Raw genomic sequence first — 72,089 nt, 5'->3', positions numbered from 1 at the left:
CAGTTGTGGAGGACTCAAATTTCATGGTTTCACAATTTACTACAAAGCTACAGTAATACAGACACTGTGATACTGGCATAAGGACTGCCATATATTATTAATAGAGAAGAATTTAAAGCTCAGAAATAGATTTTAAACCAGGATGGCAGAAAAATTCAGTGGAGAAAAAAAAAATCTTTTCAGCAAATGATGCTGGAACACCCAAAAATCCAAATGCCTACAAATGTCTCATGCTCTATTCAAGACATTACTCAAAATAGATTGTAGACCAAAATAAAGAGCCAAAATTATATAACACTCAGAACCCATAGGAGTAAATCTTCATGATCTTGGGGGAAGCAATGATTTCTTACTATGACATCAAATGCATAAGCAACAAATGAAAAAATATTGATAAATTGGACTTCTTCACAATGAAAAACGTTTATGCTTTAAATAACACTATCAGGTAATAAAGTTAATGAATAGATCAAGCACAGAATGGGAGGAAATATTTGCACATCATATGTATGCTAAGTACCTGTATCCAGGATATGCAAAGAAATCTCACAACTCAATAATTGTAAGTCAAATAAATTCCATTAAAAACAGGTAATGCACAATGAATTGAAGGCCGTTAAGATATTCAAAATTCTTTTAACTGATATCTCTCATCAGCCAGAAATGTGCCTTGTTTCCTAACACTTGATTTTTAGAAATCTTGGAGCAAGCAGGTATTCTTTTCATCTCTCAAAAAAAGTAGATATTTCTATACAACAGGAAATATTTGGTCTTGAAATTTCTACTTTTCCAGATCATAAAAGTCTAGAAATTCCTATTTTTTCATGATATTCTAGGAGGCTAAACACAGGGGAAAATATAATACACAATATATACAAATTCATACAACCAATTAAACTAAATTCAATTTTTCAAAACAAAAGAATACATTTCTACTCCAAAATTTTTCTCACACTGTTTTTCTTTGTGATTTGAAATGTTTGACTTTTACAACACCAAATAAATCAGGTTAAAAAAATAATAATCACTAGCGTTCCTGACAGAAATTAATACTTGAAAATATATTTTAACCAAACGATATTGACTTTTGTTCTGATGTTTTTATACCAATTTCTTTGCAAACTTAACTTGTCTCAGAAATCAGTTATGAAGTAATCATTTATATATCAAACTTACCTTTCAATGGTTTTGACATTGAGACCAACAAGCCTCTCTTGAATTCAAGATTCTTGGATGTACATCTGTACATGCAGCACAGATTGAGTGAGCATCCTGTACAGTATAAAATTTCAAGAATGCTGCAAAAAAAAAAAAAAGAAATGCCATTGCTTTAGAAAAGAAAATAGCAAATTGTTATAATAAAAATTTTATTCATAAGCAAAAAAAAAAAGGGGAATGGAGAAGCATAGACAGTTTTCCAAAGAGTATATGCATATTGCCAATAAGCACATGAAAAGATGCTCATATCATTATTCACCAAGGAAATGCAAATGAAAACATCAATGAGATGCCAACCCCACACACGAAAACACTGGGATCAAACAGAAAATAACAAAGATCAACGAGATGTGGGAAACTGGAAGCCTCCAACATTGTTATAGGAATGTGAAATCGTCCAGATTTTGGAAACAATTAAGCAGTTTCTCAAAACTTTAAGTATGACTTACATATGACGTAGCAATTCCACACCAAGATGTATCACCAGAGGAATGAAAATGTGTTCACACAAAACACTTGGACATAAAGTATTCATAGCAATATTATTCATAATAGAAAAAAAATTGAAAAAAAAAACCCCAGGAACTTCTATTACTAATGCATGAAGACAGAGTGGGATTTATTGATGTGATGGAATATTATTCAGCAGAAAGTTAAATGAACCATCAACACATGCTACTCCATGAATAAACCTTGGAAATATGCTAACTGAAAGAAGTCAGTTCCAAGAGACTGCATAATGTATGATTATATGCAGAGGAAAGGTACAGAATATGCAAATCTCCAGGGACAAAATATAGGTTAGAAGTTGGCTAGGGCCTGGGGGAAAAATGACAAATGGGGCTTGACTACAAGTGGGTATGCTTCCAGTTTGAATTTCAAAGAGTGTATTTGCTTTGTAAAGTAACACACCTAAACAAAACATAAAACACAAAAAACAAAATGCATAAAGTTTGAAAGTAAAGAGATTGCAAATATGGATCCAGTAATTATTATCAAAAAGGAAGCTGGAATAGCAAAACAACAATAAAATAAAATAGGATATATACAAAAAGTTGCTGTGCTTAATGGTCAGAATAACAACTCACAAAGATGGTATAAAATGATGAGCTTCTATGATATCACCACATCAATAAGAATACTAAGTATCAAGGGTAAATTTATAAATCTATTATCACAGTATGAGATAATTAACAAGCTGGATTTAAATGTGTTATTCTAACATCAAACATTAAATGATAGGTATTATTTTCAATCATCATAGATTAGAAACAACCATGTACAAACAGTAAAGAATTTATTTCATAAGAATTTTGTTCTTGATCCACAGCACAATTTAAAAAATAGAAGAATGGGTGTGTAAAATTGAGATCTATTTTGAATAGCTAAAAATTCATGGTTTCAATTAATTTGAAGATAAAAGGGGTTCACTCCAATTATGATATTTTAGTACCAAATAACAAAAATAACCACTAATACCAAAATAGGTAGAATGCTGGGAAGTGATGCTCAGGGGAAATTATAGGCTTAAATGTATTAATTGTATTAGAGAAACAATTTAATATTAGTGAGATAATCATGAGACTCAAAAATTTAAAAATCTATAAGAAAATAAGTCCAAGGAAGATAAAAAGAAATGGTATATAAAATAATACAGGAAAACAAAACATAAAACAAAAAATCAACAAAGAAAACAAGAAGGAAAAGAAAGGGAAGTAAAAGAGAGTTAGGGTGGACCCACATCCTGGGGAGGACTACTGCCGTCAAATAGAGAGAACTGTATCTCTAGTGAGAAAGGATGGCTCCCAGGGTATTAGGGCAGTTGAGAAAGTCAGGCCCTGAATACTGCTGCAAGTATCTCTGGACATGGCTTCTCGGGAAATGGAGATTGGCTGGTGTTGTGGGCCCCAAGGGGAGGGGAAAATGGATGTGGAATGGATGGAACCAAGGTAAATATGGGGGCAAGAGAGGAGTTTTGTGAGAGTACACGAAGATGAATATAAAACATGTAATATTACTCCAAAAACATATAGGGGACGACAGACTAATAATGTAAACCATAAGGCAAAACATAGGATAACTAAAATATTTAGAAAACTGTACAACCTAAAGTATGGACCACATAGTAAGCACAGATGTCACCTTGTTTGAAAGCTATTGTCTCGGAATCTGTACATCAGTTTCAGGAAATATGATATGAACAAGTTAAGAGATTATCGCTGTGGAAGGGAAAAGGTTTTATGGTGAATCTGGGGAAGTACTGTATATTGTATATATGAATTTTGGTGATCTAAGACTCTTGTGAAGCTGACATTATGTTGGGATTCACTTTACAGGAAGTTTTGGATCACAGAGTGGTTCAACAATGGCAGCGGAGGAATACTGATATAGGATGTTATTGACAGGATATATATGGTTGACAGGGAGTTATACAGGGCATATGCCCAGGGTATATAGTAATGTCTAGATATACTCATAGTGGAAACAATTAAAAACAATAGCTGGGGTTGGGGGGTACTGGGCCCCTGGTCGGGGGGTCACTGTAGTGGACCCTGGGGGAGCAGCGGCAGTCCCCCAGGTGCAACGGAAAGAACCAGGAAGGAAGGAGGGCCCAACAGTGGGCTCCTGATACTTATGGCTATGCTTTTGAGCCTATACACCTGCAATTAGAATAAGGCCTAGAGTAGCACTGTGCCTGGGAGTTTCCTCCTGACAGCCTTCATGTTACTCAAATGTGGCCACTCTCACAGCCAAACTCAGCATGTAGAGGCAGTGCATTCCCCCCAGCATGGGACATGACACCCGGGGATGAGCCTCCCTGGCACCGAGGGATCACTACCACATACCAGCTGAAGATGCAACTAGAAAAGGACCTTGAATTAAAGGTTCAACACGGATCAGCAGAATATCCCTGTCTACATATAATAACATGACTTCAAAATGCTGTTTGACCTAATGTAAGGGGGAAATGGAAAGGAGAAATGAGAATATAAGGCTATGAGTCTCTAAAAAAGAGTCTGGAGGTTGTCAGAAGGAATCCCCTTATGCACAACTGAGCAGAGTCTTAGAGACAGATAAAGTAGATACAACCCCAGGTATTGGTTCTTTTGAGGAATAAAGAGACCCACGGGTTCTATGGTCATGGCAGATGGGGTTCACTGCCATGGCAGATGGCCCTTCTTTGGAGCTGGTGTTTCTGCGTGATGGAATTGGACCCAGAGGGGATCGCTTTTCACAACACTTGCATGCTACTTTATTGGAATTGTAGTTGGTGCTGGGGTTTTAGATATATTTAGGGGATTTGAATCTCTGGACTGATAATATGACACCCAGGCCCAGAGCCTCAACAGACTTCAGCTCCTACACTTTGATTTATTGGACTTACCCCACTCAGCTAACATGGAGTTGAAGAAGGTCAACCACCACACCATGGAGCCTAGAGTGCCTACAACTGAAAGCAGGAGGATTGCATCCAGTATCCATGTGGAATCTAAGCCCCCACTTGACATAGATGTGCAATGGACACAACCAATCCAATGTGCACAGAGAAAATGTGGCATTGGTGTGGGAAGGGTGGCCATGGTGGCTGCTGGGTGCAGGGAATGGGAGGAAGCGATGAGATGGGGAGGCGTTTTTGGGACTTGGAGTTGTCCTGGGTGGTGCTTCACGGACAACTACGGGACATTGTAGATCCCCTCAGGGCCCACTGGATGGAACGTGGGAGAGTGTGGGCTATGATATGGACCGTTGACTATGGGGTACAGTGATGCCCAGAGATGTACTTGCCAGGTGCAGTGGATGTGTCATGATGATGGGAGAGGGTGTTGCTGTGGGGGGTTGGGGGGTGGGGGCAGTGGGGTTGAATGGGACCTCATATTTTTTTAATGTAATTTTAAAAAATAAATAAATAATTAAAAATAAATAAATAAATAATGAATGCAACATCTAAGAATGTGGAATCTACCCCACCCCTGAAAATTACTCTGATGGACCACACTTTAGTCAGGCTTCTCTTTCCCCCACCTGGCAGTAACTGCTTACACTTCAGACCATGCCTTCTCTGTATACATGTGTGCATGCAAACATATATAGAGCACAATTTGAAATTTGAAGTGAATGACATAATTACTTGCACACTTCCTGTTTGCAGCAATGAGATATTAGCCAAAAAGAATAGTCAGAAAAATATGTTCTTCTTCCAGGAACAAGAACCCACACAACTGGCATAAATGGTTCTGACACCCAGTCCATTGTGGACCCACCAGGAGAGAGAGGGGAGGGCACGTGCAATTGTGCAGGAGGATGCCTGCAGCCAGGAAACAGGGTGAGTCTGGACGGGGCTGCCTGCTTCCTGTTGACTTTGACACTAGAAGACGGAATTGAAATGGTGGATACAAAGTGCTGGAAGACACAATGTGTTGTATGTCTTATAAAAAGGTCATCAGTTCCATAGTCCAACCTCGGTCCTAGGAGTGGCCTGAGCCCTCCGTTGCCAAGGGCACTCTCTGCCCCTGCACACCAACCCCTGTATGTGGAGGCCTCAGCGATGACAGACACCAGCACGGGAGGAACCTGGAAAGCAGCCCCCCTCTTGGTCTGACTTCTACCTGCTCCTGTGGGTCTAGAACATGTTCTCTCCTCCACCAGCCTCCCGGAATCGCGACCAGAGCGCACTATTCCTGCTCTGAGCAGAGGAGAGGAAGCCAGGATTGCTGTAATGTCAAAACCATGCTCACTGCTCCCAATACAACGCCTAGCTCTCTCTTTCTCCAACACAGAGATGTAAGTTTTAATTTCTCTGTTTGCAAAAGTGTAACATGCACTGTTAAAAAGCTGGTATAGGGAAACGGACTTTGGCCCAGTGGTTAGGGCGTCCGGCTACCACATGGGAGGTCCGCGGTTCAAGCCCCGGGCCTCCTTGACCCGTGTGGAGCTGGCCATGCGCAGTGCTGATGCGCGCAAGGAGTGCCGTGCTACACAGGGGTGTCCCCCGCGTAGGGGAGCCCCATGCGCAAGAAGTGCACCCATAAGGAGAGCCGCCCAGCGCGAAGGAGGGAGAGCCTGCCCAGGAATGGCGCCGCCCACACTTCCCGTGCCGCTGACGACAACAGAAGCGGACAAAAGAAAACAAGACGCAGCAAAAAGACACAGAAAACAGACAACCAGGGGAGGGGAGGGGAATTAAATAAATAAAATAAATCTTTAAAAAAAAAAAAAAAAGCTGGTATAAGCCAGCTAACTGCCATTAGCCCTCCTAAAGGGGATTTTTAAAATAGTTCTTAATTCAAGCGGATGTGGGAATAATGATCCAGAATACAAGAAAGGAGGTTTTTCTTTGGCATTGCTGAGGTCTCTAGTCTTGCCTGTGGCATCAAGGGGATCTCAAGGTCCATAAGTCATAGATGTTGCTGATCCTGCATGTTCTCTCCATACCTGATCAACCTGCGATTTCTCTCTTTGCTGCTAAAAGGAGAGTAATGGTCACATATCGTGGGACACATCAGGTGTTCTGGTCCAGGCTTGTCGTCTTCACACTGTGTCAGGAAGGGGAAGAATTCAACCAGCGCAAATAATCAGAATCCCAGAAGGGTCACAACCCTTCTGCCCGGAGACACAAATGACAGTTTCAGATCTCAGCTGGTCCTGGGACAAGGCAAGGAGGGTGAGGAAAAGTTACTGTGGTCTGCTGGCCCTGCCCCTGCAAATTTTGAGGAGAGGCCAGAGCACCCTTTAGCCCCAAATACAAACAAGTCAATGTCAGGCCACTGGAATTAGAGAGTTAGAGGGAATTTACTTGGGATCATTGAGAGAGGACACAGATTTCTAGATTCACAGTAGCCTAAGACCCCCAGTTCTCAGGGGAGCAAGACCCTGTGGACAACTGGGAGGGTGAGACCCGGTTTGTGTCCTGGAACGTCAGTAGGGAGGGTTTGGATGGGGGTTCTCTGAAGGCCCCCGTGGCTCCTGAGTATCACGCACCAACCCTAGGTCTTCTCCAGGCCGGGTGTCTTCTTGATGATTTGACACCTAAGAAATTCCATGTTCTTCCTTGTTACTCTTACTATAAGAAGGATGAAACTTCAGTAAATGGATTTTATTCAATTACAATAAAGAATAAAATTTGATAAATTAGAACAAATTAATATACAACAGTCATCAATTCCTACAATACACATTACTTTCAAATTAGTGGCTTCAAAGCCTCAGAGTCATTCATCATTTTCAAGGTTTTCTTTGTAGTGGGAATTCAGATGGGGCGGAGGGGGATGGCTTTTCTCTGATCCACAATGCCTAAAGTCTCGCTGGGAAGCTCCAAAGGTGGCGGCCAGATCGTTCTAAGGCTTGTTCAGTCCCAGGTCTGGTGGTGATACTGGCTGTAGACGGGGCATAGCTGGAGCTGTCAGAACTCAGACATGATTGTCCAGGCAGCCGCGACTTGTGCTGGGGCTTGAATCATGCCCCCACAAAGGGGACGCTCAGGTCCAAGCCCCAGTCCTGTGGGCGTGAATCCACTGTACATAGGCCCTTTGCAGGTGTTACTAGACAATGTGTGCCCAGATCGAGTGAATTAGGGTGGGCATTATTCTGACGTGGCTGAAGTTCTTTTAAGCAAAGGAATTGGACACAGAAGAGAAGCTATGGAGGGGTGAGTAGGGGAGGGCTGCAAGTCAGTAAAGCCCTGAGGAGAAAAGAGAAGTCATCACTATTTACATCGCCATTTGACAGAAAAACCAGGGAGCCCCAACTTCCCAGCAGTCAAGAGGTACCTATCCCTGGAGGAGGCAAGCCTTCTAGCCTCTGATAAAATTCCTACTCTAAAGCCCACCCATTGTAAGGTGTTCATGTTAGCATTTAGGAAACTAATACAGATTCTTTACAACCTGATGGATGGCTTACAAGGTCAGGCATCCTGAGAGAAAGGAAAACTTGGTAGCCATAGTACCTTAATTATAAATGCAATTAGAAATGTTTACCTAGGTGTGCATCTCTAAAGAAAACTAGTAACCTGTATTAGGGGTTTAAAGAAGGAGAATAAACAGTGGAGAGTATTGTATTTTTCATCAATGGGATCACATCATTATTTTAAAAATGTGAAAATATTATTTAAAATAAATTAACTCATAAATATAATATTATGTTAATCAGAATATCAATTGTTATCCCTAAAGGTTTATACTAATATTTATCTGGGAGAAAAGGGTGTGAGAATAGCAAGGAAAAATCTGAAAATTTAGAGTCACTAGAGGGGATTAACAGTATTTAGTAGTGAAAGAAATAATAAAACTAAAATAATTAAATAGTGTTGTTGACACACATTGTACCAATAAACAGACCAAGAGAACATAGAGTATATGAATAGATCAAGAGAGAGTACAAAGTCTTAAAATATAAGATAAGTAGATTTTCAAACTAATAAGGAAATACTGGATTATTAAATAAAGTATGTCGCACCCTGGATCATAACTCATTTTGGGGAAAAACTGCTTTTCTTTTTCATTTTTTATTACTAAATGAATTAAAGATATTCAAAGATTTAAGCACAAAAACATGTATTGGTTGGAAAAAAAAAAAGAGTTGGGTTAGCATTTCAAAAAATGACAAATCTCAAATTCCAAAATGTGAAAGAGTGATAAAATTGACTATGAAAAACTTAACACTTCCACGTGGCAAAAAATATCAAGGGGTAGGTAGGTCTTGCCATGCTGAGGAACTGGTCAGGGTTGCAGAGGAGTGGGGGAGCTAGTGTATTCTGGGAAAGGAGCTTTGGGTGTTTTCTTAATTATTTTTATAAAATGCAAGTTTTCTTGAAAAACAGAATTTTTTTCTGAAATATTCTTATCTTGGAAAACATACCTATGGAAGTTACTTTTCTGTAATATCTGTACTTTGGATAGAGCCATAATTTATTCCAGATGCCTAACACAAGGGCAGGTATTGAATGAGACATTTTCCCCTATTGTTTTGAAATGCCATTTATTTCTTATACAAGGTTCCCAAGGTCTCTGACCCCGCATGTGTATGTTTATTGCACCAGGACCAAATTATTTACTCTGGGTTTTTTTTCCAAAACACTTCTAATCATCATAAAAACCTTTATGAAATTTTGAATTACTTTTTTCTGGTAATCAAACAAGATCTGAAATGTTTAAAGAATTAAACATAGTTATGTTTTGAAGCTATAGTCTGAAATTTGGCAAGGAATTTTTAATCTTTTCATCAAGCAAACATCAATTTTACCATGTTTTCTTCAGTAACTTCAGTTTTCTAAATTTTAAGTAGAGTCATATCTGAAAGACACTTGATCTACATCATTTTCTTAATTTGTATTACATATTTGTTAATATATATTTTTTGAATCTTGCATGCTTACCTTTTTCCCGCTTTTTCCTTTTTTTGGTAAACTGTTGTTCCTCATTATTGTAAGAGTGTTAGTGGAGAATCCATTTTTTTTTCTTTCCTGTTCATCTTTCTACTCATTTTCTATGTAGAAATTTAGAATATAACAAAAAACAAATCCATTCTCTCATTTTATTTTTTTGCTGTATTTTGTGCTTTTAATTTAAAAATTATGTTCAATTTACAGATGTATACAAATGTCATTCCTCAGCATTTCAGCATTCATACTTTTAAAAAAATATATCATACTTTACTATGTTCTTCAACATGATTTTCACACTTATCAAGAATAACTTTAATGTTCCTAAGTATTTCTAATTCACGTTCCATATTCAAATTGTTGAATTTTCTCCAGCGCTGTTTGGCAGCTGATTTCTTTCCAGCTGGAATGTGATGAAGGCCCATGCAATGCATTGAACGTTAAATTTAAAGGCTGACTCATTGTACCTGAGTGCTCTGAGTGAATGTGGACAGGTGTAAAGCTCATGGACAATAACTTCCCATCGTCTGAAAAAGCCAAAATGCCATAAAGTCCATCAGAGCACAGCTGGAGTTGTATGTGAAATGAAGGTCCACCCAGTGCGGGCTGGGCAGCACTCTGAGAAAGGACTTTGTGCTCGCTGTGTGGATATGGAGACCCAGACTCCTCACCTCCCCTCTGCCTTCTGTAGCCACCCTGGAAGAGCACCTGGAACCTTCCAGTTTATGCAGTGCTTTGAGAATAGACCTGCAGGGAAGGGGACAGAAGGGGGCTTGTGCTGACAGGCAGTGGTGGGAGTTCCTGGAAGCTCCTGAGTGGGACTCCCAGGCTGAGCAGGCAGGGCCCCAGGAGCTTCCCTGGTGCAGGGGGCTGAGTCCCCCTCAGGAGCTGGCTGTGGTTCTTTGCCTGGTGGGGTGACCCACACCTGCATTCCTGATGTTTCTGGGCCCCTGGTAGTCCTGCCTAGATTGGGTTGTTGCACTTTTGCATTGACTTTAATCACAGGGCATGGTAGGAGTAAGAGACACCCTAGCGAATCTCCTGTATTCCAAGCAAACTCTTCTTGACCTCCTTGTGTAGTTGCAGTCATACATCCCCTGGAGAGTCAGGATCAGTCACCCCACTAACATCAGAAACAACTCTTCTGTCCCCATTCCTATTTCAGGATATCATTCCTTTCAAATCAATGCCCTCACTTTAACAGCAGACTCCCTAAAAGAGATTTTAGTTTCCGTTGTGAATATGATATTCACACAATGAGACTCTGGATCTGGTTTCCAAAGATCTCGAGTCTGGGGCTAAAGGAAACAAGATTTTCTTTCAGATCACTCGTAGAAAGTTTCATAGCCTTCATGTGGCACTTAAGTTTCAAATTTGAAGCCGTCAGCTCATTCCTTTCTTTAATAACTGTATCCAGTGTATTTAGGAAAAACCAGCCAATATTATTATATCTTTTAACTCTGAAGAATTCTGTTAAGGAGTCAAAAACACTCTCACCCAGAACCTTGCCTTTATAAGTATGTGTGTAGTCATATACAATGGTGATATTTTGCATTTCTCTGTTACAAAGTCGCTCCATGGGCCAGGCATGGAGTATTGGGGAAATATTTAGTGAGTATTGTTCAGTCCTAAGAGTGAAACATCATGCAGGAAGCTTTGTTAATCAGCAAACAAAAACCTTCCTGGTTAGCACTTTTCCTATTTCAGGACAAATGAAGAGAACTAGAACAGCGGGTATACTGGGGGATATTTTGTAACAAATAAAAACTGATAGGGTACATTCTGGGGAGTGTTGTGTTCCTTTCTGGGAAAGTCACATATTTTTAAGTACACAGAGCTGAAATTTTGAGTTATGACTTGAACCTAATAAACCATGCATCACTGCAGGAGCAAGATTAATAAACCTACATGCTTTGAATTTTTTCAAGTCCTGATACTTTGTATATAAAGATTTAACATATATACAGCTATCAAGAGAATCGAAAAGATTTTCCTCAAAATGAAAATATTAAACTAAGTTAAAATAGCAGTTAGTATTCCAGACAGCATAAAATTTGACAAATCAAGTATACATGTCCAAGTTGACCATGTGTGAAAATGCAAAGCAGGTATTAAAATTGGTATGTCCAATATTTAAAACCAGCTCGTATTTGGGGGTACATCTAAATCCTTAATTAAAAAAAAACACAAATGAATGTGAAAGCTTTAAACTGGTACACACTGTTCACAACTATATTTCAAGTTTGGAAATGCATATTTGCAAGCAGTGATACAAAAGCATTCATGAAGAATGCATAATCTCTGAAATTTATGAAAACATCCCTGCTACCAGTTCATTTCTAAATACAAAACTGACTACCATATTTGTTACCTCTGTGTAGCGAGAGAAGTGCACTTTCAAAACAGACAAAATTCAGTCTTTAGGTGTGAATGGTATGAATGAGAGTCGTTTTGTTTGTTGTTGTTGTTTTAATTTCTTAGTCGTTTGGGTCCTTAAGCAAATAAAGCCTCAGAGAGGAGGGTCCACAAAGGAGCCAGGGTTGGCTCTTGGCATCCAGCTAAGCCAGAGCTGGGAATGCCTCTGGCTCGTGTACTGCAGGAGCAGAAGCACCTGACGTGTCAGTCCTGCCACGGCTAGACGCCCACGACGCCCACCACGTCCTGCCCTGCCACCACGTCCTGGGCGGCCAAGGTCTCCAGAATCCATCTCCAGCTGAGATGTTACCTCATTTGCTGGCTTCCCGAGATGATGGTCCATCACGGAATCTTCAGCATCAGCCTCTTCACTCTTGGATTTAGGAAGAACAAATCCCTTTTCCACTGCCCATCAGCACCTTCATTTGGTTTTCGGATTTTAAATTCTACCTTTGCCTGGTCCTTATTTTGAATAGCCTTCCACTCATCCAAAGTCATCTCCTTTGGACCTTCTCCCTTTACCTCTGCAACTTCATTCTCCTTATTTTCAGCGTCTGCAACTGGCTGTTCTTCGCCTTCGGGTGTTTCCGCAGTCACATTTGTTGGGTCCAAGTCGGTTAACCGGTCTCTGACAGTTCCCCACGTGTGAGATCCGCTGCCCCGCGGCTGTCCTCCCGCTGCGCCCAGAGCGCTCACTCCCGCCGGGCCTCTCACCTTCACGATGGCCCCGAGAGTCAAAGCCACCTCCTCGGCCCCTTCCAGGTCCGCGGGCTCCTCGGCCTCTTCAGGCCCACCGCGGCCGCGAGCCCGGTCAATCATGGGTCGATCAGCAGGACTCTCCACCTGCGCCCTGCTCTTCAGGTGCCTTTCAACCGTCCTGCACGAGGGGGTCGCCCTTCCGGTCCCCGCCGGGTGCTTCCCTTCGCCCTGAAGTCTGCGGCCAAGCCTCCCGACGCGTCCTCGTGCCTCGTAAGCGGCTGCCTCCTCCCCGCCCGCCCGTCCGCGGGGGCAGGCGCCGGCCTCCCGGGGCTCTGGGCGCCCCTGCCGCAGCTTGGAGCGGTCTGGGTGCGCGCGAGCTGCGCGCCTGGCCGGGGCCCGCCCCGCCCCCGCTGCTGCCGCTGGTTCTCGGCCGCCTTCAGCGCTTGCAAGGGACCCGCGCCGCCGTCACGTCACTGGAGGAATGGGCTCGGACCGCGCGCCCAAGCCTTCCCCTAAACGCGCGGGCAGGAGGCCGGCCCCGGGCGCGTTCCCGCACGCACTCCGCGCCAGCCCGGGCACCTGCTGCAGCTCCTCCCGCAGGATCCCGGCAGCACCGATTTCAGCTTTCCAGTGGTTCCATGACTCTTGTTCCTCACTCTGGTTGTCAGGATAGAGCCGTTGAAGCAGATATACGTATACATGTGTGTGTGTGTGTGTATATGTATGTGTCTGTGTGTGTCTGTGTGTGTATGTGTATATGTATGTGTGTGTATGTATGTGTCTGTGTGTATATGTGTATGTGTATATGTATGTGTCTGTCTGTGTGTATGTGTATATGTATGTGTCTGTGTGTATATGTGTGTGTATATGTATGTGTCTGTGTGTATATGTGTGTATATGTATGTGTCTGTGTGTATATGTGTGTATATGTATGTGTCTGTGTGTATATGTATGTGTGTGTATGTGTATATATATGTGTCTGTGTGTATGTGTGTGTGTGTGTGTATTTATATTGCCTCCTTTCTGGACTCTGGCTGGACGGGACCAGGTAACTTGCTGTGTCCACCAGTTTGGTGAACCTGTAACTGTGTATATGTATATCATAAAGGATTATGCAGTAACATGATTATGCTGTGTGTAGAAAATGCTTTGTTTATTTCATATTCTCCCAATTTTTAACAGAAGTTTAATAAAATAGAAACACTGCTTTCTTATGCTTAAGTTAATTAAGCCATCATATCAATCTGTATACATATACATAGCAAAGCATTAGCAAAGTATTTTATTTAGCAGAACACGGGCATATTTGTTGTTCAAAGAGAGTAAAAGGAGCCTTTGGATCTAGTCACAGTAGAGAGCCAATTGTAAAAACCCCAAACCAACTCAGAAATTCCATGTTTAAACTTCTGTTTCTCAAGAACCATGCCAAGCATCAAGCTGTATCAGTCAGAATTCTCTAGGGTAACAGAACTGACAGGAGATATCTGAAACTATTATGAGATTGTGTAAAATTGTTTCTCACAGTTGTGGGGATGCACGTGTCCTAATTCCTTGGGCAGGCTGCACTCTGGGAACTCCAAGGAAGGTTTCTGATGAATTCTCCAGGAGAAGCTGGTGGGCAGGTAAAGAGATGGAACTTCTCCCTCGTGACTGCTGAAAGCATCACTTCTCCATTTAAGGCTTTCAACTGGTTGTATGAGATGTCTCTGATTCCTGAAGGCGACTTCCTTATACATACCCTGAATTATCAATGTTTCCTCTTTAGTTCGAACAGAGCCTGTGAATATGATGGCATAGTCTTCCCATGACGACTTATATGCAAATCACAAATAATTTTTCAAATTTAATTGAGGTCCAAATAAGTAGACTTCGATTTAATCAAAAGATTGATCATTGTGGGTGGGTTAATCTAATCCATCAATTCCTAAAATATGTTCCCCTGCTGCTTTGTAAAAGGAAGCTTCAGGGTTGTGTGAGGATCACATGGCTACCGAAGAGACATTCCCTGCTAACAGCAAGAAAACAGAGACCTCAGTACCACAGTCACAAGAAAAGAATTCTTCCAAAAACTAAAAGAAACTTGGAGGCATTCTCAGAGCCTCAGATCAGACTGCAGGACTAGCTGACACCTGAATAATTTTACAGCCTGTGAGACCCAAGCAGAAAACCCAGCTAAGTGATGCATGCCACTCTGATCTACAGAACTGTGAAACAGTAACTGAGCATTGTGTTTAAACTAAGTTTGTGGAATGAAGTTTGCTTGGCTGGTGTTTTTCAATCTTTTTGAAAAAATAGAAATAATTTTTTCTGCAAGTGTTTTTTTATTCTGTTCCCTCTTTTTCTCCTTCTTGAATAACAATTACACATATATTAGATCATTTAAAATTATCCCACAGCTCATGGATGCTTTGGTCTTGCTGTTTTTTAATTCATTATTTTTCACCCCACCACCAATACCTTGCACTGTTGTGAAACATTTGTTACAAACTATTAAAGAGCATCTTCAAAATATATGGATGACTAACAATAGCCACTAACTTACATTGGTGTGTTTTTTCTCCAACCTACCCAGTTATGATTAATAACTCTGTATTAGTGTTGTATATTGTTAGAGTTCATGAGAGAACATTCTCGTATTTTTTCTGTTAGCTACAGTCCATCTTCCACCACTGGACTCCCTGAGTTATTAAGGCCCAAGCTTTGAATACGTCATTCAAAACACACACTCAGGGGCTCTCATTTTCATCAAAGAGTTGTGATCCTATCACCTCCGTCAATTTTAGAACCTTTTCATTACTACAAAAGGAAAAATCCCATAACCCCTAATATTCCCCTATTTTTGTCCTTTAGAAGTGATATAACATCTTCTTGGCCATTCTTGCAAAAATATTACACTATGACTGTTAACTAATATCCATATGTTACATTAATTGTAATTTTTCCATGTATTACCATATTCTTAACACTTAGCAAAAGAAGAACATTCTCATATTTATACTGTTAAGCACAATCTGTATTTTGGTATACATACTATATATTTACCTTTCCTCAAGTCCCATTATTCATTTCTTTATGGTGCCAAATTACTGATGAACCCACTGCAGGCATTCTTCATATTTCTTACCAGATATCTTACTTTTCACATAAATTTGACACTTTCCTGAAGTATCTTTCTTTCTGCTAGATTCCTCATCTGCTCAGACATGTTTCCATCTTTTCAATAATGATATTAATATATTAATCATAGTTTTCTTAAATCCCCTTTTCATAGTTCCAAAATGTAATTCTTTTGAGTCTGGTTCTGTTGATTGTTCTGTCTCTTTACAGTTTGCTATTTTTATTTTCCTTAGTTTGAAATTTGGTTTGCTTATTTGTTCTTGTGTTTTGTCTTTCTTTGATTGAATGCCCATCATGATTATATTGAACAGTAAAGATAAAAGTTTATAGATGATGTGCACTTGTGGTATTCTACTAGGCTGATTGAATAGGGCATTGTGTAATACTATTGATATTTGTTTGGATTTGTTATTGTTTGGTTACATTCAGGACATCATCTCCTTCAAATTTCTCAAGCATTACCTTGTTGCCTTGTCATTAAGGTGGTTACTTGTATGCTGCTGTGTTTTTCCCTAATGATCCTGTGGAAGGTTTAGACCTTTCCTATGTGTCTGTGCTTCAGAGTTCTCTTTTCACAATTGTGTTTCTCCTTCACTTGTAGCCTCCTGTTGCTTGTTACTCACTGCTAGCTAGAGTGGTGGAAGAGGACAGGGGGTCCAACCTCCATTGTTCTTTGTTTTGGACATGGGAATTTTTCCATGATCTTGTCCTCTCCCAGCAGAAGTCCTCCAAAGGCTTGGAACCGAAACACTTTATTCTCTGTCCTTAAAGGTAGAGGGCCTTTTTGTTTTGTCTTACCCCACCACAGCTTAACTTTAATGCTGCACTGCAGATAACACTGTTGCTTTTTCCCCAAGGCTTAAGCATTTTTTTCTTTAGGGAGAAGTGTCTGCCATTGGCAGCTATTAACTTTTACTAGGGATGATTCCTCTTGTCTCATATCTGCTCCACATCTTTTTCATGAAAGACTGGTGGAAGACCATTGTATTAGTTAGCCAAAGGGGTGCTGATGCAAGGTATCAGAAGTCTGTTGCCTTTTAAAAATGGTGTTTATTTGGGGTAGAAGCTTACAGTCATAAGGCCCTAAGGAGTCCGACTCATGGTACCATAAAAGGTACTTGGAGACAGTGGCCACAGAAGTTGCTGAGGGCAGGGAGAGGGAAGAAGAGATGTGATGTGGAGGAATTTTCTGGACTTGGAGTTGTCCTAAACGATATTACAGGGACAGAGGCTGGACATTATATATCCTGCTATAACCCATTGAATGTACTGGGGTAAAGTGTAAAACTATTATCTATGCCATACAGCAGTGCTCCAAAATGTATTCACCAAATGCAATAAATGTGCCACAATGATGAGAGAGGTTGTTGATATGGAAGGAGTGGGGGAGGGGGTCGGGAGTGGGGAGTGGGGTATATGCGAACTTTTTATATTTTTTAATGTAACATTTTTTGTGATCTATGTATCTTTTTTTAAAAAAGGCAATTAAATAAAAAATAAAAAAATAAAAATTTTATACTTTCTCACTTAAATTCACCTAAATTCTGTTGCCACATGTTGAAGCAAGAAGGTGGCCTTCTCTACGATGGTTCAGCCTTCCTCTTCCTCTTAAGGCTCCATGGGCTCAGCTTCTTCTGATCTCAGCTGTAAGTTTGGTGGGCTCATCATTCCTACTAGGATTCATTTCTTTCCTGGCTCAGCTGCTCTGTTTGCTTCCCAGGGTCAGCGGTAAACTACAAGGTGAATATTTCATCTCTCTCTGGAGCCCCAACAGAAAGTTGTCTCCTCTGTGTCTATAGAGATGTCTCTCTTCCTCTGTGTATCTTCTACATGTATCTACTTCCATGTTCTTGACTGAGAGTCCATTTATATAGCCCAATAAGGCAGCTGACTCTCAATCCTGCAAGCCCTAATGACGTGGTCAAATCAAACCCATAATCTTGATTTAATAAAGTAAAAGTAAAAACTCTGAATTTAATACAATCAAAGGGGTATAATGCCTAGAGAATCTGATCAGTTTACAAATATCATCAATATCTCTTTTTGGAATTCAGAAATAATATCAAACTCCCACAACCATGGAGAAAAGCCTGCATGTACATATGAATTTAGCTTGTATCTGTAGTTCACAAGCATTCTAAATTTTCTTTTTTCATTTCATTAAACTATTTACTTGAATTTGCACCCACTTTTAGGATAACCTCATTTTCCTTATATGCTATGCCACAAGTCAGTCCTCTTTCCCTATAGCACATATAACATCTGATTTCCTTTGGATTCCTTGACCCACTGGTACAATGTGATCTCACCTCCTTGCTGAACTCAAAAAATGTGGAAATTTGTAGATTATCATGATTTTTATTCTTTGTAGGGTGCAAGTAATGGCATTTTCGGCTGTCTGCATTAGCTGAAAAAGGCAGAAGTTAGAAGTTCTTAAGAATTTAAAGTTCTTTCCATTTATTGGAGTGATGGATTCCAGAGGGCCAAACTGGATGAAGGAGAATAATGTAGAAGGTTATTGCACTATCACATAAAGAGATAATGGTGTCCTAGAAAGAGATGGTGTCATGGAAGTAGAGAACAAAAAAGAGCATTGAAATTCTTTCTTTGACAACCTCTAAGCCTTGATTATGTGGCCTCCCCATTGGTTCTCCCCAATTTTCAACATTTACTAATATCATGGTTCCCCTTATACTACAATACAACTTTCTGCTTGGTCTCCACAAACAAATTGGAGGATCCATGAGGGCAGAAATTCCATTTTAATGTTGCTGAATTCTGACCTCCTGTTCCAGCCTAATATCCATGTTAAATGGGTTGGTGGAGATGAACTCTAGCAACACTTCCTTTTCTGTAATCCATGGATGAAGGCTTCAGGGACAAAAGGCAGAGCACACACATGTGATTCTACTTCTAAATTACCAACCCCATCTGTGAGCATGCTACAGTCATCCTGATCTGGTATCTGGGACAGGATAAAACTCTTCTCCCTGAAATGATATGCAATTCTCCATATGCTATTACTATAAGTCACCCCTCTTCATTCTTCTGGTGACGGCCCTTCTGGAAATAATTCTAACCTGGAAAGTAGAGCAAAAAGGAAAAAGTAAAGACAACTGAGACTGGTCTCAATCTTCCAAAGGAGAGAGACTTCCATCAGAATTAACTGGTCTCTAAGATAATGAAGACTCTATTTGAGCACCTGTACATAGAATCTATCTAAAGAATTCCTCTTCCTTCTTTGTACCGATATTCCTGCATTTAAAAAAATCCTACACCTGAAGGGAAAAAATAAGTCTTACTCTTAATACTCAGGAAGCTATCTAGCCAGAAATTAAAGACATTCATGTCTTTACTGAGGCAATTCTAGAAAACAAGTGTTGCTGTTTTTCTTTTCTTTTAACAGCACACCACAGGCTGTGTCAGGTTTGGAATGGGAGTGAGTACACAGAATGAGACTTCTCATGGGGAGAAGCTGGAGTCCCAGGTGGGAAGGGTAGTCAACAGGATTACTGGCTAAAGAATGGTATAGCTGCCTATGCTATCCCTCCTCAGAGCAGCTGCTGGATGTAGCAGTGGCCCAGGATCACCAGGATTTTCTTCCCCTCATTTGACCACTGCCTCAATGGCTATAAAAGGATTTAAACTTAAAATTTAGGGTACATTTTGGAGATTGCTAGAGTAAGCTAGGGAAGGTGCTTCCAAAAATCCAGGAAAGAATGTGGAAGGAATTTTGGATGTGTGTGAATATTTTCTATTCTTTGTGGCATAGTGGTAACCTTAGAACAGGGGCCTTGGATACATTGGTGATGACCCTTAACAGCACTGGGCACTTCAAGACCATTTTAAAATGTGTATGTAGCTCCAAGATGTGTGTTGGACATGGCCTATTAGCTGGAAGGGGTCTGGTGTCATTATGACTTCTTTGAGCAGCTACTCTGGTTAAGCGAGTGTGCCATGGAGATGAGAGGCCATGGGATAAGCCAGGGGATGCTTTGATCCCCTTTCTACAAGCCTTCCTCTGCCTCCTCTCTGGAGTCTTCATCCTGAGTGAATCTGAAGACAGAAGATAGTCTCTGGGAGGGACATAGGAGCCAAGATATACTGGTTAGAGGCTTGGCTGTGCCACCCACTAGTTGTGTAACTTTGGTTAAGTTATTTCCCAATCAGTGCTTTTCTGTAAAATCCATGTGCAAATGAGTGATAAAAGTAAGATCTACCTCATTTAGTTGTGTGTACTAACCTGGGCACTAACCACAGGTTCAGTAAAAGTGACAGAAGGGGTATGTGTAGAGACATCACATCTGAGTCCAACTCCATCATACTCAGGAGCACAAATTCCAAGGTAGGGTCCATGGGGAGGCACAGAACTCCAGAGCCATCTGTCATGACCACAGTATCTGGGTGTCTCTATAGCCCTCAAGAGCACCACTACTGGGGTTGTATCTACTTTGTCTCTGAGATCCTCCTGAGATATGTGTAAGCACAACCCCTCTGAAGACCTCCTGACTCACTTTGAAGTCTTTTAGCCATATAAACTCATTTGTCTTTACCATTTCTCCCTTTATTCAATTTCTCTTTCTAGTTGCATAACCAACTGGTGATTGATAGAAATACCTTGGCACCTGGGAGGCTCATCACTGGAGTCACATCCCACGCAGCGGGGGAAGGTAATGCATTTACATGCTGAGTTTGCTTAGGGATTGGTCACATTTGAGCAACATGGAAGCTCTCAGGAGGTAACTCTTAGGGACCCTGAAACTCTTATTCGACTATTATTGAATATTACAGATGTAACAACCACCCCAATCAAGATACACATTTCCATCAGCTCATAAAGTTCCCTATTTAAACAAAATATATATATATATAACACTTTCTTTAATACATCTATTTGACAAATGCAACATATGAATAATTTGGTGTTTTGTTTTTATTGTCAAGAGCTTTTTCTGTATATGTCAGGTATCTTTGTATGTTTGGTTTCTAATGTATAATAATAATGAATATTTTGTATAAATCTTGACAAGGCTCTAGATAATGCCATGTTCTTATAGCTAAGTTTTATTTCAGCTTTTGGTGTGTCCGGTTTGATTAAGGGCAAATCACCTAAATTCTATCCGAGACTGAGATGATTTGGAGACTGGGCTCAAGTGTTGTGATTTTTTAAACCTACAATTTGTCACAATATCCTCCTGTTGCCATGCAGGAGTCAGCAAACTCTTTGTGTAACAAGCAAGAGAAAACATTTTAGGATTTGTGCACATTTTGGTCTGTGTCCCTACTACTCACCTCTGCATTTGAGGGCTAGAAAGAGCCATAGATAACATGTAAGAAAGTGGATGTGGTTTAGTTTCAATAACATTTATTTACTGAAAGAGGAAGCAGATTGTGGCCTGTAGATGTCAATTTACTAAACCCTTTGTGTTAACTCCATGTCTTGTCACCAGCAGTGATACTTGGGTATTTGTGGTATAACTACATCTTTGTGATGAACAATATCCAGTATCCCCAGGAGGGGATAATGAGAGGGTTCAATATGTGAACAAATTAATATTAGAATCCCACATTAAGTATGTACTTCCAAGTGTGCGGTCACCCCTCGGGCTGAAGTGTGGTTTGCTGGCCTGGCAGGGGAGCGGCCGCGGTAGGCCTAATTCCGCTGCCCCCATAATAGGGTGGTTGGTCGGGCCCACCGCCACCCCTGAAGGAAGCTCGGCATGGGCGCAGAGTGCCCTCGGGTCTCCCCTTCTCGGCAGCCATGCTTCCGCGGCCGCCCCTCCTCCCAGATGGCGCCACCCGATGCCTTGTGGGGCGGCACCCTTCTTCCTTCTCCCTGCGCAGGCGCAGGGCAGAAAATTCCAGTCTGCCCTTTTCCCCTCCCCCGACAGCAGCAACAGCCAGGTGTGGGCGGAAAAATCCAGCCCGCCCTTTTCCCCTCCCCCAACAGCAGCAACAGCCAGGTGTGGGCGGAAAAATCCAGCCCGCCCTTTTCCCTTCCCCCGACAGCAGCAACAGCCAGGCGTGGGCGGAAAAATCCAGTCTGCCCTCCACCCCAGCAACAGCAGCCACCAATCCCTAAACCCTGCCCCTTCCCCCAGCAACAGCGACAGCCAATCCCTAAGCACCACCCCTCCCCCGTCCAGTACCGCCCACTGACCTTTCGCAGGCAACCAATCAGAATAGGGCGTGGCTTCGACCAATCAGCCTTCCCCAGTCCCTATAAAACTGTTGCCTCTCCCTCAATAAAGTGGACTTGCGTGTTTACCTTGTCTCCGCGGTAGTTCTTCTGCCGTGCGCCCTCCAGTCCTGAGAGCCCCCGACAAGGGCCTGGCCTCCCTTGTCCCCAGTTCGTCGCCTGCTTCTCCGGGCGACCCCTTCGTCGCCTGCTTCTCCGGGTGACCCCTTCGTCGCCGGCTTCGCCGGGCGACCCCTTTGTCGCCGGCTTCGCCGGGCGACCCCGTCAGCCGAACCGCGCAACCCCTTGTGAGACCGATCCCTCGTCTGCTGCCGGACCGACCCCTCGTCCCAAGTGGGACCGACCCCTCGTCCCAAGCGGGACCGACCCCTCGTCCAGAGCTGGACCGACCCCTCGTCCGCAGCCAGACCCCACCTCTACCGACCGAGCAAGCCGCCGCACAAGTGCTAATGCCTTAACCAAATTCTGTGTGTGTTAGTGACCCCACTACCTGGTATAATAAATATAGATGAATAGGATGATTTAATAAAGATTCCATTTATAAGATACTATTTATAAGATATTGATGTTAAAGGAAAGATGTTATCACTTATAAGCCAAAAGTTCAAAAGCAGCTAAGAGAGATGGAAATATTTGTAGGTATATAAGGAAGATGTCCAGTAAGAACTATGGCCGTAGGTAGAGGAACAGCCACAGTCAATCCTTCCTTGAGGAGTGGTCCAAATGTCCCTGAACAGTTTGTTTTCTCTCCTCATTTTTCTGAGGCTCCACTGGCTTAAACAAGCTACACCCCAAGCTGAACCTGAATGAAGGAGCCAGTGGAGGCCAGCCTCCTGTGAACCCACAGCAAGATGGAGAGGGGCGGCTGGCACCTGGAGGAGGAAAGGGAGTGGTAAGTCCAGCACAGTAAGAGGGGTCTATATTTAACTGCAGATGATGTGGTCTTTTTTACAGAAATCCCACGGAATCCACCAAGAGCTAGAGCACTAATAAACAAAATCAGTAAAGTTAAAGGGTATAAGATTAAAACATAAAGGATCACTTGAGTTTTTGTACAGCAGCAATAAACAACCTAGAAATAAAATTAGTCAAATAAATTTCGTTCGTGATAGCATCTGAAAGTGTAAAATATCTAGGAATAAAATAGGTCATGAAGGTAAAAAGACTTGTACACTAAGAACTAAAAAGTATTTTTTAAAAAATTTAAATGAGTCCTAAATTAATAGCTGCAAATCCAATATTGATGGATTTGAAGACTTAATATTTTTAAGATATCAAAAATACCCAAAAGGAACTACAGATTCAATATAATCTCTATCAGAAATCCAGATATTTCTTTCAGAAATTGAAAAGTGAATCCTCAGTTTTTCATAGAATTGCAAGGGGATCTAAATAGCAAAAAAATATATATAAATTGAAAAGAAACAAAGTTAGATAAGTCTCACTTCATGATTTCAAAACTTACTACAAAGTAGTTACTACAGGGTGGTCCAGGCATGAGGATAGACAGATTGATTCAAGGAATAGAATTTAGTTTCCCAAAATAAATCCTTACAACTAAGGTCACTTTTGACCATTCTGTGTCTCTTGCATTTCCCTGTGAAATTTAGAATAAACCTGTCAATGTATCTAAAAAAGTAGGATGAGACTTTTATATAGATATAATTGACTCTGTAGATCAATTTGGATAATACTGCCATCTCAATGATAAATAAATCTTCAGATCTGTGTACTTGGGATGTTTTTTGTTTATATATTTCTTTAATTTCTTTCAATGGATCTTTTAGTTTTCAGCATACGTAAATTCGTTTTATTAAATTTATGGTTAAGTTTATTATTTTTATGTTGTTATGAATGGAATTGTTTTCTTAACTTCATTTTTGAACAGAAATAACATTGATATTTATCAATTGATCTTGTATTCTAGAATATTGCTGACATTATGTATAAAGTATAATAAAATTTTCATGGATTTCATAGGATTACCTGTTAAAAAGATCATGTTATTTTCTAATGGAAAGTAATTTTATTTTTTACTTTTCAGTTTGAATATTTTAAAACTTACTCCTGTTCTGTCTTGTTCTCCTTGGGCAATGCTGAATAGCAGCAGTGAGAGCAGATGTCCTTGCCTTGTTCTTGAACTTGGTGAAAAGCGTTTAGTCTTTTGATGTTAGTATAATATTAGCTGAGGATTTTCCATATATCCTATGTATCAGGGTCAGGATGCTCCCTTATATTTCTAGTGTGTTGAATGCTTGTGGTATAAAAAAGTGTTGAATTTTTCAAATGTTTTTTCTACATGTACAAAGATGAACATGCACATATTCATGCAAGTTCTGTCCTCTGTTCCCTAATACATTGATTAATTTTCAGATATTAAGTCAACCTTCAATTCCTGGGATAAAGCCCACTGGTCATGGAGAGTAATCCTTTTTATTTGATAGTAGACTCAGTATACTAGCATTTTGTTGAGAAGTTCTGCAATTTATTACCAGAGGAAATTTTTATTGGTAATTTCTTCATCTCTTTTTCATATCAAGGTGACACTGGCCTTATAGATTGCATTGAGAAATATTTCCTGCTCCACTATACTTTGAAAGATTTTGTGAAAATATTTAGTAATTCTACTTTAAGTATTTTATAATATTCACCAGTAATGGTATCTAGGTCTGTGTTTTATATTGCAGAAAAATTTTTAATTGCTAATTCAATCTCTTCACTTTTTATAAGTGTAGTCAGATTTTATATTTTTTCTTGAGTCATGTTTTATAGTTGTGTCTCTCTTGAAATTTTCTCTTATTATGTTCAGGAAGCACACTTTTATGAGTTGAACCCTGAGGCTGGTTTCATTCTTAACACATGGTTTATCTCTTGTGCACAAGAACGATCTGTATTTTTCTATTGTTCTGTGGAATCGTCTCAATAACTTTGATAAGTCTAGACTGTTTATAGTGTTTTATATTCTTCTACATTGTGTTAACACTTGATCTTCTGCCTAGTATACAGAAATTTTGCTCCGATATAGATCTGCTCTCTCCTTCCTTTGCCCTAGTATTTTTGTAAATATTACAACTTTGTATCTTATATGTACATCAGTGCAACTTTAAAGATTTCTTCATGTAATTTTATTTTACTTTATTTTGAAAGATTTATTTATTTATTTATCCCCCCCCCTCCCAGTTGTCTGCTCTCTGTGTCTATTTGCTGCATCTTCTTTGTCCACTTCTGTTGTTGTGAGCGGCACGGGAATCTCTGTTTCTTTTTGTTGCATCATCTTGTTGTGTCAGCTCTCCGTGTGTGCAGCGCCATTCCTGGGCAGGCTGCGCTTCTTCCGCACTGGGCGGCTCTCCTTTAAGGGGCACACTCCTTGAGTGTGGGGCTCCCCTACTTGGGGGACACCCCTGCATGGCAGGGCACTCCTTGCGCACATCAGTACTGCATGTGGGCCAGCTCCACACGAGTCAAGGAGGCCCGGGGTTTGAACCGCGGACCTCCCATGTGGTAGACGGATGCCCTAACCACTGGGCCAAGTCTGCAGCCAATTTTATTTTAAATGAAATAAGAAAAGTTACAAATAATTTATTTATGTCACCTATTTAATTTAGTCCACATTTATACAAGTTAGGTCTGTATTTAGTGATTATATTTCACACAGCTTGAGTCTGTTCACTTCATGATCAGGCCCCAGGTGGTGATGGAATCTGGACTGGAAGTGAAGCACAGGGTCCAACCGGATTGGAAAGATAGTTCTGAACTCAAGTAATGAGCCCTAACTCACTTCTAATATAAGGAAGCTTTTCCATTGCCTCATTTTCTTCTATGTATAAAAGTATCAGTAGACTCATACATATAAGAGGCAAGATTTGTAGAATAATTAAGCACTGTCCAAATTACCTCCCAACATTATCCCCCCAAAAACCTAGTTTCTATTATGTGAGGGTGACAACAAAGGCCTAAATTAATGTCAGATTTCTGTAATGGGCAATACGAACATGATTCGGCGACAATCACAACTGCTTTGTTATTCAACCAAAGTTAGCATCTTAAAATGAACCAGATAACCTAAGTGAGACCATGTGTAAATCAGAAGAACAAGACATGGGTTCTTTCCTTAAGGAGAAGGACAATATTAAAGAAGCTATACATATTATAAAAAGATAACAAAAGATGGTGAAGAAGAACAGCACACATGTTGAATATTTGTTTTGAGGAAGTATCCCAATTGATTTATTTTGTTTGTTTATGTATGCATGTATGTATGTATATATTTAGAAAAGCTCTGAGCTTGCAGAGCAGTCATGCATAGCCTACAGGAATCCCACACATCACACCACTACTGATATCTTGCATTGTTGTGAAATATTGTTACAAATGATGAACAAACACCATCGAAATAGTACTTTTAATTCATATATTACAGATAATAGAATATAAAGCCCTGATACACTCAGTGTTTAAGGGTCCAAAAAAGTCAAAACAAAACAAAAAATCAACAGGATGTAAACAAGATCAGATCATCAGACTCAACTATAATATAGTGACTTTGCCTTCACAAATGCAGTTAATATTAGAGGTTGGAAATGTTTTAATTAATTAATCTCATTTGATTAAGTGCCATATGTGAGCATAGGGAGAAAAACAAGCACCGTAAAGCAAATTATACTTTTTGTTTTTTGTATTATTGTAGATTTAAGATTTCAGGGTCCTTAGTCCTGTTTGTCATGGTTGGGAAAAAAGGCATTCAGACTAGACAATATTTATAAGGAAACACTGCAAAATTAGAAGATCTGACTATGCTGTAGCTCCCTGGAACAAAAGGAAGCAGTTGTTAAGCAAAATGAAATACCGAAGATATTTCAAAGGCTGTTTTTGAATTGTCATTTCTACTTCTTAACATTAGGAATATTTTCATTTTTTTGTGCTCTCAAAGATAAGCATACCAAAATGGTGAATTATACCTATTACTATTTATACTACATAAAGTTATCCTGCTATATCAGCTAAGGTCTAACTAATGAAATTTATTAGCGGTGGGGCAAGATGATGTCTGAGTGAGTGCACCCTCATTGCTTCTCTGTGGAGGACCAGCTGAGTGGGGATGGACTCTTGCTGAAACGGGCAGTGTTGGGAACCTACAAAGCAGGAGGTGTCTGGACATTGATCTGGAGAGACTACTGCAAAAGTGCTGGCTCAAGGTAAACTGCAGGTTTCTAACACTGAAGCCAGAAGCTGTGGGCAGGCAAAACCCTTCCCCTAGTGCTGATGGCCACGGGGTTCCCTGAAAACTGCCGGTCACAGGGCAGTTTTCCTGAGCCCCTTGTTCCCAGGTGCACGATGCCCAGGCCCATGTACTCTGAGACCGCATTCCCCAAGGCAAGCACTCCCCAACTCTGGCATTCCCCTAGACCTCTGGTCTTGGACTAGCTCCGGGAGTGGGAGGGTTTTGCTGGGGGATGCAGAGGGGCCCAAGCAGTGCAGGTTCGGTTTTCTGGCCCCCCTTTTTTTGATCTTGAAAGACCATACCAGCTGGCTTGGGGACAGCCTAGGAAGAGAGGAGAGGTGAATCTGCTGAAAGAGCCCAATTTACCTAAACACACTGGGATAGAGAGACTTTGTCTGGGAGAAGGTGGAGTCAGAAAATTTACTAGCTCCCCGGCCCAGTAACATACCTAAGGAAGAGGGACAGTAAGATGTGCTTTGCAGGCTTCCAATAGCATATTTAGGGTTCCTGGCAAGGTGCGGGTGCTCTCCCTCAAGAAACTAAGAGTCATTATTTTCTGTGGTGAGTTGGTTCACCAGGGTCCCATTTGAATATCTGAGGGGAGCTCTCACATGGCCTTCCTGCTGCCCTGGGAGAAAGGGAAGTGAGGAAGGGAGAAAGGGGTAAGGGCAGACTCCTAAGCAGTTTATTCAATTGCAAAGAGGATTCCTTGCTTGAGGGCTTGTCTGGTCTTTTTTATTGGTTTGTTTTCTTATTTCTCCTTCCTTTTTAACCCACCATGGTCCTTTTTTCTTTCTTTGTTTTCCTTGCTTGCTTTTTCCTTTTTTTTCTTCTTTTTTCTTTACTTTTTTTTTATATTGGGTGCTACAGGAAGTGTTTCTTATTTGCTGCAATTCCTTATGCCCAATTTCTTCTTTTCTCTGTGTACTGATTTTGACTATCAACACTATCCCCTTTCCTTTACATCTTTCTATCTTCCATCATCTATTGTTTCTCTTACATTCCACCTCTCTTTGTTAAGCCACCAATTTTTCTGAATTTTTATTTCTAATACCTCTATTCTCTTTTCTATCTTTTAATTCACTCTTTATAGTATTGTCCTTTCTTTTCTCTTTCCCTCACTCCTGACCTCACTGGTCTTTTAATTCATACTATGTTCTTCCCCATAATCAGTTTACCATCTTATTGGAGGTACTCCACTTTTTTACTGTTATAACTCTACACAGCTTACATGACTTTAGTATCCATTCTCCTAGGTCTCTCATGATTCTTCTGCTAAAACTTACAATCAATACTACTATTATACCTTTTCTTTTCTTACCCCTTTTGCTTTCCCTGGCCTTAATAATTTCCTTCAAGGAAACTTAGACAACAATAAGGAAATAGAATAAGAAGAACAAAGTGTCAAAGAGAAGACTTAACATGCACATAAAAACAATAACTAAATAAATCACAAAACTAGATGGAGAAGCTTATCAACTGAATGAAATCATCAAGATAAAATGATGACCAGACAGCAACAAAAAATTACAAACCATACCAATAATCAGGAAAATATGGCCCAATCCAATGAATAAACTAAAAACCAGGAAAAGGAGCAGAACATCAAAAACTAATCAAAGCTCTCAAAATGTTTATCACAGACTAATCTAATGAAGTGAATGAAGAGATTAAGGATATTAAAAAAACACTTGGAGAGAATACAGAAGAAATTGTAAACATACAGAAAAAGATAACGGATATGATGGTGATGAACAGCACAATCCAAGAAGTAAAAAGTACACTCTCAGCAAATAACAGCAGATTTGAAGAGGCAGAGGAAAGAGTTAGTGATGTGGAAGACAGTACATCTGAAATGAAACAGGTAGTAGAATTGCTCAATAAAAAGACAGAAAAAATCCAGCAAGCTTCCCCCCAGCATGGGACATGACACCCGGGGATGAGCCTCCCTGGCACCGAGGGACCACTATCAACTACCAACTGATGATGCAACTGGAAAATGACCTTATACGGAAGGTTCAACGCGGATCAGCGGAATATCCCTGTCTACATAAAATAACATGACTTTAAAAAGCTGGTTGACCTAATGTAAGGGGGAAATGGAAAGGAGAAATGAGTTTATATGGCTACGAGTCTCTAAAAAAGAGTCTGGAGGCTGTCAGAAGGATTGCCCTTATGCACAACTGAGCAGAGTCTGAGAGACAGATAAAGCAGATACAACCCCCAGATATCGGTTCCTTTGAGGGCTAAAGAGACCCATTGGAGTTATGGTCATGGCCGATGGGGTTAACTACCAGGTCAGATGGCCCCTCTTTGGAACTGGTGTTTATGTGTGATGAATCTGGACTCAGATGGGATCTCTCTTCATAAGACTTTCATGCTAATGTGCTGGAGGTGCAGTTAGTGTTGGGGTTTAAGATATATTTAGGGGATCTGAATCTCTGGACTGACAATGTGATAGCCAGATCCTGAGCCTCAACAGACTCCAGCACCTACAATCTGACTTATTGGGCTCACCACACTCAGCTAAGATGGAGTTGAAGAAGGACAACCACCACACCATGGAGCCTAGAGTGATTACAGCTGAAAGTGGGAGGATTGCATCCAGCATCCATGTGGAATCTGAGCCTCCTCTTGACATAGAGGTGCAATGGACACAACCAATCCAATGTCCACATAGAAAAGGTGGCATTGGATTGAGAAAAGTGGACATGATGGCTGATGGGTATGGGGAAAGGCAGGAAGAGATGAGAGGTGGAGGCATCTTTGGGACATGGAGCTGTCCTGGATGGTGCTTCAGGGGCAATCACTGGACATTGTAAATCCTCACAGGGCCCACTGGATGGAATGGGGGAGAGTATGGGCCATGATGTGGACCATTGACCATGAGGTGCAGAGGTGCCCAAAGATGTACTTGCCAAATGCAATGGATGTGTCATGATGATGGGAAGGAGTGTTGCTGGGGGGGGGGGGGGGAGAGGTGGGGTAGGGGTGGTAGGGTTCAATGGGACCTCATATATATATATTTTTAATGTAATATTATTACAAAGTCAATAATAAAAAAAAAGAAAAAAAAAAGAAAAAAAAATCCAGCAAGGATTTGGGGACATGAATGACAACACAAAAATGCACAAATATACACATTATATGCATCCCAGAAGGAGAAGAGAAGGCAAAGTGTACAGTAGGGTGTTGGAGGAAATAAAGTCTGAAACTTCCCAAACCTAATGAGGGAAAAGGATGTACATGTCCAGGAAGCACAATGCACCCCAAACAGCATAAATCCCAACAGGATATATACTTGTCAAATTATTCAATGCGCAAGACAAAGAGAAAATACTAAAAGCAACAACAGAAAAGAGAACCATCACATACAAAGGAGACTCCAGAGGGAGGGGGCAAGATGGTGGCTGAGTGAACTTGCCTGATAGTATCTCCTGCAGGGAAGCAGCTGGGCAGCGTTGGAGCCTCTTCGGGACCAGGCTGTTTCAGGATTTTTGCGGGTCAGGAGGTATCTGGACAATGATTTGGTGGGAAGGCAACAGAGAAAATACGTCTATAAAATAAACACAGAGGTCCCGGCTGTGAGCGGAAAGTTCCCTCTTTGGGTGGGCAGAGCCGCAGCATCAGGTGCTGCCGCGGCACCAGGTGCTCCCGCGGCAGTTTTTTTTTTTTTTTTTTGGAGGCCCTGCAGTACTGGGGAATTCATAAGCCCTGAGCGGCCTATTGGGAGGTTAATAGGATAGGAGGCACTTGCAGACCGATTTGGGGAGACAAACGGGAGCTTTATGGCAAAGCGGGGGGAATTTTTGATTGAGGACACAAACAATAGCGCTTCCGCCTAGAGCCCCGCCCCCCCCAAACCCGGCTGCCGATCTACAGTGGACTTAAAATGATAGCAATAAAGAGACGCCACCAGGGTCTGGTAGGGTGGTAGACGTTTGGAAGCTGATTAGGGGACTATTTTGCGAAGCGTGGGAATTTCGGAGTTGGACTCTGTTATTAGCGTTTCCAGCTGAAGCCCCTCCCCAGACCTGGCTATTGATCTGAGTCATTAAATTGGCTGCAGCCTAGAGGCGCCCCCAAGTGGCCGTTCCAGGGGATCACAGGGTGGGAGGGGTCCTGAAGTCAATTGGTGATATATCCACAGAATAGACCCTAGTAAGTGAGTGAATTGTGGGGTACAGAACACAGGATAGAGCTTGTGGATATGACCTCATCCATAGGGCTGGCACCCAGCTGCGGGGATCCCTGTAGGCTGTGATGCATTGTGGTGCTCCCAGGCTTCCTGTTAACCAGACTTGAGGTTGCCAGGTCTCAGTCCCCTAAACCCTGGTGGCCCACACCCCAGAGACTCACACCTCTTGAGTCCTCAATATCTCAGACTTTCCATCCCTGAATCCATCACGCCCTGAGGTCCATCTGAGGTTCTTGAATGTCCTAGCCCTCAACGTTTGCATTTTTTCTTTTTTGTTTTGTTTTGTTTTTATTTTTACTCTATTTTAATTTTTTATTTTATTTTTTTAATGTTCTGATTGCTAACTTTGCATTATCCCCTAGTCTTTTCTCCCAGTGTATCCCCCAAAGTCGTTTTTTTTTCTTTCTCTCTCTCATCCCCCATCTTCTTCTTATTCTGTTTTATCTTAACTATACAATAGGTGCTGCAGGAAACACCTCACATTTGCTGGGTTTCCTCATCCTCCACTGCCTCATTTCTGTGTGAATAGATTTTGGCTATCTACACTATCCACTTTCCCCTACATCTTGATATCCACCATCATCTACTATCTCTCCTCTATTCCACCTCCCTTTCTTTGATCCACAAAGTGTCTAAATCTTAATTTCTAATATCTCTGTTTTGTTTTCTGTCTGTTATCCACTCTTGAAACTATTACCTTTCTTTTCTCTTTCCCTCTCTCATGAAAACAATAGCTTTTTAGTTCATACCATATTCCTCCCTTATTCAGTCGTCTACCTCATTATAGGTACTCTACCTACTGCTATAACTCTACACAATTTACATGAATCTAACCTCCATCCTCCCAGATCTCATATTGTTGCTTTGTTAACATATATCACCAATACTACTTTACACTTTTTCCTTGCTTACACAATTGCCTTTCCCCGGCACTAATACTTTCCTTTAATGTGAACTTAACCAACAATAAGAAATTAGAATAAGAAGAACAAAGTGACAAAGAGAAGATATAACACTTACGCAAAAAGAACAGCTAATTCATCTCCAAGACTAGACAAAGAAGCTAAGGAACTGATTAAAATTGTCAAGGAAAAAATGATGACAAGACAGCAACAAAAATCTACAAACCAAACCAGTAATCAGGAAAACATGGCTGAATCCAATCAACAAACTAAAAATCAGGAAGGGGAGCAGAACTTCGCACAAGCAATGAAAGATCTCAGAACATTTATCACCGACAAATTTGATGAAGTAAAGGAAGAGGTTAAAAACATGAAGACAACACTTGGAGGGGAAATTGCAGACATATGCAAAAAGATAACAGATATGATGGAAATGAACACCATAGTTCAAGAAATCAAAAATACACTTGCAGCAAATATCAGCAGGCTAGAAGAGGCAGAGCAGAGAATTAGTGATGTGGAAGACAGTACATCGGAAATCAAACAGATAGTAGAAGTGGTTGATAAAAAGATAGAAAAAATCCAGGTAGGACTTAGGGACCTGAATGATAATGCAAAACACTTAAACATACATATTATAGGCATTCCAGAAGGAGAAGAGAAGGGAAAGGGGTTAGAAGGAGTATTGCAGGAAATAATGGCTGAAAACTTCCCAAATCTACTGAAACAGACAGATGTACATATCCAAGAAGCACAGCACACTCCACTGGTCATAAACCCCAACAGGCCCAACCCAAGATATATACTTGTCAAATTATCCAATGCTCAAGACAAAGAGAAAATTCTAAAAGCAGCAAGAGAAAAGAAAATCATCACATACAAGGGAAGCTCCATAAGATTAAGTGCTGATTTCTCATCTGAAACCATGGAGGCAAGAAGGCAGTGGTATGATATAGTCAAGGTACTAAAGGAAAAAAATTTCCAACCAAGAATACTCTATCCAGCTAAACTAGCATTCAAAAATGATGGAGAGTTCAAAATATTCACAGATAAACAGAAACTGAAAGAGTATACCAACAAGAAACCTCCCCTTCAAGAAATTCTAAAGGGAGTTCTGCAGGAAGAAAGGAAAAACAGGACAGGCAGAGTTGGAGTAGAGCATAAGAGCAACAAAAAAGACAAAAATAGAAGGAAAAAAATGCAAACAAAATATGACAAACACAAATCCAATCAAAATAGGGCTAACACAAATAATACCTTGAAAGTAATAACACTGAATGTCAACGGATTATACTCACCTATCAAAAGATTCAGACTGGGACATTGGATAAGGAAATATGACCCATCTATATGCTGTCTAAAAGAGACACATCTTAGACCCAGAGACCCATGGAGGTTGAAAGTGAATGGCTGGAAAACAATCATACAAGCAAACAATAACCAAAAAAAGGCAGGAGTAGCTATATTAATATCAGACAAAATAGACTTTAAATGCAAAACAATTGTGAGAGACAAAGAAGGATACTACATTTTAGTGAAAGGGACAATCTGTCAAGAAGATCAAACAATCATAAATATTTATGCTCCCAAAAAGGGTGCCTCTAAATACGTGAGGCAAACGCTGGAAAAACTAAGTGAAAAAATAGATGCATCTACAATTATAGTGGGGGATTTTAATACACCACTATCAACTCTGGACAGAACATCTCAAAAGAGAATCACTAAAGAAACAAAACATTTGAACAGGATATTAGAAGAGCTGGATCTCATAGACATATATAGATCATTACACCCAAACACAGCAGGATATACATTTTTCTCAAGCGCACATGGATCATTCTCCAAGATAGACCATATACTAGGCAGCAAAGAAAGGCTGAATGAATTCAGAAAGATCAAAATCATACAAAACAATATCTCTGACCACAGTGGAGTGAAGCTGGAAATTTGCAAGGGACAGAGGCCCAGATTTCACACCATGATTTGGAAATTAAACAGCACACTCATAGAAAAACAGTGGGTCAAAGAGGAAATCTCAAAAGAAATTAATGACTACCTTGAAACAAATGATAATAATAACACAACATACCAAAATTTATGGGATGCAGCAAAAGCGGTACTGAGAGGGAAATTTATAGCCATAAATTCATATATCAAAAAAGAAGAAAGAGCAAAATTGAAAAACTAACTGCACATTTGATGGAATTAGAAAAACAACAACAAAGTAAACCAACAGGAAGAAGAAGGAAGGAAATAACAAAGATAAGAGCAGAACTAAATGAAATAGAAAATAAGAAAGCACTTGAAAAGATAAACAAGACCAAGAGCTGGTTTTTTGAGAAGATCAACAAAATTGACAAACCTTTAGTGAGACTAACAAAGAAAAAAAGAGAGAAGATGCAAATACACAAAATAAGAAATGAGAAAGGTGATATCACCACTGACCCCACAGAAATAAAGACTATCATAAGAGGATACTTTGAAAAACTATATTCCAACAAAAATGACAATTTAGAGGAAATGGACAAATTCCTAGAAACACATAAGCAACCCATATTGATGAAAGAAGAAATTGATGATCTTAACAAACCAATCACAAGCAGAGAGATAGAATCAGTCATTAAAAATCTCCCAACTAAGAAGAGCCCAGGGCCAGACGGCTTCACAGGTGAATTCTACAAAACATTCCGGAAAGAACTAAGACCAATCCTGCTGAAACTATTCCAAAAAATCAAAGCAGAAAAACATTGCCGAGCTCCTTCTATGATGCCAACATTACCCTAGTACCAAAGCCAAACAAAGACATCACAAGAAAGGAAAATTACAGACCAATTTCTCTAATGAACCTAGAAGTCAAAATTCTTAACAAAATACTTGCTAATCATACTCAACAACACATTAAACGAATTATACACCACGACCAAATGGGATTTATTCCAGGTATGCAAGGATGGTTCAACATAAAAAAATCAATCAATGTAATACACCATATAAACAGATTGAAGGAAAAAAATCACATTATTACATCTATAGATGCAGAAAAAGCATTTGACAAAATACAGCACCCTTTCTTGATAAAAACACTCCAAAAGATCAGAATACAAGGAAATTTTTTGAATGTGATAAAGAGTATATATGAAAAACCCACAGCAAACATTGTTTACAAAGGAGAAATACTAAAATCCTTCCCTTTAAAGTCAGGAACAAGACAAGGATGCCCACTGTCTCCCTTCTATTTAACATTGTCTTAGAAGTACGTCCTCGAGCACTGAGGCAAGAACCAGATACAAAAGGCATTCAAATTGGAAAGGAAGAAGTCAAAATTTCATTATTTGCAGATGACATGATCCTATACATAGAAAACCCTGAGAGATCTACAACAAAGCTTCCAGAACTCATAAATGAGCTTAGTAAAGTCGCAGGCTATAAGATCAATGCGCAAAAATCAGTAGCATTTCTGTACACCAATAATGAGCAAGATCAGGAGGAAATCAAGAAACAAATACCATTCACAATAGTAAATAAAAAAATCAAATACTTAGGAATAAATTTGCCTAAAGAGGTAAAAACCTTACACACCGAGAACTATACAAGACTGTTCAAGGAAATCAAAGAAGACCTAAATAAATGGAAGAATATTCCCTGTTCATGGATAGGAAGACTAAATATTATTAAAATGTCTATTCTACCAAAACTGATCTACACATTCAATGCAATCCCAATAAAAATCTAGTTCTTTAAGGAACTAGAAAAACTAACTATGAAATTTATTTGGAAAGGAAAGAGGCCCCGAATAGCCAAAGACATATTGAAAAAGAAAAACGAAATTGGAGGAATCACACTTCCTGATTTCAAAACATACTACAAAGCTACAGTAGTGAAAACAGCATGATATTGGCATAAGGAAAGACACACAGACCAATGGAATCAAATTGAAATTTCTGATATAGAACCTCAAATATATAGCCATATAATAATCGATAAAGCCACCAAACCCTCTCAACTGGGAGACAATGGCCTATTCAACAAATGGTGCCTGGAGAACTGGATAGCCATATGTAGAAGAATGAAAGAGGATTACCATCTCACACCTTATACAAAGATCAACTCAAGATGGATCAAAGACCTAAATATAAGAGCCAAGACCATAAAGATCTTGGAAAGCAGTGTAGGGAAACATCTACAAGACCTTGTAATAGGAAATGGCTTCATGACTATCACACCAAAAGCACAAGCAGCAAAAGAACAAATAGATAAATGGGACTTCCTCAAAATTAAAGCCTTCTGCACCTCAAAAGAGTTTGTCAAGAAAGTAAAAAGGGAACCTACACAATGGAAAAACTTATTTGGCAACCATATATCTGATAAGAGACATAACTTGCATATATAAAGAACTCCTATACCTTGAAAATAAAAAGATAAACAACCCATTTAAAAAATGGGGAAAAGATTTAAACAGACACTTCCCCAAAGAAGAAATACAAATGGCTAAAAAGCACATGAATAATTGCTCCAACTCTCTAGCTATCAGGGAAATGCAAATCAAAACTACAATGAGATACCATCTTACTCCCATAAGATTGGCAGCTATGAAAAAAACAGAAGAATACAAATGCTGCAGAGGATGTGAAGAAAGGGGAACACTCATCCACTGCTGGTGGGAATGCAGAAGGATCCAACCATTCTGGAAAACAGTTTGGCGGTTTCTCAAAAAACTAACCATAGATTTGCCATATGACCCAGCAATACCACTGCTTGGTATATACCCAGCAGAACTGAAAACAAGGACACAAACTGATATACACACACCAATGTTCATAGCAGCATTGTTCACTATTGCCAAAAGTTGGAATCAACCCAAATGTCCATCAATAGATGAGTGGATCAATAAAATGTGGTATATACATGCAATGGAATACCACTCAGCTTTAAAAACGAATACACTACAAACACATGTGATAACATGGATGAATCTTGAGAACCTTGTGTTGAGTAAAGCAACCCACGCATTGAAGGACAAATACTTCATGACCCCAATGATATGAAATAAGCAAGCTTCCACAGAGAGCTAGAGACTGGAAGATAGGCTTACAGGAAATCGGGGGGTGGAGGAAGGATGTGAACTGACGTCTGCAGGGGTGGAATCTATGAGGAGCTGGCGGTAAGTATGAGCACAAAGAAGAGATAAAATGGGGGCAAGGGGTTGCCTTTGGGTGGGGCTTTGCGGGTTTGAGGGGGGCTGGGGATGGGCGAATGGGTAATATTTCCCACAAAATTGGGGGGAGGGAGGGGCAACATACGAACATAGGAGAGTGTCAGGTGTTGGTTGAGAGTACAATGCTGAGAAAATTGTATCAAAATATAATTAGGAGAGTTACCTGTTTAGGATGCTCAGAGGGGATGGTCTGACGTGGGGCAGACTCCTGGGGAATGTCTGAAGGCTCATTTTGCCAGGGTGGGTTGTACCATTGGGTAGAGACCCAAGTAGTGAGAGTGGGGGTGGACCCACATCCTGGGGAGGACTAATGCCATCAAATAGAAGGACCTGTATCTCTCGAGAGAAAGGGTGGCTCCTAGGGCATTAGGGCAGTTGAGTAAGTCAGGCCCTGAACACCGTTGCAAGTATCTCTGGACGTGGCTCCTTGGGAAATGGAGATTCGCTGTCACTGTGGGCCCCACGGGGAGGGGAAAATGGATGTTGAATGGATGGAACCAAGGTAAATGTAGGGGAAATAGAGAAGTTTCGCGAGAGTACACAAGGATGGATATAAAACATGTAATATTACACCAAAAACATACAGGGGACAACAGACTAATAATGTAAACCATAATGTAAAATATAGGATAACTAACAAATTTAGAAAACTGTATATCCTAAAGTATGGACCACAATGTAAGCACAGATGTCACCTTGTTTGAAAGCTATTGTTTCGGAGTCTGTACATCAGTTTCAGTAAATATGATATGAATAAGTTAAAAGATTATCGCTGTGGAAGGGAAAAGGTTTTATGGTGGATGTGTGGAGTACTGTATATTGTATATATGAATTACTGTGATCTAAGACTCTTGTCAAGAGAAGCTCAATAATTAGGAAAAAAGAAAAGAAAAAGTTAGGATGTAGAATTTTTCCAAATCAATATGTATTCTATATCTAACCTTTAAACTCATCACTATATTCCATTTTACTAGTAAGGGAACCTGACATTATATTGGGCTTCACTTTTCAGGAAGTTTTGTATCACAGAGTGGTTCAACAATGGCAGCGGAGGAGTACTGATATGGGATGTTATTGACAGGCGACATATGGTTGACAGGGAGTTATACTGGGCATGTGTCCAGGGTGCATGGAAATGTTTGGATATACTTGTAGTGGAAACAATTAAAAACAACAGCTGGGGGGGTACTGGGTTACTGGCCGGGGGGAGAGGGGGAGCTCTGTCCTGATTCCTAGGAGAGCAGCGGCAGTCCCCCAGGTGCAACAGTATGGACCAGGAAGGAATGAGGGTCCAACAGTGAGCCCCTGATACTAATGACTATGCTTGTGGGCTTATACACCTGAAATAAGAACAAGGCCTAGAGCAGCACTGTGCCTAAGAGTTCCCTCCTGACAGCCTCTGTGTTACTCAAATGTGGCCAGTCTCGAAGCCAAACTCAGCATGTAAATGCAATGCCTTCCCACCAGCGTGGGACATGACACCTGGGGATGAGCCTCCCTGGTACCGAGGGATCACTACCAAGTACCAGCTGATGACGTAAGTAGAAAATGACCTTAAATTAAAGGTTCAATGTGGACCAGCAGAATATCCCTGTCTACATATAATAACAGGAGTTAAAAATGCTGTTTGACCTAAAGTAAGGGGGAAATGGAAAAGACAAATGAGTTCATATGGCTATGAGTTTCTAAAAAAGAGTCTGGAAGTTGTCAGAAGGATTGCCCTTATGCACACCTGAGCAGAGTCTCAGAGACAGATAAAGTAGATACAACCCCAGATATTGGTCCTTTTGAGGGCTAAAGAGACCCCCAGGTTCTATGGTCATCGCAGATGGGGTTCACTGCCATGCAAGTTGACCCTTCTTTGGAGCTGGTGTTTCTGTGTGATGGAGCTGGACTCAGATGGGATCTCTTTTCACAAGCCTTTCATGCTACTTTACTGGAATTGTAGTTGGTGCTGGGGCTTAAGGTATATCTAGGGGATTTGAATCTCTGGATTGACAATATGATAGCCAGGCCCTGAGCCTCAACAGACTTCAGCTCCTACACTCTGATTTATTGGACTCACTCCACTCAGCTAACATGGAGTTGAAGAATGTCAACCACCACACCTTGGAGCCTAGAGTGCCTACAACTGAAAGCAGGAGGATTGCATCCAATATCCATATGGAATCTAAACCCCCTCTTGACATAGATGTGGAATGGACACAACCAAGCCAAGGTCCACAGGAAGGAGGAATACAGTAAGGATCAGAGTGGACTTAATGATATCCTATTCATGAACTATTGTGGTTAATAATCGAGAAAATGTGGCATTGGTGTAGAAAAAGTGGCCATGGTGGCTGCTGGGTGTGGGGAATGGGAGGAAGAGAAGAGAGGTGGAGGCATTCTCGGGACTTGAAGTTGTCCTGGGTGGTGCCCCAGGGACAATTGCCAGATGTTGTATGTTCTCCCATGGCCCACTGGATGGAACGTGGGAAAGTGTGGGCTGTGGTGTGGAACATGGGACATGGGGTGCAGAAATGCACGGAGATGTACTCACCAGACGCAATGGATGTGACATAATGATGGGGGAGAGTGTTACTGTGGGGGGAGTGGTGGGGTAGGCACGGTGGGGGTGAATGGGGATCTCATATTTTTAATGTAATATCTTTTTAAAAAATGAATAAATTGAGTAGAATTTGAAAAAAAAAAAAGAAGAAATGAGAGCAGTGACACAAACAGACACCTCACACCAATGTTCATAGCAGCAATATTCACAATTGCCAAAAGTTGGAAACAACCCAGATATCCAAGAGATGAATGGATAAACAAATCGTGATCTTTATACACAATGGAATATTGTACAGCTGTAAGAAGAGATGATGTCATAAAATGTATGACAACATGGATGAATCTGGAGGACATTATGTTGAGCGAAGCAAGGCAGAAGAAAAATGACAAATACTGCATGACTGTGTTATTATGACCCAAATATATTGTGAAACATATTGTATGATTCTAAAAAATTATATATATCCAGTACATATAATTGAGAAATGCATGTTTTAATTCAACTGTTTCTTTTTAGTTTTTAATTGTTTATATTTTCAATTATTAAATGTTCAAAATAAAGTTTAAAAAAAGAATCTTGCCTTCTGTCCACACAACAATTAAAAAAAATATTGGAAAGGTATAATTGAGATCTACTTTAAATAGCTAAGAATTCATGATTTCAATTAGTTTGTAGATAAAAAGAGTTTATTCCAATCATAAAATTTTAGCACGAAATAACAAAAAACAAAATCAAAATATGTAAAATGCTGAGAAGTGATGTTCAGAGGGAAACTATAGGCTTAAATGTATTAATTGTGTTAGAGACAGGATTTAAAATTAATGAGATAATCATTCAACTCAAAAATTTAAAAATCTACAAAAAAAAAGTACGAGGAAGGTAGAAGAAAATTGTAAGTAAATAATACAGGGAAAGAAAAAAAAAACCCAACAAAGTAAACAAGAAGGAAAAGAAAGGGAATTAGAAGAGCTCCTTAAATGATGATTGAAACATCTAAGAACATGAAATCCAACCATATTACCCTAATTATAAATGTAATTAGAAATGTTTACCTATGTGTACATCTCTAAAGAAAGCTAGGAACCTGTAAAGAAAGAGAATATGTAGTGGAGAGTATTGTATTTTTCTTCAATGGGATCATGTCATTATTTTAAACCTAAAAATATTATTTAAAATAAGTTGACTTATAAAAATAAGGGGATATTAATCAGAATATCAAGATAATTGTGTTAGAGGTTGAACCCTAAAGTTACAAGGTAATGTTTATCTGAGAGAATAGCATGTGAGAGTAGCAAGGAAAATCTGAAAACTTAGAGCCACTAGAAGAGATTAACAGTATTTAGTAGCAAAATAAATAATAAAGTTAACATAATTAACATAGAGTTGTTGACACACATTGCAGCAGTAAACATATCAAGGAAAAAGAAAATAGACTCTATGAATAGATCAATAGATCTGAGTACAGAGTCTTAAAATAAGGCAAATAGATATTCAAACTAATAAGGAAATGTTTGATTATTAAATAAAGTATGTTTTACCCTGGATCATAATTAATTTTGGGGGAAAACTGCTTGTCCATTTTCTTTTTCATTACAAAATAAATGAAAGATATTCCAAGATTTAAACAGAAAACAGGAATTGGTTGAAAAAATAAAGTTGGAAAAGCATTTCAAAAATCACAAATCCCAAATTCAAAAAAGTGAAAGGCTGATAAAATTGATTGTGGAAAACTTAGCACTTCCATGTGGCAAAAAATGTCAAGGCATAGGAGGGTCTTGCCACTGTTGAGGAACTGGGTGAGGGTTTCAGAGGAGTGGGGGAGCTGCGTATTCTGGGAAAAGAGCTATGGGTGCTTTCTTTTTTACATTTATAAACTGCAAGTATTTGTGAAAAACTCAAATTTCCTCTGAAATATTCCTATCTTGGAAAACATACTTGTGGAAGTTGCTTTTTGTACTATCTGTGCTATGGATAGATGCCTAACACCAAGTTCCAAGGGCAGGTATTGAAGGAGACGTTCTTCCCCACTGTTTTGAAATGCCATCTCTTTCTCCCACAAGGTTCCCAAGCTCTCTGACCCTACGTGTGTATGCTTATTGCACCAGGACCAAATTAATTACTTTTGTTTTATTTTCCAACACGTTTCTAATCATCATCATAACCTTTATGAAACTTAGAATTCTATTTTCTAGTAATCAAGCAAGATTTGAAATGTTTAAAAGAAGTAAAACAAACATATTTATGTTTTGAAATAATAGTTGGAAATATGACAAGAAATTTTTAATCTTTTCATCAAGCAAACATTAATTTACCAAGTTGTCTTCAGTGACATCAGTTTTCTATCTTTTAAGTAGTGTCATAACTGGAAGATGAATGATCCATATCATCATCTTCTTAATTTGTATTACATATATGTTAACATATTACTGATTTTTTTTCTAAAATCTTAATGTTTTTCTTTCTCTCTTTTTTTCCTTTTCTTTTGTAAAACAGTTGTTAATCTCTATTTTAATGGTTTTGGGAAGAATCCATTGTTTTCTTTCCTGTTGAGCTTTCTACTAATTTTCTATGCAGAAATTCAGAATATAGTTTAAAAAAGCATCGATTCTCACATTTTTAAAATATAGTTAATTTGCAAAGGTATAATGTTATTCCTGAGTATCTAAGTATTCATAGTTTTTGTAAAAAAATCATACTTAACAATATACTTCAAGATGATTTTCACAATTAACAAGAAGAATTTTATGTTCCTAAATATTTCTAATTCACATTCCATATTTGAATTTTTTAATTTTCTCCAGTGTTATTTGACAGCTGATTTCTTTCCAGTTGGAATGTGATGAAGGCCCATACAATGCATTTGACATTAAATTTAAAGGTTGACTCATAACACCTGAGTGCTCTGAGTGGATGTGGACAGGTGAGAAGATCATGGACAATACCTTCCCATCATCTGAAAAGACCTAAATGCCACAAAGGCCATTCAGGACACAGGTGGGGTTTTATGTGAAATGAAATTCCACCTAGTGCTGGCTGGGCAGCATTCTAGGAAGGGCCTTTTGGGGCTCCCTGTGTGCATATGGAGGCACAGCCTCCTTGCCTCCTTTCTGCCTTCTGCAGCCACATGGGAAGAGCACCTGGAAACTTCTGGTTTATGCAGTGCTTTGAGGATAGACCTGTAGGGAAGGGGACAGAAGGGGGCTTGTGCTGACAGGCAGTAGTGGGAGTTCCTGGAAGCTCTTGAGTGGGACTCCAAGGCTGAGCGTGCAGGGCACCAGGAGCTTCCCTGGTGCAGGGGGCTGAGTCCCCCTCAGGAGCTGGCTGTGGTTCTTTGCCTGGTGGGGTGAACCACACCTGCATTCCTGATGTTTCTGGGCCCCTGGTAAATTGGGTTGTTGCACTTTTGCATTGACTTTAGTCACAGGGCATGGTAGGACTAAGAGACACCCTAGCGAATCTCCTGTATTCCAAGCAAACTCTTCTTGACCTCCTTGTGTAGTTGCAGTCATACTTTCCCTGGAGAGTCAGGATCAATCACCCCACTAATATCAGAAACAACTCTTCTGTCCCCATTCCAATTTCAGGATATCATTCCTTTCAAATCAATGTCCTCACTTTAACAGCAGACTCCCTAAAAGATGAGATTTTAGTTTCTGTTGTAAATATGGTATTTGCACAATGAGACTCTGGATCTGGTTTTCAAAGATATCAAGTCTGCAGCTAAAGGAAACAAGATTGTCTTTCAAGACACACAGAGACTTTGATTCTTCATGCAGCACTAAGTTGCAAATTTGAAGCCATAAGCTCATCCCTTTCTTTAATAACTATGACTAGTGTATTTAGGAACAACCAGTCAATATTATTATACTCTTTGGCTCTGCAGAATTCTGTTATGGAGTAAAAAACACCCTCACCCAGAACCTTGCCTCTGTATCTATGTGAGTAGTCATATACAATGGCGGTATTTTGCATATCTCTATTGCAAACTCACTCCATGTATCAGGCACAGTGTATTGGGAAAAAAATTTAGTGAGTATTGTTCAGAGCTAAGAGTGAAACATCATGCAGGAAACTGTTAATCAGCAAACCGGGCCTTACTGGTGAGCACTTTTCATATTTCATAAGGAATGAAAAGAACTAGAACAGTGGGCACATTTGGGGAATATTTTGTAAAAAGTAAGAACCAATAGGGTGCATTCCATGGAGTGTGGTGTTTTTCTGGGAAAGCTGGCCACTTTCTCTGGGACTGAGACATAAACTTTGGGATGTACTGCCCAGGGAGTGTTGTGTTCCTTCCTGAGGAGGCTGGCCACTTCCTTGGGAACTGATGCAGTACTTGCAAGTTGGCATCTTTAGTATAGAGTTCATTGATTATGAGCTCAATTAAAAGGACAGTCCCTGGTCAGGCTAGTTGAAGACCCACCCTGGGAGAAGGTGGTTTACACAGGTGTTTTTTTTCAATCAAGATTCTGGTATTGACTGCTGATTTGGGGCTTCCCCCCAGTGAGCTAGATGTTGGTGAGTTTGTATGTAAGACTGTTGTTCTAATTTTCTATTATTTTTGACTCCAATTGAACATTGATCTAATCTTTGGAGTGGTTGTGGTATTCTTGCTTTGCACTCTAGTTGTCAGTATAGACTTATTAAACTAGATATATAATTATATATATTGCATTCAATCGGGACTCTGACCTGATGTGGGCCAGGTAAGTTTGTGTGTCTCCCAGTTTGGTGAACTTATATCTATATGTATGTATATTCCAAAGGATTATGTTGCAGCACTTGGACCCCTGTTTGTAGACAATCCTTTGCTTATTTTATATTCTCCCAAGTTTTAATAGAAGTTTAATAAAATAAATGTCTGTGTATTGCTTTCTTATGCTTAAATTAAGTCATCATATCAATCTATATACATATATACATATATATCAAAGCATTAGCAAAGTATTTATTTAGTAGAACACATGGGCATATTCATTGTGGGAAATAGAGTAATAGCAGCCTTTGAGTCTAGTCAGCATAGAGAACCAATTGTAAAAACCCCAAACCAACTCAAAAATTCCATGTTTAAACTTCTGTTTCTCAAGAACCATGCCAAGAATCAAGCTGTATCAGTCAGAATTCTCTAGGGAAACAGAACTGACAGTAGATATCTGAAAATATTATGAGACTGGGTAAAATTGTTTCACTCTATGATGGGGTGCACATGTCCTAACTCTTTGGGCAGGCTGCACTCTGGGAAATCCAATGAAGGTTTTTGATGAATTCTCCAGAAGCTGGTGGGCAGGTAAAGAGTTGGAACTTCTCTCCCATGACTACTGAAATCATCACTTCTCCATTTAAGGCTTTCAACTGATTGTATGAAATGTGTCTCATTGCTGAAGGCAATTTCCTTATATATATCCTGAATTATAAATATCAGCATCTTCAGTTCAGACAGAGCTGGTGAATATGATGGCATATTCTTCCCATGTTAAATTACATGCAAAACAAAAAAGAATTTTTTAAATATAATTGAGGTCCAGATTAGTAGACTTTGATTTAATCAAAATATAGACCATTAGAGGTGGGTTAATCAAATCATCAAGCCCCTAAAATATGTTCCCTTGCTGCTTTGTAAAAGGAAGCTTAAGTGGTGTGAGGACCATATGGCTACCTAAGAGAAATTCCCAACTCACAGCCAGTAAGAAAACAGAGGTCTCAGTACCACAATCACAACAAAAGAATTCTTCCAAAAGCTAAAACGAGCTTGGAGGTATTCTCAAGCCTCAGATCAGTTGCAGGACTAGCTGCACCTGAATAATTTTACGGTTTGTGAGACCCAAGTAGAAAATCCAGCTAAGAGATGCTTGCAATTGTGATCTACAGAACTGTGAAACAGCAATTGAGTGTTGTGTTTCAACTTCTAGATTTGCTATATGTAGATCTGTTGGCTGATGTTTTTCAATCTTTTTGAAAAAGTCAAAATCATTTTCTGTGCAAGTATTTTTTCTATTCTGTTCCTTCTTTTTCTCCTTCTTAAATACTAATTACACAAATTTTAGATCATTTAAATGAATCCCACAGCTCATGGATGGTTTGGTCTTGCTAAGTTTTAAGGCATTGTTTTTCACCCCACCACCAAAACATTGCATTGTTATAAAACATTTGTTACAAACTATGAATGAACATCTTCAAATATATGAACAAGTAATAATAGCCAATACATTACATTTGGTGTGTTTTTCTCCAACCTACCCAGTTATTATTAATAACACTCTGTATTAGTATTATATATATTTAAGCTTCATAACAGAACAGTCTCATATTTATTCTGTTATCTGCTGCCCATCTTCTACCACTGGATTCCCTGTGTTATTCAGTCCCAAGCTTTGTATAATCCATTCAAAATATTCAATCAGTGGCTCTCTTTCTCATTAAAGAGTTGTGATGTTATCAAATGTCAATTTTAGAACCTTTTCATTACCCCTAAAGGAAAATTCCATACCCTCTTATACTTCCCTTTTTGTTCTTTAGATTTGATATAATATCTACTTTGCCATTCCTGCAAAAATATTACACTATTCCTGTTACCTATCACCCATAAGTTACATTAGTTATAATTTTTACGTGTATCACCATATTCTTAACACTTTGTGTAGCAGTTTGATATGGATATGAATTCTAAAAATAGATATTGGATTATGCTTGTAATCTGATCTGTACCTGGGCATGATTGAGTTACACCCTTGGGGGGTGGGGCCTCACATAAAAAGAATGGCAAAGAACAGAGTTGAGGTTTTCTGATGTTGGAGTTTTGATGTTGGAGTTTGATGCTGAAGACTTAAGCTGGAGCCCCAGGGAAAGAGACAGAGCCATTCTCCTGATAGTCTACAGCTGACCTTGTGGAGAAAACAGAGGAGCTGAGCCCAGAGGAACCCAGAAAGCCTGAACCCTCACATACATCAGCAGCCATTTTGTTCCAACACATGGAAATAGACTTTGGTGAGGGAAGTAACTTATGCTTTATGGCCTGGTAACTGTGAGCTCCACCCCAAATAAATACCCTTAATAAAAACCAACTGATTTCTGGTATTTTGCATCAACACCCCTTTGGCTGACTAATACAGAATTTGGTACCGAGGACTGGGGAAGTGCTTTTGCAATTACTGAAATGCTGGAATGGTTTTATAAATGGGTAAGGGGTAATTTTTGGAGTAATTGTGAGATGCTTGGAAGAAAAGACATAAAGTGCTTTGAAGAGACTGTTCTTAACAATATGGATGCTAAAGAGACTTTTTATAATGACTTAGAAGTAAGAGATGAAACTATTATTGGAAACTGGAGGAAAGGTGGTTCATGTTTTAAAAGTGCAGAGAACTTAGCAAGATAATTCCTGGTGTTTCATGGAAGGCAGAATTTGAAAATGGTGAGCCTGAGTATTTACCTGAAGAAATTCCCAAAGTAAATTCAGAGAATGCAATTTGGCTTCTTGCACCTTACAGCAAAACACTAGATGATATGCTGAGGACTGAACAGTTGGACACAACTGGAAATTCTGGAAATTCCAAACCTCTGGAAATAAAGCTCCCAGATGAAAGTGCCCCATTGGAGGACTTAAGTAATCTTGAAACTGGTAAATAAAAATTGAAGTTGAAGTTATCTAGGAAAGACTTGTGGAAAGTCTTACTGTCTGACGGCTTTTACCCCTGCTTCCTGAATGCTAAACCAATGAGGTTTTTGAGAGAAATGTATGAACAAAACCACTGTCAGCCTGGAATAAAAAGGACATGGAGAGATTTAAGGAGAAAGAGCTTTAAGAGGATAACCATGGAAGCTGAGATCTGGAATTAGGACATCACCTTGGGCCAAGAGAAGAACCCCACACATGTGTACAGAGAGGGTGAGTTTGCCCTAGCAGTTGAAGAGGGTGGATGTTCCTGTCCGAAGTTCTGTGAGAGTTTTGCTGCCCCAGGTTACAGAGGGTGGAGCACATTCCCCAAGGAATAGGGTGGTTAAGGTCAGCACCCCACAGGTCTGAGAGGAGTGGACTTGTCCCCCAAAGGTTAGGAGGAATGTTGTGTTCACATCACTGTGCTACAGGGGTTAAGACTCTAACCCAAAGATTTGGTATGGTGAGGCAATCACCCCAACACTCTTGGAGAGAGATGTCTGGAGATTGGCCGACACCCAGATGCTTGATGAGGGTTGGACTAAGAAAATGGCCATTGGGCAAGCCAGTTGAAAGGGTGGGTTCCCATATGGCCCCAAGGAGAAATAAACATCTTCTTAAGAATGACTCTCGGACTTTGAAATCAAACAGAGTATTCCCTGCAGGTCTACTGAACTGTAGAAAAACCATAACTCATGTATCCCTCCAAATTTCTCCTTATTGTAATGAAAATGTTTATCATTTGTCTGTCCATTTGTGTATTGGAAGCAAATGAATTGTTTTATAAGTTTTGAAGGTCTATTGCAGATGGAGCTTTGCCCCAAGACAAACTGTATTTCTTTAAATTGATTGTGATATGATTCATCACTTGCTTTGTAACTGATTAAGATTTTTTAAATATTATAATGTCTTTATGGAATTCAGAGGGTTGAGTATAGCAGTTTGATATGGCTATGAATTCCAAAAATAGATATTGGATTAAGTTTGTAATCTGATCTGTACCTGGGCATGACTGAGTTATGATTAGGATATTGAGTCCCCACCCACCAAGGGGTGGAGTCTCACAGATAAAAGGCATGGCAAAGAACAGAGTTGAGGGTTTCTGATGTTGGAGTTTTGTGTTGGAGTTTGATGCTGAAGACTTAAGCTGGAGCCCCAGGGAAAGAGACAGAGCCATTCTCCTGATAGTCTACAGCTGACCTTGTGGAGAAAACAGAGGAGCTGAGCCCAGAGGAACCCAGAAAGCCTGAACCCTCACAAACATCAGCAGTCATTTTGTTCCAACATATGGAAATAGATTTTGGTGAGGTAAGTAACTCATACTTTATGACCTGATAACTGTAAGCTCCACCCCAAATAAATACCCTTAATAAAAACCAACTGATTTCTGGTATTTTGCATCAGCACCTCTTTGGCTGACTAATACACTTTGTAAAGGATGGACATTCTCATATTTATACTATTAAGCACAAACTAATTTTGGTATACAAAATATATATTGTCCTTTGTTCAAGTCCCATGATTCTTTCCTTGATGGTGCCAAATTACTGATGAACACACTGCAGGCATGCTTCATCTTTCTTACCAGATATTCTACTTTTCACATAAATTTGACACTTTCCTGAAGTATCTTTCTCTCTGTTGATATTCCTCATCTGCTCATACATGTTTCCATCTTTTTTAAAAATTATTTTAATGTAGTAACCATAGTTCTTTTAAATTTCCTTTTGATAGTTCCAAAATGTAATTCTCTTTGAATCTGGTTCTGATGGTTGCTTTGTCTCCTTACAGTTTGCTATTTTTATTTTCCCTAGTGCGCAATTCTTTTCTTGTTTGTTTTTGTGGTTTTTTTTTCTTTGATTGAATGCCTGTCACCATTATGTTGCACAGTAAAGATAAAGGTTAATAGGTGACGTGCACATGTAGTATTCTACATGACCATTTGTACAGCACCTTGTGTAAAAGTATTGATAAATGTTTGGGTTTTGTTATTGCCATGTTACTTTCAGGACATCGTCTGCTTCAAATTCCTTGAGCATTACCTTATTGACTTGTCCTTAAGGTGGCTACTTATATAGTGCTGTGTTTTTCCCCAGTGATCCTGTGTAAGGTTTGGACTTTCCTATGTGTCTGTGCCTCAGAGATCTCTTTACACAATTGTGTATCTTCTTCACTTGTAGACTCCTATTGCTTATTACTCTCTGCTAGCTAGACTGGTGGAGGAGGACAGAGGATCCAGCCTTGATTGTCCATTGGTCTTAGGCATGGAGATTTTTTAGTGATCTTGCCCTCTCCCAGCAGAGATTCTCTTATGACTTGGAATTGGAACATTTTATACTCTGTCCTTAAGGGTAGAGGGCCTATTTGTATTGTCTTCCCCACCAGAACTTACTTTACCTCTGCACTGCAGATGACAGTGTCTGTTGCTCTTTCCCCAGAGCCTTAAGCCTTTTTTCTTATGGGAGAAGTGTCTGCCACTGGCAGCTATTAGCTTTTACTAGGGATGTTTCCTCTTGTCTCATGCACTGCTCCAAATCTTTTTCATGAAAGACTGGTGGAAGACCATTGTATTATTTAGCCAAAGGGGTGCTGAGACAAAGTACCAGAAATCCGTTGACTGTTATAAAGGGTATTTATTTGAGGTAGAGGCTTACAGACACAAGACCGAATGGAGGCCATGTAAAGTACTATAAAAGGTAGTTCTAACACAAAGTCTGTTGCCATGTGTTGAAGCAAGATGGTGGCCTTGTCTGTGATGGTTCAGCCTTCCTCTTCTACTTAAGGCTCCATGGCTCCAACTTTTCTCATCTCAGCTGGAAGCTGGAAGGCTACTCTTTCTTCCTGGGCGTCATTTCTTTCCAGGCTCAACTGCTCTATTCTCTTCACAAGGTCAGTTGTAAACTATCAGGCTAATGTCTCATCTCCTGTGGCTCTAGCATCAAGTTCTCTCTTTTGTGTCTATGGAGCTGTCTTTCTTCCTCTGTGTATCTTTGCTTTGTATGTACTTCCATGTTCTGGATTAAGTGTCCATTTATATAGCCCACCAAGGCAGCAGGGACTCAATCCTACACACCCTAATGACATGGTCAAATCAAATCCCTACTCTTGATTTAATAAAGTAAAAGTTAAAACTCTGAATTTAATACAATCAAAGGGATATCATGCCCTAAGAATTTACCAGACTACAAACATCATCAACATCTTTTTTTGGAATTCACATAGTATCAAACTGCCATAACCACTAGAAGAGCCTACATGTAGATGTGAATTTAGCTTGTACCTGTAGTTTCCAGGGTTCTAAAATTTCCTTTAACATTTCATTAACATATTTACTTGACTTTGTACCCACTTTTGGGATAGCCTCATTTTCCTCATATGCTATGCCACAGGTCAGTGCTCATGCCCTTTAACACATTTAACATCTGATTTCATTTGCATTTCATGCCCCCAAAGGTGCAATATATTCTCAGCTCCCTTACTGTACTCAAAAAATGTGGAAATTTTGTAGATTATCATGCTTTTCTTCTTTTTAGGGTGGGATTAATGGTACTTTCAACTGTCTGCATTATCAGAAGAAGGCAGAAGCTAGAAGTACTTAGGTACTGAAAGGTCCTTCCAGTTATTCGGGCGATGGATTTCAAGAGGGCCAAATTGGGAGCAGTAAGACAAGGTAGGAAGCTATTGCATTTGTCATGTAAAGAGATAATGGTGTCCTGGAAAGAGATGGTGGAATGCAAGTAGAGAATAAAGAACAAAACCTTCCTTAGAAAACCTCTAAGCCTCAATTACTTGTCCTTGTCATTGGTTCTCCCTAATTTTTAACATTTACAAATGTCATATCCTCCTTATACTACAATGCAATTTTTCTCTAGATCTCCACAAATGAATTCGTGGTTCAATGAAAACAGAAATTATATTTTATTGTTTCTGAGTTCTAATCTCCTGTCCCAGAGAAATATCCATGTTAAATAGGTTGTTGGAGATGAACGCTAGCAACACTTCTTTTCCTGTAATCCATGGATGAAGACCTACTTGGTCGTGGACTATAAATTTTTTTATCTGATAGTAGACTCACTATACTAGCATTTTGTTGAGGACTTTGGCATTTTTATAACCAGAGGAAATTTTTATTGATAATTTCTTCATCTGTTTTTATATCAGGATAACACTGGCCATATAGATTACATGAGAAATATTTAAGATATTTATACCACCTAAACAATTTAGAATATAATTATACCATTTAAGTCTGTATTTAGCTATTATATTTCATACAGTTTAACTGAGTCTGGTCACTTCATGATTAGGTCACAGGTGGTGGTGGAACATAGACTTGAAGTAAAGAACAAGGTCCTACCAGAGTGGAAAGAGAGTTCTGAACTCAAGAAATGAGCCCTAAGTCAGCTTCCAGGAGAAGGAAGCTTTTCTACTGGCCCATTTTCTTGTATATATGAGAGCATTGGCAGGTTCATATGTATAAGAGGCAAGATTTTCAGAATAATCAAGTACTGTCCAAAATACCTCCCAACAGCATCATCCCAAAAAACCTAGTTCATATATATGTGAGGGTGACCCCAAAGGCCTAAACTAATGTAAAATTTCTGGAATTGTCAATACTAACATGATATGGAGATGATAATTTCATTATCAGAGCTGATTTGTTACTTAACCAAAGTTAGGCATCTTAAATTTGAACCAGATACATTAGGTGGAGATCATGTATAATTCCAAAGAACAAGACATGGATCCTTTCCTTAAGGAGCATGCAAACATTAAAGAAGGTACACACATTATAAAATTATAATAAATGGTAGTGTAGAAATACAGCACATATGTTAAATATTTGTTTTAAGGGAATATCCAAATTGATACCATCTGTTTATTTATTTATTTATTTATCTACTTATTTATTTAGAAAAGCTGTGAGCGTGCAGGGCAATCATGCATAGCCTACAGGAATCCTGCACATAATATCACTACTGATATCTTGCATTATTGTGAAATGTTTCTTACAAATGACAAACAGACATCATCAAAATAGTACTGCTATTTCATATTTTAGGGATGATAAAACACAAATGTCCTGATAATTCAGTTTCAGAGGTTCAGACTATTCAGTCAAAACCAAAAAAAAATCAAAACAAAACAAAAACCCCACAGGATCTAGACATTACCTTCATAAATGCAGTTAATATTAGAGGTAAGAAATGCTGCAATTAATTAACCTCATTTGATTAAGTGCTGTATATAAGCACAGGAAGAAAAGTAAATTTACCCTAAAGTAAATTATACATATTTTTGTGTTTTTTATATTCTTGTAGATTTAAGATCTCAGACTCCCTAGTCCTATTTGTCATGGTTGGAATAAAAAGCATTCAGACCAGACAATATTTATAAGAAAACACTATAAAACAAGAAGACCTGACTACGCTGTATCTCCCTGGAAATAAAAGGAAGCAGTTGTTAAGAAAAAAGAAATCCACAAATGCATTTGAAAAGTTATGTTGAGATATCATTTCTACTTCTTATTAACGTTAGGAATGTTTTCATTTTCTTGTACTCTCAAGGGGAAGCATACCAAAAGAATGACCTATACCTATGACTATTTTGCACTATGTTATCCTGCTATATCAGCTAAGATCTGACTAATTAAATTTATCAGGACAATTTTGAGAATGCAGTTAATGTTTTCATTTCCTAACCTCTGTATTTCTTTTTCCCAAGATTAAGGAACAAATTCCTGGTGCCTTAACATTGAAAGCTCAAGATTTAAGATATCAGTTCATCTACGGATATATTCAATGAAGAGAATTAGAAAGACTTTTGTTTATTTTACAACCATGAAGAATATCTTCAAGGTAATATTCAGACTGCCCTTTCAAAAATTTAACATTGGTTCTGTGCTGATTTTTTCAATTATTCTCAAATAAATATAGCTTGACTGGAATTGTGTAAGGGAGATGGCGAAGAGCAGCAGTTTTTACTAAAATTCTTGGAGGATGATTATTTCTTCTCATGGGCATGTCTTCATGGAATGCTTGGATACAACACAAGCTCTGGGAGTGACATCATCATTAACCGCTTTTGGAGCTGAGGATTTATGAACTCTTCTGAGATCACTGAGTGCTTTGGAAATCCTGCTATCAGTGTGGATCAACAAGAAAGGGCACAGAACTGGGTAACAGAAAGAGGAAAGACAATTGAGGCTTTGAAGTTTAATATCTTTCTGATTTGCAAAAGCTATGTGGACAGTAAGGAAAGAATTAATCAAATAAAATGAAACAAAAGTTGTCACCAAAAACAGGATAGTTTTTGTGGCTCTTGTTCCCGGAGAACATTTCTGAATATGCCTGCTTTTATGCATTTCCTGTACTTTCTTCTGGTGCTTGCACAAGAGAATAACTATGTAGACACTGGACAATGTCATGAAGAAGAGCATAAAAACATCCCGAATAACCATCTGAAATACAAAAACCAAATACATGGATTTAGAGGAACAATATTTCATATAAAACTGATGTTTACAGGAAGTATAATTTTTTGTTGCTGTAGTCTCAATAATGACATTAGTATTTAGGAACATGTTGAGGGCCCAGAAGAAGAAAGATAAAGGATGAATGAAATTGGTAGCTCTGAATTTGAGCCATGGCCATCTGCTGGTGTTGGGACTGAGGATGATGGCTTGGATTATGCTCAAGAGACAGGTTGTGCAAATGGAATGTGCCCGGGTGACGCAGTAAATGTACATTACCACCTTACACCCAACGTCGTTCAGCGTATGTCTAATTCCAAATGAGAACATACTTTCTGGGACTCCCCTAGAGGATACAGTAGCCAGGTTAGCAAATGTCAGCTGTGTAAGAATCTTATCTGTGCACTTGCTCTGAGAAGGTTTGGCAAAGGCGATGTAGCTGTTCACCACAAGTATCAAGGAGTTCCCCAGAATCCCAATGCCAGTTTGAGAGAGGAAGAGAATTCCGAAGATCATCTTTTGAAATCTTTTCTGGTGACTTTATTAGCACTAAAAAAAAAAAAAATGGTCACAATCTATTGAAGCATAGAGAAAACTACAACCTAAACAACAACAACACAATCTACGGTTGAGAGTTTTAGCAAATGAAGTTGAAATTTTCAAGTATTTTGAAATGGTTTGCAGCATACATAATTATATTTTATTCCTATAGTGATGTGATTACTATAGATATATTTTCTAAAGTTTTGTGAAGTTTAGTAATTGCACAGTGCTGTTTATTCCTTGAAGAAATCAGAGTTCACTGAAAGGCAAATTATGCTCAGTCATTACTTACAATACTTTCAAGAGCCTTTGATTGAAATGGTGTAATAGGAATTTTGTAAAAGAGTAAATTTTTATAATACAAAATGTAGAAAAAGTAGTATAAAGAAAAAAGCTAGAATGCTTTTAAGGCAATCTTACAGAATAAACATAAGAACATCCCTTGTTGGGACTTTGGGAAGATGAAAGATTAGACAGCTGCAGCACTCACTTCTCTCCCAGATAATCAGCTAGTTGAGAGTCAGGAACAGTATGAAACAAGTGTTGCCAGGCTTCAGAAACCAGTAAGTACAGCAGCATCCAGGAAAGAGCTGGATGAAGAAACTGAGAATCTGCAAGGAGTTCTGGAAGTAACTCAGACTGCTGCTGCTGCTAGTGCCCACACCGCACTCTTGGACAAACAGCTTCAAGTCTACCAGTCCCTGTCTGGAGGGTGGCTGCAGACTGAGAAGGAGCTGGAAGACCACTTCACCAAGAAGAGGGAGAGGGATGGCCATGGTCCACTACTGATTCAACTTTTGGTCAGTGAATTTCGAAAGTTGAGTCCTCCTGTTTCAATCCATCCTTACCAGAGGTTCCCATATACCCCACTCCCCACCCACCCTCCACTCATCCCACATCTTTGGTGACTCTTTTCACCCTCTCTCCAAAGGCACTTTGGAACTGGTGAACACCCCCTTTGTGGGTCCCTGACTCTGATGGATGGGGTAATACTGAAAAACAAAGTGTCAAAAAAGAGCACTAACACAAACGAAATTGACAAAAATGCCTTAGACAAGTAAGAGAAACTAACATTCTGAGGAAATTCTTAAAAATAATCAAATGCCCAGCAAACAGACAAAAATTAGAAGCCATAAAAGAAACAGAAAGATATGGCCCAGTCAAAGGAGCAAATTAAAAACTTGGAGGAGGGACAGAATTTGGATCAACTAATCAATAATGGTCAAACAAATCTGCTAAATCAATTAAGGAGTTGGCTTAAGAGATAAAGGACTATACAATTTTCTAAATTTTTAGTTACTTTAAGTTTTACATTATGGTTTATATTTTAGCCTACATATTTTATACATTTTTCATGTAATTTAACATGTCCTATATCCATCATTGCATGACATTGTGGAACACTTCCATCGTCCCCCCAGTTGCCCTGCTTCCATAATTCTAGACTTCTCTCCCTCTGCCCTCAGGTCCCACAGTGACAACCAATCTTCACTACTTGAAGGATCAGATTCACAGATATTTGCAATAATGCTGAGGGCTTGACATACTAGACTGCCCTAACCCATTGGGACCCCCAATTCTCTCAAAAGACACAATTCCCTCTGTTTGAGAGCATCAGGCCTCCCCAGGATGTGAGTACACCTTCAAACTCATTGTATGGGTCTCCACACAATAATATAACACACTGCGACAAAATGAGCACTCACACACTCCCTAGAAACTTGCCCCTGAGCCAGATGCCCCCCCCATTAAGCACCTTAAACAGGTAATACTTCCTTACTATATTTTCTAAAGAGTTTTCTCAAAATTATAGTTTTAACCACATACCTGACAATCTTCCATGTTCAACTGTTCCCTCCAGCCCTCTCCCTAATTCTGATCCATCCTCCCAACCCTAGCCCCCTCAAGCCCACAAGGCCCCATCCAAAGATATCCCTATGCCCTCATCTTATCCCTTCCCTATACAAATACTTATCTCCAGCTTATCATAGATTTTACCCATGTATGCATCAGATCGCAACCTTCCTCTTCCCCCCAACTTCCTATAAGCCTATCATCCAGTCTCTAGCTCTCTGAGATATCCTGATTTGCTTACTTCATATCAGAGAGGTCATGTAGTATTTGTCCTTCAATGCCTGGCTTGCTTCACTCAACTTAAGGTCCTCAAGATTCACCCATGTTATCCCATATGTTTGTACTATATTCCTTCTTATAGCTGAGTAGTATTCCATTGTATGTATATACCACATTTTATTTATCCATTCATCTGTTAATGGACATTTGTGTTGATTCCAACTTTTGGCAATAGTGAACAATGCTGCTATAGATACAGATACTGGTGTGCATATATTGGTTTGTGTCTTTGTTTGATAACTATGTTTCAATATCTGTGCATCAGCTGCAGCAAATATAACATGAATATGTAAAAAGATCATTGCAGGGGAAGGGGAAAAAGGGCTTGATATTGAATATATGGGAGTCCCCTATATTGTATATATGAATTATTGTGATCTTAAGTTTTTTTAAGACAAAATTAAAATTTAGAAAAAGAAGGAAAAATAAAGGATGTAGACACTGAGGAAGAAATGAAAGAAATTGCCTTGCCAGTGTACATACAGGGCTACAATAATTACAGTGATGAAAGGCAGAACACCAAAAACAAACTTTTATAATATTTGTTACTTTTAAATATTTTATTTTAGTTTTTCTAAATTAGTATATATTCTATTTCTAATCTTTAAACCTATCACTACTATTTCATTTTCCTATTAATTGAATTTGGCAATATATTAGGCTTCATTGTTGAAGAAGTTTTGGACCACAGAGAGGTTCAACTATGGCAGGGGAAGAACACTGGTGTGGGGTGTTATTGATGGTGAGTACAGGATTGGAAAGGAGTTCTCCAGGGCATGTATATGGGGTACATAAAAATGTTCAGATATATGTTGGGTATTTTCATAGTAGTTACAGTTGCAAATGCTAACTGAGGGAGTGTTGAGTTCCTACCCAGGGGAGCTCTGTCACATTCCCCAATGGAATAGCAACAATCCCCCAAGTGCAATGGCAAAGACCAATGAAGAAGGATGGTCCAATGATGAGCCCTTGATACTGATGACTATGCTTATGAGCCTGTGTACCTGAAATTTGAACTAGGCCTAGAGCTGCAGGGTGTCTAAGGGTTATCTCCTGAGAACCTCCACATTGCTCAGACATGGCCACTCTCTAAGCCAAACTAAGCATGTAAATGCATTACCTTCCCTCGAGCATGTGACATGACTCCTGGGGTTGAGCCTCCCTGGTGCTGAGATTACTAACAATCACTAACTGAAGATGCAACAAGAAAGAGACCTTGAGTAAAAGGGTCATCTCAGACCAGCAGAATATCTCAACCTACATGTAGGATCATGTGTTAAAAACTGCTTTTTGACCTTGAATAATAGTGGGAAATGGCAAAGACAAATGAGTTTATATGGCTAAGAGTCTTCATAAAAGAGTCGGGGAAACGGACTTTGGCCCAGTGGTTAGGGCGTCCGTCTACCATATGGGAGGTCCGCGGTTCAAACCCCGGGCCTCCTTGACCCGTGTGGAGCTGGCCATGCGCAGTGCTGATGCGCGCAAGGAGTGCCGTGCCACGCAAGGGTGTCCCCTGCGTGGGGCCCCCACGCACAAGGAGTGCGCCCGTGAGGAAAGCTGCCCAGCGTGAAAAGAAAGTGCAGCCTGCCCAGGAATGGCGCCGCCCACACTTCCCGAGCCGCTGACGACAACAGAAGCGGACAAAGAAACAAGACGCAGCAAATAGACACCAAGAACAGACAACCAGGGGAGGGGGGGAAATTAAATAAATAAATAAATCTTTAAAAAAAAATAAAATAAAATAAAAGAGTCGGGAGATCATCAGAGAGTTTGCACTTATGCACACCTCAGCAGGATTCTAGAGACAGTCAAAGTAGATACAACCCCAAGTACTGGTGCTCTGGAGGGCTACAGAGACCCGCAGGTTCTACAGTCATGGCAGATGACTCTGGAGTTCAGTGCCATGTCAGTGGGCCCTACATTGGAATTTGTGTTTCTGAGTGTGATGGAGTTGGACTCAGATGTGACCTTTCTACACATGCCTCTTCTGTCACTTTTACTGAACCTGTGGTTGGTAATAGGGTTGGTGTATACTCAGGAGACTTGAATCTCTGGATTGTCCATGTGCCAGCCGGGCCCTGAGCCTCAACAGAGTTGCAACTCCTACTCCCTGGTACACTGGACTTACCCAGGTTAGCTAATATGGAAATAAAGATGGCAATGATCACATCAGGAAACTGAGAGTGCCTACAACCACAAGCAGGAGAACTGCATCCATCATCCATGGGGGATCTAAGTGCCCTCTCAATAAAGAGGTGAAGTGGACATCACCATCCCAAGGTCCACAGGATGAAGCAACACAACATGGATTAGAGTGGACTTATTGATTTGCTACTATTTGACAAGTAATGGAAAAAAATTGTAGCATTGATGTGGAGAAAGTGGCCATGGTAGTTGCTGAGCGCAGGAAGAGGGAAGAAGAAATGTGATGTGGGGGCATTTTTAGGACTTGGAGTTGTCCTAAATGATATTGCAGGGACAGATACTGGACATTATATATCCTGCCATAACCCACTGAATGGACTGGGAGAGAGTGTAAACTACAATGTAAACTAATATCCATGTGGTGCACCAGTGCTCCAAAATGTATTCGTCAAATGCAATGAATGTGCCACAATGATGAAAGTGGTTGTTGATGTGGAGGAGCGGGGTGAGGGGATTGTGGGACATATGGGAACCTCTTATATTTTTTATTGTAAGATTCTTTGTGATCTATGTATCTTCAAAAATATATAATTTTAAAAAATCATGGGGGTGGGGGCATGGAGAGTGGAGTATATGGGAACCTCTTATGTTTTGTAGTGTAACATTTTGTGTGCTCTATTAACTTTAAAAAAGATAATTAAAATTAAATTAAATTTAAAAAGATAAAGGATCTTAATAAGACAATAGGTTAGCATAAAGAAAATTTGAATGCATGCAAAGAAAAATAACAGATCTCATGGCAATGAAAGGTACAATAGATGAAATTTAAAATACACTAAAGTCATACAATAGCAAATTTGAGGAGGAGAAGAAGGATCAGTGATCTCGAAGACAGGGCATCCAAAATCAAACAGACAGAAGAATGGATAGAGAAAAGAATGGAGAAAATTGAGCAGTTTCTCAGAGAACTGAATGGTAACATGAAGCACACAAACCTGCATTCAGGGGTGTCTGAGAAGGAGAAGAGAAGGGAAAATGGGGAGAAAGAATATGAAAGGAAAAATGGGCCAAAATTTCTCAAAATTTATGAGATAGTAAAATGTATATCCAAGAGGCAAAACATACTCCAAAGAGAATATATTGTAAAGGCCTACCAAAGACACACACACTTATCAGAATATCAAATGCCAAAGATAAAGAGAGAATCCCAAAGTCAGCAAAAGAAATATAATTCATCACATACAAGGGTTGCCAAATAAGAGTAAATGTCGATTTCTTATCAAAAACTGTGGTGGCAAGAAGGCAGTTGAATGATATATTTAAGATACTGAAAGAGAAAAACTGCCAGATAAGAATTCTCTATCCAGCAAAACTGTGCTTCAAAAATGAGGAAGTGTTTAAGATAGTCACAGATATTCAGAAACAGAAAATTTGTTAAAAAGAGAGCTGCCCATCAAAATACTTATGGCAGTCTTTCTCCTGGCTAACAGAAAAAGACAGGAGAGGCCAGCCTGAGTAAGTGTAAATTTAAGATTATCAATAAAGATAAATAAATGGGGAAAAAGACAAACAAAAATAGGATATAACATATAAAAGTCAACTAATAAAATGTTTTAAGTAAACACTGCATTAAAAGTAGTTAAATTGGGAAGCGGAGTTGGCCCAGTGGTTAGGACGTCTGCCTACCACATGGGAAGCCCATGGTTCAAACCCGGGCCACCTTGACTCATGTGGAGCTGGCCCATGCGCAGTGCTGATGTGCACAAGGAGTGCTGTGCCATGCCAGGGTGTCCCTGCATAGGGGAGCCCCAAGCCAAGGAGTGCTCCCTGTAGGGAGAGACGCCCAGTGTGAAAGAAAGTGCAGCCTGCCCAAGAATGGCGCCACACACATGGTGAGCTGACACAACAAGATGATGCAACAAAAAGAAACACAGATTCCCCTGCTGTTGACAATAACAGAAGTGGACAAAGAACACGCAGCAAATAGACACAGAGAACAGACAACTGGGATGGGGGAAGGGGTGAGAAATTTAAAAAAAATTTTTTTTAAAGTAGTTATATTAATTGTTAATGGTCTAAACTCTTGCTTCAAAAGACTCAGATTGGCATAATGGATAAAAGATATGACCCATCCAAATTCTGTATACAAGAAACTCACCTTAGACCCAAGGATACATATAGAAATTGAAAGCCTGGTAAAAAATATTCCATGCAAATAGTAACACCAACAAAAAAAGTATGCATAACTATAGTAATATCAGAGCAAATAGATTATAAATGCAAAGCTGTTATAAAAGACAAAAAAGGACATTATATATTAATAAAAGGGGAACCCATCAAAAATAAGTAACAATCATAAGTATTAATGTACCTAAAGAGGGTGCTTCAAAATACATGGGGCAAACTCAAGGGAGAAATTAACATTTCCACAATAATAGTAGGAGACTTCAATATATCACTCACATTGATATACAGAACATCTAAACTGAGGATCAACAAGGAAACAGAGAGCATGAGTAAGTTGATAAATGAATTAGACTAAAGAGATATACAATACAATGACCCAAAAACAGCAGGATTAAGCATTCTTCTCAAGTGTACAAGGATCATTCTCTAGGATAGACCAAAAGAGAAAGCTTTTGCTTTCAGAAGTATATAAAAGTAAAATGCTCTACATAACTAATGAAGAAAAAGAGAGAATACACAAATTACTGATGAAGAAATAGAGGAAACTGTGAAATAAAAACTGGCCATTTGAAAATATTCATAATTTATAAACCTCTATCCTTTCTAACCATGAATAGAAGACACAAGCTACTAATGCCAGTGATTAAAAAAGGAGGCATCACTACTGATCCCAGACACATTTTAGGGATAAAATGGAATAGTAAAAAAACTCTATTTTTATACATATGTTAACACAGATGAAATAGACCCATTCCGTAAAGAGACAAAATGCCAATGCTCAGAAAAATAGGAAACCTGAATACCCCCATGTTTATATAAGAAATTGTAGTTACAAATCTTTCAAAGAAGAAAACGCAAGACCCTATTTTTTTTACTAACTTCCCAGATGTATACTATATATTTCAGGAGGAAATTATATGAAGTCTAATGGTGTTTTGCAGATAGAAAAAAAAAGACAAGGTATGTTAATAGGCCATAGGAGTCAACCTGCAAATGTTCCCAAAGGCTAAATCTAGAACAAATTTGCAACAAAATAAAAATATTATATTGGATTTTAATCGAGGGAATAAAATAAATATTCTTTAGTCTGTACCATATAAATAAATGATTGTATAAACAAAGACACAGGGGAACAAGACAACTCTCCCTCTTAGATGAATTTCAAATACTCTTTGTAGATATGGGCCCTCACCAAAGGAGTTTGATTTCACTCCCCTTGAGTGTATGGAGTAGATTCAATGATTCACTTTTAATTCACAGGGAATAATAGCAACTTATTCGTGGAAATTGGCAAACACTACTTTCACCAAATGTTTGAGGTTACATCAGCACTAATGTTATCCTACTTCAATGTAGCCACTTGATGTGATGATGCAATGGTAATGCTTCACTTTTTACACAGAATGCATAACCCAGTCTAACCACGAGATAAGCTTTGGCAAATGCATACTGAGGGTATTGTTCACAATATCTAAGTAATACTATTTCAAAATTGTCAATTTAATGAAAAGCAGGAAAGATAGAAAATTTCACAGACCAGTAGAGACTAAAAATGCATGATGACACAATGCAGTGCAGTGTCCTAAATGGATCCTGAAAAAAGAAAGGACATTAGTGGAAAAACCTGGGGAAATCTGAACAATGTCCAGATTAAATTAATAGCTATGGGGCCATCGTTAGCTTCTAAGTAGATAAATGAGTCATGATAAGGCATGATGTTCACACTGGAGCAAAGTAAGTAGAGGGCAAACAAGAACTCTAGAATGTCTTTGCACCTGCTTCAGAAATCTAAAATTATTTCAATTAAAACACTTATTAAAAATGCAAAACTCATAACATAAAATATCAAAGCACAAAAAATCCTGTAATTTTAACAAAAAAATTTGAACGAATGTGGATAAAATGGAATTGGAAAATGAAGACGACAGGGATCATATATGCATAAATAAAAATTTACACCCTAGTAGAAATAATGAGGGCGGGCTAGAAAATGAGAAAATCTATCACTCAAACATGAATTCTATAAAAATCCAAAGCAAATATTTCTTCACATATTTATAAGAATCTATCACTCAAACACAAATTTTATAAATGTCCAAAGTTAATTTTTCTACCCATATGTTGAAGAAATGTTTGCCTTAGTAAGTCTTTGTGAATGCCAAATAATTATTTGTCCTGGTCTTTTCTAAGGCATTGATTTCCTTTCATTAAATTATTGATTTCTACAACGATTTAGTAAAGTATAGAGAAATCAGGAAACCTGGACAAGTAATATTGGAAGGATTTGGTAGAGCAGCACATGAAAACAGAAAAATCAGGAAACCTGGACAAGTAATATTGCAAGGATTTGGCAGAGCAGCGTTTGAACCCCAGTTGTCTGGCTCCAGAGAGAGTATTCACAGCTACTATACTCTAATGTCACAGAGAGAAGCAAGACCTGAGGAAATTTAAATAATTAGAAGAGAAGAATGAAAATGGGAACTTCCTTAGAGACTGAATGCAAGATGACAACAACACATGAAAGAATTCAGTAGAATAATAATGGAGTTGTCATTTAATTTAGAAGAGGTGGTGTAGAGAGGTGAGGAAAGAGAAGTAGGAAGGACACAAAAACTAAGGAAAAGGATGAAATGAATCACTGATGAAGGAAAGACCTGATGGAGAGTGTTGAAAAGAGAAAAAGAAGATAGCACACAAATATTAATAAAATGGTTTACTCAGAGAAACGTTTTTAATGGAGGAAACTTTAAAAGTAGATTTTTTTGGAAGACTCTATTCCCCTCTTCCCTGAGACTAGGGGTGAGGTAGAGCAGACTCACCTGAGCTGGTGCTCCTGCCTCTGACGTGTGCGCAGGACGGGCTGAAGGCTGTGTCTGGGGACAATGGCTCAGTCCGAGGTATATTAGTAAAAGCCAGTTTGCTGAGCTCATCTCACACTGGGATGTGATTATCGTGTCACCTGGTCTGGCACTGACACTTTGAGAGGTGGGAGTCTCTGAAGAGAGTGTCACAAACAGGGATAAATTATGCTTCCACTGTGAATTGTCACCATTGTGCATAGAAGCCAAAGAACTTTTTTGAACACAACTTTTGTAGATGAGAACTTAATCTTCATAGAAACCCTAGGGATATAAAATAAAAAAGGGAGTCAAGTACTAAAAACTACTATTCTTCTCTTGGGAAGTAAAAGGTTAATGGTAATTCATGGGACACCAACCTGTTGGAATAAAGGACCACTTTTTATACTATAGTTAGCAGAAGCATGTGAGAGATTTTAAATGCAACATTAAACAAGATGATATGAAGTATGTATAAAATGGTATTTAAACTCCCATCACAGTTATTTGTATGACTACTCATGCAGGTGGATAATGCTTGAAGGCATTATGTATAAGTGAATATGTTAATGCCATCAAGAGTCCATGATTTGTTTACCTAAATTTTTCCTATATTTTCTTTTTCAAATGAACATAGCAATAGGAAGTCTGAAGTGGTAGAAATGAGTAAACATATACAACGCTCTTTCTAGAACTGTTTTTACCAGGTCTTTCCAAGGTCTTAGGAAGTGACTCTAAAACCAATTACTGAGTCCAATGCCCAGTTTTGAGCAACCAGCAGGACAATCCTAACAATCCAGATCAAGCCAAGAATCAAAGAGTAATGTTAACACACAGCTTCCTGTCACTAAATTCCTACAAAAAAGAAAGAAACTGAGCATCGAGTAAATTACATCCTAACCAGATGCCTAGATATCAGCAAAAGATTGCAAATCATACTAAGAAAATAGAACACATGGCCCAAGAAAAGGAATATATGAAGGCCGCAGAAGAGATGCAGAATTTGAGAGAACTAATCAGTGAGATACACACAAATTTTCAAAATGATATTAGTGAGTTGAAAGACAATATGGTCGAAGAGATAAATGACATCAAGAAAACATTAAGTGTGTACAAAGAAAAATTTGAAATCCTAAAAAGAAAAGTAACACAGCTCAGGGGGATGAAAGGCACAAAGGTGAGATCAAAAACACTTCTGAAGCATACAACAGCAGACTCAAAATTACAGAAGAATGCGTAAGTGATACCAAACATAGAAGAGCTAAAATTGAAGAAAGAAAAGAATGGAAAAAATTAAGCAGGGGATCTGAGAGTTGAAAGACAACACAAAAAGCAACAGTGCACATATCATGAAAGTTCCAGAAGAAGAGAAATGGGGCAGAGAGAGTATTTGAGGAAATTATAGCTGATATTTTCCAACTCTTATGAATGAAATTATTTTATATGTCCGAAAGGAACACCGTACCCCTATCAGAATAAATCCGAATAGACCTACACACGCTACTCAGAATGTCAAATGTAAAAGATAAAGAGAAAATTCTAAGAGGAGCAAGAGAGCAGTGAACCAGCACATACAAGTGATGTCCAGTAAGACTTAGGGCAGATTTCTCTACAGAAACTATGAAGGTGAGAAGACAGTAGTATGATACAGTTAGGATCCTGAAAGAGAATAACTTCCAGTCAAGAATTCTTTAACCAGTAAAATACTCCTTCAAATATGAAGGTAAGTATAAAATATTCACAAACAACAGAAATAAAGAGAGTTTACAAAAAAGAATCCAACTTTGCAGAAAATATTAAGGGAAGCTTTAGAGCCTGAAAGAACAAGACAGGAGAGGAAGGCTTGGAGGAGAGTACAGAAGAAAGAATAACAGAAAGGCTAACCAAAACAGTAAAAAGACAGACAAAAATAAGATATGAGATAGGAAAACCAAAGAATAAAAATGAGCAAGTAAATAGTGCCTTTACAGTATTATCATTAAATGTGAATGGACTAAACTTCCCCAATCAAAAGAAACAGACTGACAGAATGGATTAAAAAAAAGAGAGAGAGAGAGACATCCATATGATGCTTACAATAAACTCACCTTAGTGCCAGGGATACAAACTGTCTGAAAATGAAGGTTGGAAAAAGATGCTCCAGGCAAATAATAAGAAAAGGGGAGGAGTAAGTTATACAAATATCAAATGAAACAGACTTTAAAAGCAAAAAGTTTTAAGACATAAAGAAGGCCATTATATATTAATAAAAGGGACAATCCACCAGGAAGATATAACAGTTATAAATATCTATACCCTTAATCAGGGTGCACTAAAATACATGAGAAAAACTCTGAGAAAACTGAAGGAAGAAAAAGTCATCTCTTCAATAATTGTTGCAGACTTCAACATCCAAATGACATCATTAGATAGGACTAAACAGAAGATCAACAAGGAAACAGAGAACTTGAACAATATGATATATAAGTTAGACCTAATAGGCATATATAGAACACTGCATCCAAACTCAGTGGGTTATACATTCTTTTCAAGTGGCCATGGATCTTTCTCCAGGATAAACCACATGTTACAGCACAATGCAGCTTGCAATAAATAAAAAGTAATTGAAATTATACAAAGCACTTTTTCACATCACAATGGAATGAAACTGGAAATCAATAATAGGAAAAAAGTAAATTTGCAAAAGTGTGTAGGCTAAACAACACACTTCTAAATAATCAGTGGATCAAAGAAGAAATTGCAAGTGAAACCAGAATATATTGCGACAAATGAAAATGAGAACACAATGTATCAAAATTTATGGGATAAAAGGAAGGCAGTCTTGAGAGAGAAATTTATAGCCCTAAATGCCTATATTAAAAAAGAAGAAACAGCTAAACTCAAAAATTTAACTGAAGAACTAGGGAAAGTAGAAAAAGAACAGCAAACCAATCCAAAGCAAGCAGAAGGAAAGAAATAATAATGATTAGAGCAGAAATAAATGAAACTGAGAACAAAAAAAAAAATAGAGAAAATCAACAAAATCGATAGCTGGTTCTTTGAGAAGATCAATAAATTTGACAAACCCCAAGGCAGATTAACAAAGAAAAACACAGAGAAGATGCAAATAAATACAATCAGAAATGAAAGGAGGCAATTTAGAATTGACCCCACAGAAACAAAAAGAATCATAAGAGGATATTATGAGAAACATATGCCAACAAACTAGACAACCTAGATGAGATGGACAAGCTCCTAAAAATGCACTACCAACCTCCACTGATACTACAAGAAATACAAGAACTTAAAAAAAAAAAACAACCACAATTAAGGTGATTGATTCCACATAAAAAATCTCCTGGCTAAGGAAACTCCAGAACCATATGGATTCCCAGGTGAATTCAAGAAAGTATTTCAAAAAGAATTAACACCAATCCTGTTTGAACTCTTTCAAAAATTTGGAGAGAAGGGAAAATTACCCAACACATTTATGAAGCCAACATTACTCTAATACCAAAGCAAGATAAAGATATTGTGAGAAAATAAAATTACAGACCAATCTCTCTAATGAACATAGATAGAAAATTCTCATCAGAATTTTTACAAATCGAATTCAACAGCATATCAAAAGACTTATGCATCATGACCAAGTGACATCTATTCCTGGTATGCAACACTGGTTCAACATAAGAAAATCAGTCAACCTAATACACCACATTAACAAATTGAAGGAAAAAAAACCACACGACCATCTCAATCAATGCAGAAAAGACATTTAACAAAATCCAGCATCCCTTTTTGATAAAAACACTTCGAAATATAGGAATAGAAGGAAAATTCCTCAATGTGATAAAAGACATATGAAAAGGCCACAGTCGACATCATTCTGAATAGGAAACAGTGGAGAGCTTTACCTCTAAGATCAAGAACAAGACAAGGATGTCCAAGGCCACCATTGTTATTCAATAATGTTCTAGAAGTTCTAGCTAGATCACTTAGAAAAAAAATTAAGGCATCCAACAGGAAAAGAGGAAGCAAAACTCTCACTGTTTGTGGATGACATGATCCTGTACTTAGGAAATCCTGAAGTTTCCATGACAAAGCTACCTGAGCTAATAAATGAGTTCAGCAAAGTGTCAGGATACAAGATCAACATGCAAAAATTGCTAAGATTTTGTACACTACTACTGAACAATTCTCAGGAGGAAATCAGGGGACAGCAAAAAGACTCAAATAACTTGAAATTAGTTTAAACAAACACAAACAGGACCTATATGCAGAAGACTGCAAAATAATGTTAAAGAAATTTTAAAAGACCTAAGCAAATGGAAACACATTCCATGTTCATGGATTGGAAGAATAAATATGGTGAAGATGCCAATCTTACACAAACTGATTTATAGATTCAATGCAATACCAAATGAAATCCCAACAACTTACTTTACAGAATTAGAAAAGGCAATTACCAAATTCATTTGGAAGGCAAAGTGCACCTGAATAGCCAAAAGCATTCTAAAAAACAAGAGTGATGTAGGAGGAATTTCATTTACTGACCTTGAAACATATTTCAAAGCTACAGTGGTCAAAACAGCATGGAACTGACATCAAGAAAATCACATTGATCAGTGGAATAGAATTGAGAACCCAGAAATAAACCCTCACCTATACAGTCAACTAGTTTTTGACAAATCTCCAATTTAATGTTAACAAGAATAAACAGCCTCTTCAACAAATGGTGCTGGGACAACTGGATATCTATAATCAAAAGAATGAAAGAGGACCCCTATCTCACTCCCTATACAAGAATCAACTCAAATATAAAAGCCAGGTCCATAAAATTACTAGAAGAAATTATAGGAAAACATCTTCAAGACCATATAGTAGGTGGTGGTTTCTTAGGCCATATACCCAAAGCATGTGCAACAAATGAAAAAATAGATAAATGGGACCTCCTCAAAATTAAACACTTTTGTTGCACCTCACAGGACTTTGTCAATAGGGTGAAAAGGCAGCCAACTCAATGGGAGAAAATGTTTGGAAATCACATCTCTGATAAGCATTTTATATCCCGGATATATAAAGAGATGTTACAAGTCAACAATTAAGAGACCAATGACCCAATTAAAAAATGGACAAAAGGCTTGAATAGACATTTGTCGAAAGAAGAAATTCAAATGGTAAAAAACACATGAAGAAATGCTCAGCATCACTAATGATTGGGGAAATGCAAACCAAACAACAATGGAATATCATTTCACACCTATCAGAATGGCCACTATTAAAAACAGAGTACTACAAGTGTCAGAGAGGATGTGGAGAGATAGAAACACTTATTCACTATTGATGGGAATGCAGAATGGTACAGCCACTGTGGAGGACTTTCTGGCAGTTCCTGAAGAAATTGAGTATAGATTTGCCATGTGACACTGCAATATAACTTCTGGTATATACACAGAAGAACTGTCAGCAGTGACACAGACATCTGCACACCAATGTTCATAGTGACACTATTAGTGATTGCCAAAAGTAGGAAACAACCCAGGTGTCCATCAACAGAAGAACTGATAAACAAACTGTGGTCTATTCACAGAATGGGATATTATGCAGGTGTATGAAGAAATGGTGTCATAAAACATATGACAACATGGATGAACCTGGAGGACATTATGTTGAGTGAAGCAAGCCAGACAGAAAAGGACAAATCCTGAAAAACTGCATTACTAGGAACCAAATATATTGTGTAATATATTGTATGAATCAAAAATTTTTATATGCATCCAGTACATATAATTGAGAAATGCATGTTTTAACTCAACTGTGTTTTCTTTTACTTTTTAATGGTTTATATTTCCAATTATCAAATGCACAAAATAAAGTTTAAAAAAGTACCTTGTTCTCTTTCCACAGCACAATTTAAAAATCATAGGAAATAGTGTATATAATTGAGATCTATTTTAAATAGCTAAAAATTCATGATTTCAATTAATTTGTAGATAAAAAGAGTACATGCCAATTATGAAATTTTAGCACCAAATAACAAAAAAAAACATTAAAATGAATATATGTAGAATGCTGGAAAGTGATGCTCAGGGGAAATTATAAGCTAAATGTATCAATTGTGTTACAAAAAGGATTTAAAATTAGTGAGATAATCTTTCAACTTAAAAATTTAAAAATCTACAAGAAAAAAAGTCCAAGGAAGGTAGAAGGAAATGATATTTAAACTGCTTTCATTTCAGACCATGCCTTCTCTGTATTCATGTGTGCATGCAAACATACATAGAGCACAATTCGAAATTTGAAGTGAATGAAATAATTTCTTGCAAGACCCTGTGGACAACTGGGAGGGTGAGACCCGGTTTGTGTCCTGGAACGTCAGTAGGGAGGGTTTGGATGGGGGTTCTCTGAAGGCCCCCGTGGCTCCTGAGTATCACGCACCAACCCTAGGTCTTCTCCAGGTCTGGTGTCTTCTTGATGATTTGACACCTAAGAAATTCCATGTTCTTCCTTGTTACTCTTACTATAAGAAGGATGAAACTTCAGTAAATGGATTTTATTCAATTACAATAAAGAATAAAATTTGATAAATTAGAACAAATTAATATACAACAGTCATCAATTCCTACAATACAAATTACTTTCAAATTAGTGGCTTCAAAGCCTCAGAGTCATTCATCATTTTCAAGGTTTTCTTTGTAGTGGGAATTCAGATGGGGCGGAGGGGGATGGCTTTTCTCTGATCCACAATATCTAAAGTCTCGCTGGGAAGCTCCAAAGGTGGCGGCCAGATCGTTCTAAGGCTTGTTCAGTCCCAGGTCTGGTGGTGATACTGGCTGTAGACGGGGCATAGCTGGAGCTGTCAGAACTCAGACATGATTGTCCAGGCAGCCGCGACTTGTGTTGGGGCTTGAATCATGCCCCCACAAAGGGGACGCTCAGGTCCAAGCCCCAGTCCTGTGGGCGTGAATCCACTGTACATAGGCCCTTTGCAGGTGTTACTAGACAGTGTGTGCCCAGATCGAGTGAATTAGGGTGGACATTATTCTGACGTGGCTGAAGTTCTTTTAAGCAAAGGAATTGGACACAGAAGAGAAGCTATGGAGGGGTGAGTAGGGGAGGGCTGCAAGTCAGTAAAGCCCTGAGGAGAAAAGAGAAGTCATCACTATTTACATCGCCATTTGACAGAAAAACCAGGGAGCCCCAACTTCCCAGCAGTCAAGAGGTACCTATCCCTGGAGGAGGCAAGCCTTCTAGCCTCTGAAAAAATTCCTACTCTAAAGCCCACCCATTGTAAGGTGTTCATGTTAGCATTTAGGAAACTAATACAGATTCTTTACAACCTGATGGATGGCTTACAAGGTCAGGCATCCTGAGAGAAAGGAAAACTTGGTAGCCATAGTACCTTAATTATAAATGCAATTAGAAATGTTTACCTAGGTGTGCATCTCTAAAGAAAACTAGTAACCTGTATTAGGGGTTTAAAGAAGGAGAATATATCATGGGAAGTATTGTATTGTATTTTTCTTCAATGGGATTATGTCATTATTTTACAAATGTGAAAATATTTTTTAAAAGAAATTTACTCATAAATATAATATGATGTTAATCTGAATATCAAGATAATTGTTTTAGAGGTTGAACCCTAAATGTTCATGCTAAAGTTTATCTGTGAAATAGCAGGTAAGAGTAGTAAGGGAAAACCTGAAAACTTAGAGTCACTAGAGGGGATTAACAGTATTTAGTAGTGAAAGAAATAATAAAGTGAAAATAGTTGAATAGTGTTGTTGACATACATTGCAGCAAGAAACAGATCAAGGAAAGAGAACATAGAGTATATGAATAGATCAATAGATCTGAGTACAGAGTCTTAAAATATAAGGCAAGTAGATTTTCAAACTAATAAGTAAATGGTGGATTATTAAATAAAGTATGCCACACCCTGGATCATAATTAATTTGGGGGAAACTGTCCATTTCATTTTCTATTACAAAATAAATTAAAGTTATTCAAGATTTGAACACAAAAACATG

General features: G+C 38.9%; 1 pseudogene; it reads right to left on the bottom strand.

The window, feature by feature from the left end:
• Positions 1-12,046: 12,046 nt before the first annotated feature.
• LOC101441673 (SERPINE1 mRNA-binding protein 1-like) lies at positions 12,047-54,751 on the bottom strand (annotated as a pseudogene).
• Positions 54,752-72,089: the final 17,338 nt, after the last annotated feature.

This window comes from Dasypus novemcinctus, chromosome 8 (genome assembly GCF_030445035.2).
Source record: "Dasypus novemcinctus isolate mDasNov1 chromosome 8, mDasNov1.1.hap2, whole genome shotgun sequence".
Taxonomy (NCBI): Eukaryota; Metazoa; Chordata; class Mammalia; order Cingulata; family Dasypodidae; genus Dasypus; species Dasypus novemcinctus.
Note: the sequence above shows the minus strand (reverse complement) of the source record. Positions and strands in the feature narration are given on the sequence as shown.